The sequence below is a fragment of the Denticeps clupeoides genome, chromosome 12 (assembly GCF_900700375.1).
Source record: "Denticeps clupeoides chromosome 12, fDenClu1.1, whole genome shotgun sequence".
NCBI classification, from domain to species: Eukaryota; Metazoa; Chordata; class Actinopteri; order Clupeiformes; family Denticipitidae; genus Denticeps; species Denticeps clupeoides.
In genome coordinates this window covers 21,070,372-21,141,071 of record NC_041718.1, presented here as the reverse complement: position 1 = coordinate 21,141,071, position 70,700 = coordinate 21,070,372, and the positions used below count along the sequence as shown (strand labels likewise).

General features: G+C 48.2%; 4 protein-coding genes across 4 annotated transcripts; 2 read left to right on the top strand and 2 right to left on the bottom strand.

Annotated features, from left to right (window-relative positions):
* Window positions 1–14,769: 14,769 nt before the first annotated feature.
* rad18 (RAD18 E3 ubiquitin protein ligase) lies at window positions 14,770–42,252 on the top strand. The gene is made up of 13 exons (XM_028999000.1): window positions 14,770–14,926; window positions 16,307–16,385; window positions 16,486–16,547; window positions 16,730–16,800; window positions 21,883–22,042; window positions 22,116–22,251; window positions 24,334–24,433; window positions 25,169–25,347; window positions 27,746–27,816; window positions 27,918–27,978; window positions 32,402–32,512; window positions 32,925–33,063; window positions 42,080–42,252. Exons 1-13 carry the CDS (start codon window positions 14,879–14,881, stop codon window positions 42,105–42,107), a joined length of 1,245 nt encoding a protein of 414 aa, XP_028854833.1. The 5' UTR covers window positions 14,770–14,878; the 3' UTR covers window positions 42,108–42,252.
* A 15,013-nt stretch (window positions 42,253–57,265) lies between these two features.
* Window positions 57,266–62,426, top strand: LOC114800439 (isotocin receptor-like). Its single transcript, XM_028997824.1, has 2 exons — window positions 57,266–58,755; window positions 61,709–62,426. The coding sequence occupies exons 1-2, from the start codon at window positions 57,882–57,884 to the stop codon at window positions 61,960–61,962; spliced, it is 1,128 nt and encodes a 375-aa protein (XP_028853657.1). The 5' UTR covers window positions 57,266–57,881; the 3' UTR covers window positions 61,963–62,426.
* Window positions 62,427–62,687: 261 nt separating this feature from the next.
* On the bottom strand, window positions 62,688–64,186 carry cav3 (caveolin 3). The gene is made up of 2 exons (XM_028999067.1): window positions 63,957–64,186; window positions 62,688–63,325 (listed from the first exon to the last, which is right to left on the bottom strand). Exons 1-2 carry the CDS (start codon window positions 64,065–64,067, stop codon window positions 62,984–62,986), a joined length of 453 nt encoding a protein of 150 aa, XP_028854900.1. The 5' UTR covers window positions 64,068–64,186; the 3' UTR covers window positions 62,688–62,983.
* Window positions 64,187–66,598: 2,412 nt separating this feature from the next.
* LOC114801035 (caveolin-2-like) lies at window positions 66,599–68,242 on the bottom strand. The gene is made up of 3 exons (XM_028998981.1): window positions 67,973–68,242; window positions 66,865–67,052; window positions 66,599–66,749 (listed from the first exon to the last, which is right to left on the bottom strand). Exons 1-3 carry the CDS (start codon window positions 68,240–68,242, stop codon window positions 66,599–66,601), a joined length of 609 nt encoding a protein of 202 aa, XP_028854814.1.
* Window positions 68,243–70,700: the final 2,458 nt, after the last annotated feature.

The following is a 70,700-nucleotide window of genomic DNA, read 5'->3' as shown; positions in this document are numbered from 1 at the left end:
TCTACTGACCTCTGGTGGCCAGGAAGTCCCATCACCGCATCAGTGCATGAACAGCTCAAAATGGCCCTGGGAATAAGCGCGTCAGCGGATGCATGGCAGGCTGGGTGAAAACCTCAGGAGCTGATGTGTGGGTCTCCAGATCGATGACCCGAATTGCTCATTGGCCGACATCTCAGATGCGTCTGAAATACGCCGTGTTCAGGTCACACTTCATCCCTTTCCAAGTGCCTTCGGCGCACATCATTCCAGAGGTCTACTTGAATACAGCTTATTCCCTCTCACCGCTTAACCACAATTCTGGTTTACTGTGATGCCGGAGCATATAATCTGGAATTTTTATTTATTGTGGGTAGTTTTTATTCTTTTTGTGTGATTAACAGCTGCGCTGCAAATGGCTTGAAGAAAGGAAGGCGCCGGGTCTGGCTGATGAGATCGATATTAATCACAATATTCGGTGGGATTTTGGGGAACATTATAGGAAGGTGATGTTATTGGTGATGAAGGTGGCTGATCTGCTCGTCTGCTGCTCCCCTGCAGCATGAACGTGGTGCCGACGTGACATGTCTGTCTGGGGCGTGGCTCGTGGACCTTGTCCCTCCTCCTGTCTAGTGGTGCTGTCCGTTAACGCGTGTCTGAATGGTCCGGTTTCCTGTCGTGTAATATAAATATCATGCCACTGTTTGGATGTCCAAATAAATGCAACGTTCTACGTTCTGGCCCGCTACTAAATACCAAGTAAAAACTGTGGTCCAGATGAGACTTCAGATGAAAGCCTGAAGCTGCGTGTGAATGAGTTTTTATTTTTACTCGCATGTCTTCGCGGTGTCGGCGTCAACATGTCCCATTGTGGACAGACTTGGGAATGACACAAGTAACGCTTTTCGCAAATGTTTGCTGCTTCAGGGTTTTGAGATGGTTTTGTCAGTTTTATAAAGGCTTTTATTGACAATTACATTACATTACATTTACAGTATTTATCAGACACCCTTATCCAGAGCGACTTACAATCAGTATTTTACAGGGACAGTCTCCCTGGAGCAACTTAAGGTTAAGTGTCTTGCTCAGGGACACAATGGTAGTAAGTGGGATTTGAACCCGGGTCTTCTGGTTCACAGGCGAGTGTCTTACCCACTAGGCTACTACCACCTCAAGACATCAAGACCTCTGCATTTCGGCCCCTGGCACCCTGTCAATCAACTTAAGGGGCCAAATCCTGACTGACTGGAGACCCGTTCCTTCAAGTTCTCCGTTGGATTAAGGCCCGGGGAGTTTCCTGACCATGGAGTGCTCCTGATGGAGCGCGGCTCTCCGTCATGCTGGAAAAGGCAGCGTTCTTCACCAGACTGTTCTCGGACGGCTGGGATGCCCGCGTTCTGGGGTGAAATTGTGAGTGAGCCCCACTCCCTTGGATGAGAAGGAGCACCACACATGAATGGTCTCACCTTCTCTTCTCTGCGCAGTCATTTTCCAGATGCCCCAAACTATCGATGATCCGATAGATGGTTGATTTAGGCGCAATGTTAGTAGCAGCCATGTTCTTGCCTGTGAAACCGTTTTAATGCAGCGCAATGATAACGGTGCGTGTTTCCTTGCAGGTAACCATGGTTAACAGAGGAAGAGCAACGATTTCAAGCATCATCCTCCTTTATAAAGCATCCTGAATGATCTCCAGCCTCGTGCTCCTCAACACTCTCACTTGTGTTAACGGGAGAAGCACAGAAATGATCTCAGCAGGTCCTTGAAATGCTGAGTTAATTTTTTTAATGGTAAAGAGGGACATTTTTACTATTCATCTGATCACTCTTCGGAACATTATGAAGTTGTGAAGAAGTGATTGTCACATGTGATACACAGCAGCACAGCACACGGTGCACACAGTGAAAATTGTCCTCTGCATTTAACCGTCACCCTTGGTGAGCAGTGGGCACCATGACAGGCGCCCGGGGAGCAGCGTGTGGGGACTCGAACCGGCAACCTTCTGATTACGGGGCCGCTTCCTTAACCACTAGGCCACCACTGCCCCACAAATTATATGCAAATTATATGCGGTATGCAAATTGGCAAAATGAAAACGGAAGCAGCAACCTCTGAAAACCACGACTGAACATGTAAAAATCTGAATGAGCTGTAAATAAAGCACGCAGCAAGTAAGCCGAGCCGGTCCATCTTCATTATGAAGGACGTGTGGCATGAGAACGGGGGACTGGACCAGCTTTCTCCGGAATGATTGGTGTTCGGGGGCAATTTGGGAATTTGAATATAACGAGAGAGACTGACGACTTTGTGGTTTATTAAGAGATCAAGGAATACCGACATTCTTTTAAAAAATTTCGTCCATTATGAGCAAATATTCAAAGATATCAATGTTTAAGGAGAGTTTTTATTTGATATAGGACCTTCAAGACCACAGCGGGTGCTGTACCATCTACTTTTTTGTAGAACTTTATGCAGACAATGCCAGCACTGACAGAAGCAAGAAGGTCCAATCGCTGCTGGGCGCTTGGCTTCCAGTTTACTGAGAAAAGATGATGTCCAGAAATTTGCTTAGTGAGCTCAGATGTGAGTGGAATTTAGATGAATTTCTGAATATTATTTGCTTTGTTGGTTTTTAAAGGCAGTGCAGAATCTGCACAGCAATGTCACAAATGTACTTAAATGACAGATTAGTCCTGATGTCCGCTGGGGCAGTTCTGCTGTCGGCCACATGATGGAGATGCTACATCACGTTCAGGTGGAGTCCAGTTTCCTCATCTCCCCACAATATTCCTGCAATGAATGACTGAAATCGTTTTATTTATCCTGCTGGGACAAGCAGGATGAGGAACTATGAAGGTTGTTCGTCCCCGTGGGAAGGGAAAAGTGTCCCTTGCTCCTCTATTATCGGCTCTGCTCCAGCGCCATATCTCTCCTCTTGGCTAAGTGCTGCAAGGGAGGAGCATGCTGTGGAACAGAAAGGGAAAAGTGTCTGTCCGCGGGCGCATTGTTGATAACAGCATGCAGATTCTGCAGGACGAGCTGCGCTGCATTACAATAGATTCCCACTGCGTGCAACGTGGAATAAGTAGAAATATGCGGCAAGAACTGGTGAGATGTTTCATATAAAAGCCTCAGGTGTCTCATGTTCTCCTACTTTTTCACTACCCGTATTCCCCTTTCATTGTCATTTATTTCCCCCTTTTTATTTATTTTAGGACTTGGTATCTTTATCTTTATCAGCCCAAAACAGCGATTCAGGATGCTTGTAATGCACGTGACGAACACAACACTTCATATTAGATGCACAGCATGAAACCAGCTCCAGTGGGACAGTCACAGCCATTTACGTCTTCCTGAAAAACACAGTTTTCTTTATTTGGTTATTAATTAAGCAGCCGGTAATTAAAGGTTCTAATTTCGCCTCCATCAGCCTCTGAATCGAGCCCCTGTCCTGAGTGGATGAAAAAAGAAACCGGATCTCCACAGGCCTCGTTCGGCTATTTCTTCACAACAATTAGAGTGTAAATGACCTAATCGTGCTTAATTCTGCGTCCGCATGTCACAACATCTCTCCTCGTCCCCACGCCTCCCGTCTTCAGTCTCCCGTGGGGACAACGCACCCCGCCGAGCGACTTCTCGCTTAATCGAGAGCCCTCAGGGAAAACTGGGCCGCGCAGCGGAATCATTTGCCGACATTATAACCCAATCAAAAAAAATATTGTCTGGACGAGGACCAGGAGAGTCACGTGGACACCGCAGATGAGACGGGCTTCATTAAATCTCGAATTCTGCCCCTCTCTCCGTGTTTACGTCTCAGCTGCTGGAGGACATCCGGACCTACGAGTAAAATATGACGTGTGCCATCAACGGCATGTCTTCACTCGGATCTCTGCGGTGTCCTCTGCTTGATGTGTGTTGGGGGGGCAAATCTCTTCCACACACAGGTTCTGAAGGCCCTTTACCTGTCCCACATCCCCGTGGGAAGAGGGACCCGTTTCGCAGCACCCAGGAGACACTGGGTCAGGGACAATCCAAACCAATGCAACAAATCTGAGCTCACTAAGCAAATTTCTGGACATCAGCAGCATCTTTTCTCAGTAAACTGGAAGCCAAGCGCCCAGCAGCGATTGGACCTTCTTGCTTCTGTCAGTGCTGGCATTGTCTGCATAAAGTTCTACAAAAAAGTAGATGGTACAGCACCCGCTGTGGTCTTGAAGGTCCTATATCAAATAAAAACTCTCCTTAAACATTGATATCTTTGAATATTTGCTCTTAATGGACTAGTTTTTATAAAAGAATGTCGGTATTCCTTGATCTCTTAATGAACCACAAAGTCGTCAGTCTCTCTTGAGCTCAAGCTGTGGCATTTTCCTTGTCCCCAGTGTCCCAGAAGAAATGACGCAGGTGACACTTTTTTTCTTCCAGGGGAGGACACGCGGCGAGGAGCTGAAAACGTGAAAATTGATTCTGTGCATTGCAGAATGGGGGACGGGGAAGTCGGGGACGTGGACGCAGGTGCCACGTGCCTGGCTGTTCGGCACAGCCTGTTCCCTCTGCGGCCTGGTAATAGCCCTGTCTGGCAGTCGGTGCGGACAGATGGCGGCACGAAGACTTGATTCGGACAATCGGGACGCTTCGGCCGACCCTTCAGAGGGTAAATATTTAACCGGGCGAATCTCACACGCCCCCCTGGCAGCGTGCATTCTGGGGGACACGCGGGTCCCAGAATGCTGCATCATGACCATTACGCGTCCTCCGTCTCCTGGTGCGGCCTGATAAAGTCTGCCGGCAGATCAATGCCGGCGGCTATGCCGAATTAAAGGCGCGTCAATGCGGCTTCTGTCCAGAATAAACGCGCTGTGGACTCATAATGTCGGTGGAGTGCATGAGTGACGATAAAAACCCGTCACTTCGTCACGGATCTGACCGACAAATCACTTCATAAAGAAACCGGCGCGTTGGGCCTTTAGGCCGTTCTGTAAATAAAAGCTGCGCGGCTGCAACGCTGCATTTCTCATTCTGCCGTGCAGGAGGTTCTACTCAAAGGGACCACGCCCGCTCCTTCACCTTCATCATCCTCACCGGCAAATACATACATCCATTTAATTTGAACACGTGTTAAACACAGTTTAATTTATAGTTGAATGCGTGATTTATACCGAATGTGTTGTTTCATTGCATTCTGCGCCACGGCAGTTGAGGAAGTGCAGTCATCTGGTTCCAGGAGGACGTGGAGTGCACATCTCAAGCATCTGACATGTACCTGTGCACTGATGTGTGTGTGTAAACAGCGCCCATCTGCCACTTCGCCGAGGGACGATTACACAGCGGCAGGCTCAAGATATGCAGTGTGTGTGTGTGTGTGTGTGTGTGTGTGCGTGTGTGCAGAACGTGGCTGGCGAGTGTAAAACAGATCAATTCTCCTGTATACAAATCAACCTGCTTCTCCAGGGCTGATCTTCACGGCAAAATCACTCCCACGTGCGCCGCCATCTTTCATGTGACATTTCAGGATCTCCGCGCGAGGCGGGTGGTTCGGCGCAACCGAATGAGAGCGTAATCACTGGCGGTAACGAAGCTGAGGCTCATTTCAACGTCCGCCTCTGTCTGAACTGAACTCATCATTTACATTTACAGCGTTTACCAGACGGCCTTATCCAGAGCGACTTACAGTCAGTAGTTACAGGGACAGTCCCCCACTGGAGACACTCAGGGTTAAGTGTCCTGCTCAGGTAGTCAATGGTAGTCAGTGGGATTTGAACCTGGGTCTTCTGGTTCATAGGCGAGTGTGTTAACCACTAGGCTACTACCACCCCCATCAGTCAGAGTCACTGGGTCGGCCACACGCCATGCGCCACACGCCATGCGCCACGCGCCACGCCATGCGCTTATTTAATTATCTACAGGGCCAATAATGAGTTTCACCACAGTCCCAGTTACTCTGTTTAACTGGGAGCGTGCAGACGTCCAACTGAAGGTCCAACCATTGCGAGCTGATGAAGTTTTGGGAAGTTGTCTCTCAGTGTCACGTCCTACCTCGACTACACTACTTCTCCTGGTCTTGCCATGATATTCAGAAACGGAGACGGAGACCAGTAAATAAACGTCAGTGTCCCTCTCTGTGTGAGTGGAATTCCCGCTCTGACCTCTACACTGTTCCTACGCGGGGAGCCAAATCCCAGGACGTTAAACTGTCGGCTCCCCACTCGTGGTCTGGGAGTTCGTGTCTCAGTAACGGAAAACCATTTCGCCCTCTGTGGGACATTTTCGGCAGTTTTTTACAAGTATAATATTATAATAAGTAACGATTTTTCCTACACTGCAGGGTCATTATGCTAAATGCTGTCTTGGTAAATGAGTTGGAATTTTTCTCGTCTCTTTTTAAAAGCTGGGTCTCATTGTACTGTAAGTAGATTCTGTGGATTTAGCATCTGATCAATCTTTGTTCATGTCTGTATTACACTCTGGTCTCAAGGTCTTCACTCTTCCCCTCAAGTTCGTTTGGAGCGGTGTAATTTAATTTGTTCTGCGCTTTCGGCAGAGGTTACCATGCCAGTGATGAGAAGGGCTCTGGCGAGCGGAGGGAGGAAAATGAAAAGACGCCACCTGAAGTGGCGCCCGCTGGGGCCGCTGTAATATAAGGCCGTCAGGACGAGAGTAAATATTTTATGCCCGCTCATGCACGGGGCTCCATAAATCCAAACGGCCTGCTACGTCAGGGAGGTAAATCAAGCAGTTTTACCGCATTGCAAAAATGCATCAGGTGCAGAAAGCCTTTCATCTGGGGAGGAGATTTTAATTAGAAACAAATTAAGAAGAGCGAAGAGCTCTCACGGGGGGGACACTTTGTCATGCGGCCGCAGACGTGGACTCGTGACATATTTCCTCGGGTATTTAATCAGATGAACTAATGAGATGAACGGGCCGCTCAGCTCCGATCGGCTCTGACATTCACGAGCCCCCCGAGAGCAGCAGCATTCAGACCTGCTCATTCAGGGTGACAATAGAAACAATGGTGCTTTTTAATTCATCTGCCGCCAAGGCAGACCTGCCCCGTAGTAAATCACTGATCGAATACATCATTAAACTAATACGTAATTGTTTCTTTTTTGGGTCGGGAAAAGAGGAACGATCCCATTGGACAAGCTCTCAGAATCTCAGACTATAATTCCGAATTCACCCGTGTGTCCTGGTCCTTGCCTGAGTCCTTGGAAACGCCCCTGCAACAGTTTGCAAAATAGAATTTAATACATAAATAAAATTCAGAGATTTTTACAGATTTTTTTTTGGTTGTTTTCATGCATCTCAGCAAAAGTCGGAATGCAAAATGGACGTCTGTGCTCAAAAGGCACATTGTTTCATAAAGATAACAGCCTGAATCAGTTTGTGTGTGTGTGTGTGTGTGTGTGTGCATGTGTGTGCTTGTGTGTGTGTGTGTGCGTGTGCATGTGTGTGCTTGTGTGTGTGTGTGTGTGTGCATGTGTGTGGGTGTGTGGGGGTGTGTGTGGGGGTGTGTGTGTGTGAGTGTGTGTGGTTAGGAATTGTTCAGGGTCCATTATGATCTCCCAGCAGGAGATGATTCATTCTGTTCGTTCATGTTCATCTGCACACCTGCAAGTGGAGGAAAAATGAATGGAGCAAAGAGTGAATGTATGCGCTCCTTTTATCATTATCGGTTACATGTATCGTTATGTATGGTAAGTAGTAATGAAGAATAATTTGCATTTTATTTTCATTTCATATGGCCGCTGTATTTCACTCAGTCACTCATATAACGTTTGTCAAGACTATTTACCTGTGGTGTGTCAATAATGTGGTTTATTACTGATTATCACTAATTACTAATAGTGTAGTATATAAAAATTATGCAGAACATTTTGGAGAATGTTATTCAGACGTGTCCCATAACGACGTAACTTGATGCAGTAGAACGTGTGGAAAGAACATTTTCAGAATTGCATGAAAAAGCAAAAATGTACTAACGATGACTTGACCAAACGGGCTTATTATCTCCTGCTTGATGCATTTGCATCAGGCCGCATCCTGTCAGATAGCAGTAATTTTTAAATACTCTCTCATCAATTACCAGTAGTCTGAGTTGTGTCCAGAGGAACCACACAATATCCAGTTTCAGAGCGCTGGCATCCGCCGTCCTGTACTCTCTCGTCTCTTTAATAAGCGCGAAAGCTAAAGTAAGACAGATGGTCATCCACTTCACTGGGCAGCGTTCACATTTTCCATTTTCCAGAGTTATGGTGGATTATGAGGATTTCAATTACTCACCACTTTAATTCAGGTTTACCTCACATGCTGGGGGAAAGGGACGTTTTTCTTATTTCCAGTAACTAGTGTAGATTAAAGAATGTCTATATGTAATAGACTGAAATAAACGGTATCTGGGTACGGTTTATCAACCACCAGAACTGTTCGTTTGGCTGCTCCCCCTGCCCTGTACCACAGGCTTAGGAGTCTGTAGGCCTGGCTAAATCCCCCCCAAAGAGTTTAATTACACTGTTTATAGCTCCGTGGGCAGTTTTACTGCGGCCGAGCTGCTCCCACAAGCTGCATGAGGGAGACGGAGTGGAAAAGGTGTCTCGGCGCTGGGAGAGGGAGATGGAATCGTCTGCATGATAGAATAGAATAGGTACAATAGAATAGAATAGGTACAATATGCAGGTATGAGAACCCCCCCTAATGAGAAAAGCAGCTCCTTCCGTGCAGACATGAATGTAGTAAATAGAGCACGAAAATACAAAAATACAATACAATAAGGGGCAGGAATTACAAAGTGAAGTGACAGCGCTATATACATATGTGAGGAATAAATTAATAAGTATAGTTTTCTATACAGTGTATATTATACAGTCATGGCCAAATTTGCCCCACTGAAATTTTCCCAGAAAATCATCTATTTCTCACAGGAAAGTACTGCATTAACACAAGCGACTGATTTCAGTTTTTTTTTTTCCAAAGGGTGTGCAACCAAATATTAAGTTAAGGCTGACAATAATTTATTCCAGTCCATTTTTGGGGTTTTGTGAGACATTATGTCAAATTCATTTTTTCCTGTTTTTGTTTTGTTCTAATAAACACGAAGGGAATAAAAATGTGTTAATTTTTGGTGTTTCGATTTTGATTAATCAATGGTGTTGTCACGACTACGGACTTACGGGGGATGGAAGCGCAGAGGTCTGACATTCTGGGAAGGGGTTTTTATTTTTAAACAAACAATAAACTCAAAGAAATACAAATAAACAATGGCGCGGTGGCCGAAAAACAATTTAACTTAAATTACGAACATAAACTAACCCGTAGGCGTGTGGCGATTGCCAGAACTCAAAACACATGAAACTAAATCAGGTCAAGTTCGTGCAGAGAGTTCACGAAAATGCCAGAGACCCAGAACGGGCGGAAACTTCCGGCATTTATGGGGCGTCAGGATTGGATTCAGGTGTGGAGCCCAGCTGCAGGCAATCCTGACAGAGCCCCCCCCCCAAGGGCTACGTCCTCGGAGCCCCAGCAGTACCATCAGTGGAGGCGGCGGGGCGGACTGTGGCAACCACAGGGCTCCTGCCCTGCTGTATCCTCCCCTTGGAGGACCCGGTCCCTCAGGCTGGCTCCCCGGCGTGGTCAGGCGTGGCGGCCCCGGTCCCTCGGGCTGGCTCCCCGGCGTGGTCAGGCGTGGCGGCCCCGGTCCCTCGGGCTGGCTCCCCGGCGTGGTCAGGCGTGGCGGCCCCGGTCCCTCGGGCTGGCCCCCCGGTGTGGTCAGGCGTGGCGGCCCCGGTCCCTCGGCCTGGCTCCCCGGCGTGGTCCCGCTTGGCGGCCCCGGACCCTCGGCCTGGCCCCGCTTGGCGGCCCCGGACCCTCGGCCTGGCTCCCCGGCGTGGTCAGGCGTGGCGGCCCCAGACCCTCGGCCTGGCTCCCCGGCGTGGTCCCGCTTGGCGGCCCCGGACCCTCGGCCTGGCTCCCCGGCGTGGTCCCGCGTGGCGGCCCCGGACCCTCGTCCTGGCTCCCCGACGTGGTCAGGCGTGGCGGCCCCGGACCCTCGGCCTGGCTCCCCGGCGTGGTCAGGTGTGGCGGCCCCGGACCCTCGGCCTGGCTCCCCGGCGTGGTCAGGCGTGGCGGCCCCGGACCCTCGGCCTGGCTCCCCGGCGTGGTCAGGCGTGGCGGCCCCAGACCCTCGGCCTGGCTCCCCGGCGTGGTCCCGCATGGCGGCCCCGGACCCTCGGCCTGGCTCCCCGGCGTGGTCCCGCATGGCGGCCCCGGACCCTCGGCCTGGCTCCCCGGTGTGGTCCCGCATGGCGGCCCCGGACTCTCGTACCTGCACACAATAATCAGGGCCGATCCATCTGGGTATGTGTGGGCCCTGTCTCCACACGTCCCCTCTGACACTTCTTGTGTCACCCCCTGCACCGCGCAGGGAGATTGTCCCAGAGCCTCCGGCGACTGTTCCAGGCACCCCAGGCTGGTGCCTTCTGGGACTATGCAGCCCCTCTCGCTGCACGGCCCTGGTGCCAAGGGGGGGGCATTGCCAGACCATCCGGCTAGCCCCTTCTGCGTCCGTTGGGACAAGCAGGCCCTCTTCCTGTCTGTCCCAGCTGGGTCCTCATGCCTACCCGGGGGCTCTATGGCGCTCCACCCCTCTGGAGGCAGACGCAGGCCCATGCCTGGCCTGCCCTCCTCACTGGCTACCGGAGGACCCAGCTCCATCGCTTCCCCACCTCCCCTCCCCTCAGGAGGAGTCCCCAACCCGAACTGCACCCCCCCAAAAAATTCTTTGGGGGAGCACCCCCCCCGGCTGGACTTAGGGGTACCTTGGGGCTTGTCCACCTCGCTTGGACCAGCACATTCGGGTCAGGAACCTCCTCCCTGGGGTTCGGCTCCGCGGCTGGGTCGCCATCTGGTGGACACAAAGAGGGGAAGTGGGGGCGACATATGGACACATATGCCACGCACACACACACAGACAGAGACAGACAGAAGAGAGGGTCGTCTAGTTCCCTCTCTGAGCACTCCGGGACCTCCTCAGGGGGCACAGCCAGGATCTCGGGAGGTGCGACCTTCTCGTCGCCCGCCAGTGCTTGGTCTTCTTGCCCCGGATCCTGACTGGCGCTGGATGTGGTGGAGGGGCAGAGTTCGATCCCTGGCTCAGGCTCTGGCCGATCAAACTCCGCCCTCAGTCTCTGCTGGAAGTCCCGAAAACTGCCGTCTGTCTCTCCCTGCTGCCAGAGGGCTGCGCTCCAGCCCCATGCTGACCCAAGCAGACACGATAGGATGGTGGTGGTCTTATTAGTGTCTGCTGCCCCACTGAAGGGTCCCGGGACAATTGGGCTGTCCCACACGGGGCTGGGCACGTCGCTGGAGATGGTGGTAGGTGTGTGGTGTGGAGGGGGGTGGACGTCTTCTCCAGCAGGTGTGGGCGCTGGTGCTGCGCTGCCATTTTGCTGGGGAACGTCCGGGCAGAGGGAAGGCGGGTCGGCGACTGGAGCAGGAATGGAGGATTCCCTGCGAGGCAGTCCCGGCAGCGCAGTTGCTGGCTGGCGACCTCCCGTCGCCCTCTTCCACCAGCTTTCCTCACACTGCTGGGAGGGACGTGGGTCTCCACGGACCTCGTGACGATCCTGAATGGGCGCGATGGGCGGAGCCATCCCGGCACCGACTGCCCAAACGGCGTCATCCTGGTCGTCGTCCGTGTCAACCTCGTACCCCCGGAAGTCACATGGGTCATCACGGACGCCGCGTTGATCTCGGACGCGCACGCTGGGCGGAGCCATCCCGGCACCGACCGCCCACCGAAAATCCACGTCATCATCGCTTTCGTCATCCGTGTCCTCCCACCGGTGACTCCAAGGGTCGTCCACCCTGCGGACATCCTGGACCCATGGCGCGATAAGCTCCCATGGGCAGTACTCTGGCCATTCGGGCTGGAGGCTGCCCACCTCCTCGCTGGAGGAACGCCGCCGTTGTTGTTGTTGCCGCTTCTCACCCCCCTGGAAGTGACGTGGGTCCCCACGGACCTTGCGACGATCGCAGACTGGCGCGATGGGCGGAGCCCAACTCTCGTCTCCCGTGCTCTCGTCGTCATCCGTGTCGTCCCAGTCCACGGGGAGCCTTGCCAGCAGAGCGCAGAGTTCTTGGCTCGACATGGCGAAGATCGTGGGGGTCGCATCTTCTGCGCTCGCTGCCCACGTCACTTCCTCGCTGCTGCCGACGCCAACGTCCTCGCTCCGCCCACTCACCCGCCGACGTTGTCGCTTCCGGGTTTCGCGGAGTTTCCCGGGGGTGACGTCATCACGCGCCGCCGCGTACCACGGCTTCTCGGGGAGAAAACGCTCCACCAGAACAGCCGGCGCGTCTCTCCCCTGCCGTCCGCGTTCGCCGCGCCGTGCTGCGTCCTTCGCGGCGTTTCTTCTCTGCTTTCCACCTCTGCGCTTTTGGGGGGGTCTCTGGCATTCTGTCACGACTACGGACTTACGGGGGATGGAAGCGCAGAGGTCTGACATTCTGGGAAGGGGTTTTTATTTTTAAACAAACAATAAACTCAAAGAAATACAAATAAACAATGGCGCGGTGGCCGAAAACAATTTAACTTAAATTACGAACATAAACTAACCCGTAGGCGTGTGGCGATTGCCAGAACTCAAAACACATGAAACTAAATCAGGTCAAGTTCGTGCAGAGAGTTCACGAAAATGCCAGAGACCCAGAACGGGCGGAAACTTCCGGCATTTATGGGGCGTCAGGATTGGATTCAGGTGTGGAGCCCAGCTGCAGGCAATCCTGACAGGTGTTTCATCTTAACATAGTAAAGTAGAGTTTGGTGTTCCACAAGGTTCTGTCCTAGGTCCGTTACTTTTTTCTCTATACATGGTACCTTTAGGCGATGTCATCCGCAAACACGGTATTAGCTTTCATTGCTACGCTGATGACACACAGCTGTATCTGTCAGCAATGCCAGATCAGAGGCAGCAGCTGAACAAAATAGAGAATTGCCTGAAGGACATTAGACAGTGGATGCTCACCAACTTTCTCCTGTTAAACCCTGACAAGACAGAAGCGCCTCAAGCAGCCAGGCATAAGCTGGCTGACTACACCATAACCCTGGATAGCCTTTCTATCTCACCAAGTATTGAAGTAAAGGATCTAGGTGTAATCAGTGATGCAGGTCTCTCATTCAATTCGCACGTAGATAATGTCACTAGAATAGCATTCTTTCACCTTAGAAATATTGTGAAAATAAGAAATATCATTTCAATGCATGATGCAGAAAAGTTGGTCCATGCATTTATTACATCAAGGTTAGATTACTGCAACGCATTACTGTCTGGATGCTCTAGTAGGTGCATGAGTAAACTCCAGCTAGTACAGAATGCTGCAGCCAGAGTTCTAACTAGAACCAGGAAATTTGACCACATCACCCCAGTCTTACAATCACTGCACTGGTTACCCATCAAATTTAGGATTGACTACAAAATCCTACTTTTAACCTATAAAGCTCTAAATGGTCTCGCCCCACAGTACCTGAGTGAACTTTTGGTTCTTTACGAACCGCCACGCCCCCTTCGATCAATGGGTGCGGGGTCACTACTGGTACCAAAGGTGCAGAAGGTCACAGCTGGGGGCAGATCCTTCTCCTATAGAGCTCCGCAGTTGTGGAACAGCTTGCCTGTCAGTGTCCGGGACTCAGACACAGACTCAGTGTTTAAATCCAATCTCAAAACCTATCTGTTTTCTCTGGCTTTTTGTTAAAGTCCTAGACACTCATTTCCCTTCATTTTGACGCAGTGTCAATTATAAAGTCCAGTTTATCACAGAGTCCCCCTGTTAGACACAGACAAAGTTAAATTCACCCTAGTTAGGCTGTCCTAGTTAAGGTACCGGGCCACTGTAGCACCAATATACCACTATAACCACATATTTCAGTATCGGTCGTACAGTGCAACCATCTGCCGCTGCTTCTGTTTGTTTTTCTCCGAGACACGGAATCAAGCAACCAGACTACTGGCAGACTCCAGTGAAGAGACCAGCAAATAAATCCTGGTTCTGTGTGGAGTTTTTCCTTGTGTGCAGAAGGTTCAAGTGTGAGGGGTGTCAACTGTAGGGCCTGTCAAAGCCCATTGAGACATACTGTATGTGATTTTGGGCTATATAAGAAATAAATGTTGTTGTTGTTGTTGTTAATGCACAATATTATTCGAACCATGTTATTGCACATTTATTTCACTTTGTTTGCAAGTACTCACAGTAATGATGATCGTGTGGTGAGTGAGAATAGTAAAGCATGCGGATGTTGCACAGTGTTCAATGCTAATAAATATTCTGCCCAGCTCTGGGTTTGAAGGAACAGTGTGGTCAGCGCATGTGTGAATTTAGAGTGTCAAAGTGAAGTGATTGTGATACACAGCACACGGTGATACAACGAAATGTGTCCTCTGCATTTAACCATCACACCTCAGTGGCATATTGGCGGTAGTAGCCTAGTGGGTAACACACTCGCCTATGAACCAGAAGACCCAGGTTCAAACCCCACAAACTACCATTGTGTCCCTGAGCAAGACACTTAACCCTGAGTGTCTCCAGGGGGGGACTGTCCCTGTAACTACTGATTGTACATTGCTCTGGATAAGGACGTCGGGTAAATGCTGTAAATGTAAAATGTATGTAAATATGTAAATCTGGTTATATGTAATTGTTATATGTAAATCTGACTGAATATTTATCCACAGGCCGCGTGAATGAGACTTCCTTCTCGGTCATTCCGACGTCACCCCGACGACGGGACCATAACAGGAAGTGACGTCGGGTGCACCGGAAGCTGTGTTGCGCGCCAGCCTTTGATCGGTGTTTGACGCGTAATGCGTGTCTGCGGGTTTTATCTGCCGGTGTTTCCTGCTGCCAGATAATGTCTTCGTGTGACGCAGAGCCGCCGCTGAGGCAACCATGCCTGAAGGTAGGTTATAGGCCGCCTATAACGCAGGCTAGCGGGTTAGCTCAGCCGCTCCGCTCCCGCTCCCTCCGGTTATCTGGCCTTGTGATGGTTTATATTTACAGCATTTACCTGACAGGGACAGTCCCCCCCTGGAGACACTCAGGGTTAAGTGTCTTGCTCAGGGACACGATGGTAGTAAGTGGGGTTGAACCTGGGTCTTCTCACTTGTCACTTCGTCACTTTAAACTTACCTCTGTTGCACTACATGGTTTTGCACTCTCCACCATGTGCCCTTATTTGTATATGGTGTTTTTAAAATTGTATATTGTGGCTTTTTTAAAATTGTATTTATACCTTTGTATTCAATGTTACTGTTTTTGTATTTAATGTTACTTGTATGGGTCTGAGAGTAACGTAATTTCAATTCTCTGCATGTCCTGTACATGTGGCAGAATTGACAATAAAGCTGACTTGACTTGAGTTCATAGGCGAGTGTGTTACCCCACTAGGCTACTACCACCGCCTTGTGATGGTTAAATACAGAGGACACATTTCACTGTGGCACCGTGTGCTGCGCACGTCTCACTTTCTTTACCTTGTACAGAACCTTGGTCAACCGGTAAAGGTGCTTCATAAATAAACTGAACTTTTCAAATTCGACTTTTATTTGTCACCTACACAGTCATACATGGTGTGAATGCTACTGATCTAAATATTGCAAATATTACAGGAAACTTGAACTTTCTGGTGAATAAGAATGTCTTTGTGTTCATTGCAACAACGGAATTAGGTGCAGTGCCTATTGCAGAGAGATGTCTTTAAAAAAAGTAGCATAAATACTAATATGAAAGTGAAGGGATTGTCATTGTGATACACTGCAGCACAGCACACGGTGACAAGGCGAAACGTGTCCTCTGTATTTAACCATCACCCTTGGTGAGCAGTGGGCTCCATGACAGGCACCCGGGGAGCAGCGTGTGGGGACGATACCTTCATCAAGGGGACCTCAGTGGCACCTTGGCGGCTTGGGGCTGTTTCCTTACCTGCCTGGCCACCACTGCCCCACTGATGCAAACCTGCATTTTATTGCATTTACCAGACGCCCTTATCCAGAGTGACTTACAACCAGTAGTTACAGGGACAGTCCCCCCCCTGGAGACACTCAGGGTTAAGTGTCTTGCTCAGGGACACAATGGTAGTTAGTGGGGTTTGAACCTGGGTCTTCTGGTTCATAGGCGAGTGTGTTACACACTAGGCTACTACCACCCTAATTATCATGCTTTACGTTCATTCTCACCTGGCACCTTTTCCACTTTTTAAAAATTAAATTGAGGGACTGAACGGTGTGTACTAGGCAGCTGTTATTCTGTCTTATTAACGTGTGCTTTGATGGACTTGCAGAATATGGACACCTTGCTGCGATGTCCCATATGCTTTGACTACTTGAATATTTCAATGATGTCTCAGTGTTCTCATAACTGTAAGTAATTTAAATTCTGCTAAAACACATTTCCACATGCCGTAATGTGCAGAGACGCGTAGAGGCGAAATAAACACTTCCTTCTTTACTCCTGAAACAGTCTGTTCCCTGTGCATACGGAAATTTCTCTCCTACAAGTTGCAGTGCCCGGTTTGTAATGAAGTAAGTTGTCTGTCTTTCATATTTACTTCACAAAGTTGCTGGCAAGATGAATGTGGTGGATCTTTGTCAATTGTCCCGTTACGCGGTCTTTTTTTGGTTGTGTCTGTAGTCCTAACTGTATTAAACTGGAAATGAGATGCTGACTCTTGGTGAAATTAGTTTTTGAACTTGCTTCGTTTCAGGCAATGACAGAGCAGGACCTTCGCAATAACCGAATCCTCGATGAGCTGGTGAAGACCTTCCAGCATGCCAGGTAAAGTCTGTAGGGTGGGTCCGGTGGAGTGGAACCGCAATGGGCCAGAAATTATTAGGAGGGGAATTAGTACGGGGCAGTTTTGTCCTGACTGAAACCAAAGCCCATCTGAGCTGAACAGGAAACCGCGTAATGGAAGAAATGTTATTGTTGTTTTGGACGTTTTCATTCATGTTCAGTCTGATATTTGTTCCTCGTCCCGGTTATGGAGGACGTCCCTGAACAATCAAATGGGGATTTTTGTTTCATAAACTAGAACTGTCTACACTAATCTGAAGCTGTGTGCCCGATTGGTTCAAGTCATTTGTGGGCAGTGGTGGCCTAGCGGTTAAGGAAGCGGCCCCGTAATCAGAAGGTTGCCGGTTCGAATCCCGATCCGCCAAGGTGCCACTGAGGTGCCACTGAGCAAAGCACCGTCCCCACACACTGCTCCCCGGGCGCCTGTTAAATGCAGAGGACAAATTTCACTGTGTGCACCGTGTGCTGTGCTGCTGTGTATCACATGTGACAATCACTTCACTTTTGAATATTGTAAATAAATAAAATAAATGAACAGTAAAGCATGCATAGGTGGACACCTATGTGAGGGGAATTGACCTGCAGTGGAAACGTCTGTGTCTTATGAGCGGAAGTGCTGTGTGATCACGCGCGGCAGCGGCCTTTATCTTGGGATGCCTCGCCGGTCGGCCGCCATCAATCACGGCGCCGGTGTCTGACGCGGAAAGCTGTAATTTTCTTCGCTGCAGACGCCCAGATGGCCATCGGGAGGATCGCGCGCTGTTGTTTAATTTCCTGTTGTCTCGCTGCGCCACCGGCCACCCTCTTCAGGACCAGGTAGATGGGTCTGTGAGCCGTCCGTGTCTGTCGGCTCGTAACCAGGATTCTCCTGACGGTTTGCCGTTGTACCGTTTCAGTTTTAGATTGTGCACCGGCGGAAAAAATCAATTTCACTTTGTGGACGGAAGGAAGGACCCGAATGTTGATGACCAGCTCAGGCTGTCTACGGAGAGGATGGCAATAAAACACAACCTGGATATTAAAATATGAATAGGACTGAAACGAATCTCATAATTGGTGCAAATGTGGACGATTCTGCATGGATGCGGTGCAGAACATCATGGATTTTTTGATAATAGTGAAAGTGATGTGATTTTCATTGTGAAACGTTGCAGCACGTTGACATTTACAGGATTTACCAGACGCCCTTATCCAGAGCGACTTACAGTCAGTAGTTACAGGGACAGTCCCCCCTGGAGACACCCTGAGTGGTGAAATGTGTCCTCTGCATTTAACCATCACCCTGAGTGAGCAGGCGCCCGGGGAGAAGTGTGTGGGGACGGTGCTTTGCTCAGTGGCACCTTGGCGGATCGGGATTCGAACCGGCAACTTTCTGATTACGGGGCCGCTTCCTTAACCGCCAGGCCACCAATGGCCCCAACATCGAGTCTTTAACGTCGAGACGTTTCATTCTCAGCCTGACAAATTTCTGTGGATGCAGAATGAAACGTCTCACGATTGAAACGTTGCCACGACTCGACTGTCAGACTAGTTAAAAAGTAGTGCCAGTAGTGACTGTGGCGGCGTGATCTGAGTGGCGCGCCGCTCCATGTTGGGGTTCGGTCTCGTCCGAAACGTCCTCTGAACATCGTGCACGTTTTTGCTGCATTCGCTTCGTGCGGTTTAACTCTCGTCTGGATCTCATCAGAAATTGATGCCAAGGCGTGTAAGTTGCTCACGCCGTTTATTTGATCCATCCGAATGCGCAGTCGACTGAACGTTTAACTGTACGCTTTGAGACGCCACGAACGGCAGAAAAACGTCCATGTAAACGGAGCCTTAACTCATCTTGCTGACGTTTTTGAAAATAACGTAGAAAAGTTGAGGGGCTGCGTTGTCTGTGATCCCTTTGCACCTTAAAGTAAAGTGCAGTGATTGTCACTTGTGATACACAGCAGCACAGCACACGGAGCACACAGTGAAATTTGTCCTCTGTATTTGACCCATCACCCTGAGTGAGCAGTGGGCGGCCATGACAGGCGCCCGGGGAGCAGTGTGTGGGGACGGTGCTTTGCTCAGTGGCACCTCACCGGCAACCTTCTGATTACGGGGCCGCTTCCTTAACCGCTAGGCCACCACTGGCCCCATAAAGCTAGTTTGAACCCACAAAGACATCTTAAGTCCAACGCTTTAACCTCTCGGCCATGCTGGTTATGTATTGGCAACCACGACCTCTTGTGATGATGGTGGCGTGGTAGATTATAAAATGTTCGAGCCTGGTCTCGCGTTGCGCAGGATCTTCAGCCGTTAATAACCCTGCAAACGCCCGGCGCTTTGTCCGTACGTTCACACGCTACACCGCGACGTCTTGTTTCTGTAGCGGTCGGGGGACAAACTGGAAGCAATTAGCCCTCCGCTTTCAGCCCGCGGTATCGACTTCCTCTCTGGCCTGCTGCTCTGATGATCAATGAGCTCCCCGGCCGAGACCCGCCGTCCTGCGCAGCGTCGCACTTCGCATCTAAATGCTTCTGCTGCAAACGCTGCGGCCTGCAGCCATTCCTGTTCCATTCAAAAAAACACAAAAAAAGCTGGAATTTTCCCTGCCCGGACACTTTCTGAGGAGCATCAGACCTTCAGATGTTTAAAGGTGTGTAGCTGAGATGATGGGTGGCTACAGTAGTTCAACATTCAGAAGGTCAACATTGCATCATGGGTAGGAAGAATACCCGGCATCGAGTGAATAGTAACGGTCGCCTGATGTCCGGCCGGGACCTGTGGGCGTGGTCCACATTTTCTGCCAATGTCATCCTTCCTCTGGGATGTCCAGTCGTGACTCTCTCCACCTCCCTGGGGGGGGGGTGAGCTACTAAATCAGCCACGAGATCAGATTGATCTGTCATGTGGGCGTAGATCAGCCGCGGCCAGCCTATCGCGGTGCGGGGCGCCGTAAATCTGGTCCGCTTGCGCCGGATTTATCCCCTCCACCCTGACTGCAGAAGAAGCTCGGAATTCTGGCAGAAGACACATTACACTTACATTTACAGCTTTTACCAGACGTCCTTATCCAGAACGACTTACAATCAGTAGTCACAGGGACAGTCCCTCCCTGGAGACACTCAGGGTTAAGTGTCCTGCTCAGGGACACGATGGTAGTAAGTGGGATTCGAACCTGGGTCTTCTGGTTCATAGGCGAGTGTGTTACCCACTAGGCTCCTACCACCCTGGCGCCCTTTGCAGAATTAGTAGAGGTGTGCACCTTCACTGGTCTCACAATTTTATTATATTACAACTGTCAGCGCACCGATTATCGATCGATCACGATTAATGGCGTCTCTACAATTCAGTATCCATTTCAATATCAATTAGCACTGGCATTGATGCTTAAATTCCAGTTTTGGATCTGCCTGTTCATTGACATCACTGGCAGACTGGCATCGCAGCGGGCAGCCCCTCGTCCCGCTACCTGGAGGACCCGATGTTGACGTGAGAGGCGTAACGTTAATTCTGCAGCGCTAGAACGTGGAAGAAGCGAGAATATTTCAGATATCAACCAGATGATGAGGTCAAAGCCTTTTGGAATTTAGCAAAGCATCTGGAATCTGGTACAAATCTTTTTATCATATATATCATGCAGTGTTCTGACTTTATATTCTTAATTTAGAAAAATTATTACATTATAGTTCCTGTGTTTTTTTTTTTTTTTTTTTTTTTTTTTTTTGTTCCCTCTTTGTAGTATCGAGTACCTCAATCTCAAGCCTCCAAATCAGTCATGCATCCCAGTCATGCATCCAAATCACGTTATCATTGAGGACCAAATGTTGTTCTGCCGTTCACGGTGTCAGGCGAGCGTGGGCCGAACCGTCCACACGTCCATGTAGAACGTCTGCGTTGTGATTCGTCGATTACGAGGTTTATTTCGACACTCCCAATAATTAGCTTTGGTCCTGTTTATGCCCGGAGTGGTCTCCTGAAAAAGACGTTGTCTTCGGTTCACACTCCTGGAAAAAGGGCACCCCTAATGTCACCTCTGAGCCAATCGGCGAAGCCGACCGCGTCTTCACTCTGAGCTGGCCTTGGCGTGGCCTTCGCTCGGAAATGTCAGCGTGCTTTTCCCCGCGCTCCATGGCACTTCTCTTAAACTCCGTCCTTCTCTTCAGGCCAGAACGGTACAGGTCGTGTTTTTGTCCCCTAGCTTGCTAGTTGGGGGTCTCCCCAGACTTGCACCGAAGCCTGTGACACGAGGTCTGTTCAGAAGGTCGTTTATTTCCCTTCTTGGTCTTTTTAGATTAAAAAGAGAAACGCCAAGTTGCCCCGAACATGGAGGGCTGGTTGAGTTTGTACCTTGTTGTGTCCCCTGTTTTGTGTCCATTTACATTTACAGCATTTACCAGACGCCCTTATCCAGAGTGACTTACAATCAGTAGTTACAGGGACAGTCCCCCCCTGGAGACAACTTAGGGTTAAGTGTCTTGCTCAGGGACACAATGGGATTTGAACCTGGGTCTTCTGGTTCATAGGCGGGTGTGTTACCCACTAGGCCACCACCACCCCATTTGGGTGCATAATGCACATTTTTCAGATAAATTCGGTTTTCGCAACTCGCAGTTCAAAGATCCGAATGTTTGATGCGGACCCGTTCATTCGTTCTTCTAGCGGTTCTGTTTGAATGTCGGTGTGGTGTTCTCTAAAGCGGGCTTGTTGGGGCTCGGCAGCCGTTGCTTCCGTTAGTTGCGATAAATTGAATGACCCACAGAAAGGGAGCAATTTACGGTTGTCACTGCACCAGATGCAACAGATTGACGATATTAAAAGTGAAACGTGCGTCTCAGGGCGTCGATTTCACTCTCGACACCTTTTATCACCCCTCCCCAAATGTGCTGAAATGTGACGTCAATTCAATAATTTTATTTCCTTTCGGATGCGATAATGTTATTACTATAATTCAATAGTATTTGATAAGTGACCAGTTGTTTTCATAGGCTGTTACTGGAATGTTTTGGGTTATTGAATTTTGAATAATTGTAACGAGCTGTTGCAATTTAAATGTGGGATATTCATTTTAATATGAAGATGATTGTTCCTCAGGAAACAGCTTTCAGAACTTCCGTTTGATTCACCGCCTATATCGCCCAAGTCGCCCTCCTCATTAGTCCAAGGCAAAGCTGAAGCCCCAAGACGGAGGGAGGCGTCCATCAGCCGGTTTTTCCACAAGCGGCCGTCCCGCAGCCGCACCCGCGGGCAACAGGCGGAGGCGTGGCCCCGGGCCCGACCCGCCAGTCGTGGTGAAGGAGGAGCCCGCGGAGGCGGAGCCCCAGCAGAGCTGCAGCAAACGGGTGAAGGAGGAGCCGGTGGAGGTGCCCGCCTCCCGCCTGAAGTGCTCGGTGGTGCTGGAGAAGATGGAGATGGAGCCCAGCACACCCTCCACCTCGGTCGATGTGAAGCCCGTGGTAAAAGGTGGGTTTTTTTTTTTTTTTTTTTTTTGCAGGGTTTTTTCCACTCTGTGCTGAAATTGCCCCAGGCTTGTGCTCGTCTTTCCAGCCAATTAAGCTGCTTTCCCTTTTTTCCACGCTCCGTAGGCTTTTTGGACTGTGAAGTGCTCTTGGCGGCGATATTTATAACCTGGCGACGTAATTGTAGGTGCCTTTCGGTGCAGGGGTGACAGACTGTGAATTAAACTGAGCAAAGTGATTAGAGGCCACTTTCTGCAGCTTTCTCAGCACGATTGATATGGTTTTACATGCTGTGCAATAATTTAAATGACTGTTCAGAACATCCAGGCCCACACTATGGATCACGTTACATTACAGGGAGTGCAGAATTATTAGGCAAATGAGTATTTTGTCCACATCATCCTCTTCATGCATGTTGTCTTACTCCAAGCTGTATAGGTTCGAAAGCCTACTACCAATTATGCATATTAGGTGATGTGCATCTCTGTAATGAGAAGGGGTGTGGTCTAATGACATCAACACCCTATATCAGGTGTGCATAATTATTAGGCAACTTCCTTTCCTTTGGCAAAATGGGTCAAAAGAAGGACTTGACAGGCTCAGAAAGGTCAAAAATAGTGAGATATCTTGCAGAGGGATGCAGCACTCTTAAAATTACAAAGCTTCTGAAGCGTGATCATCGAACAATCAAGCGTTTCATTCAAAATAGTCAACAGGGTCTCAAGAAGTGTGCGGAAAAACCAAGGCGCAAAATAACTGCCCATGAACTGAGAAAAGTCAAGCGTGCAGCTGCCAAGATGCCACTTGCCACCAGTTGGGCCATATTTCAGAGCTGCAACATCACTGGAGTGCCCAAAAGCACAAGGTGTGCAATACTCAGAGACATGGCCAAGGTAAGAAAGGCTGAAAGACGACCACCACTGAACAAGACACACAAGCTGAAACGTCAAGACTGGGCCAAGAAATATCTCAAGACTGATTTTTCTAAGGTTTTATGGACTGATGAAATGAGACTGAGTCTTGCTGGGCCAGATGGATGGGCGCGTGGCTGGATTGGTAAAGGGCAGAGAGCTCCAGTCCAACTCAGACGCCAGCAAGGTGGAGGTGGAGTACTGGTTTGGGCTGGTATCATCAAAGATGAGCTTGTGGGGCCTTTTCGGGTTGAGGATGGAGTCAAGCTCAACTCCCAGTCCTACTGCCAGTTCCTGGAAGACACCTTCTTCAAGCAGTGGTACAGGAAGAAGTCTGCATCCTTCAAGAAAAACATGATTTTCATGCAGGACAATGCTCCATCACATGCGTCCAAGTACTCCACAGCGTGGCTGGCAAGAAAGGGTATAAAAGAAGAAAAACTAATGACATGGCCTCCTTGTTCACCTGATCTGAACCCCATTGAGAACCTGTGGTCCATCATCAAATGTGAGATTTACAAGGAGGGAAAACAGTACACCTCTCTGAACAGTGTCTGGGAGGCTGTGGTTGCTGCTGCACGCAATGTTGATGGTGAACAGATCAAAACACTGACAGAATCCATGGATGGCAGGCTTTTGAGTGTCCTTGCAAAGAAAGGTGGCTGATTTGTTTTTGTTTTGTTTTTGAATGTCAGAAATGTATATTTGTGAATGTGGAGATGTTATATTGATTTCACTGGTAAAAATAAGTAATTGAAATGGGTATATATTTGTTTTTTGTTAAGTTGCCTAATAATTATGCATAGTAATAGTCACCTGCACACACAGATATCCCCCTAAAATAGCTAAAAATAAAAACAATCTAAAAACTACTTCCAAAAACATTCAGCTTTGATATTAATGAGTTTTTTGGGTTCATTGAGAACATGGTTGTTGTTCAATAATTAAATTATTCCTCAAAAATACAACTTGCCTAATAATTCTGCACTCCCTGTAATAATTCAGCCAAAACACCATCACTCAGAACTGAATTTTGGACCAAGTTTGTATACCAAAAATATCGATGTTTGCTGTCCCTGTATCCCTGTCACCACCCACGATACCGCAATACATTTCTGTATGGATATCTTCTAACACCCTCCCTCTCATCCCTGTGGTCCTGTGAACCCCTGCAGTGGACTGTCCCGTGTGTGGGGTGGGCATCTCTCAGCCGCACATCAACAAGCATCTGGACTCCTGCCTGAGCAGGGGTGATAAGAAGGAGGGGCTTCGGAGGTGCTGAATCCCTGTCTGCACACACACACACACACACACGCACAATATAAAACCATGAACTTGCGTAATTCCTGCTTTTAAACGGTCTTAAAAATATATATTATGAACCCTGCTGTTACAGGGTTCATGGAGCGAGTAGATTAGTACAAAATGACATTATTCTTTGGCGGCCCTGAAATTGAATTGTGACCTAGTCGTGAGCGACAGAGCTCATTTTCACCTTTATCACCTCGATCCCCATTTTATACGATTACCTGCTCGCCCTGCCTTTTTAGAGCTGAATGCACTATTAGCCCCAGGGGTCTGCAGATGTCTCTCAGGCTGCTTTGAACGGTTTATTCGCTTCCTGGCAGGTTTATGATGGACGCAGCCCTTCTGTAACATTCTGCATGTCTTTGCATTAAGCAACATGAGAGAGGACGTATGAACCTGGGCTTTTCCTTTTAAGAGGTTTATTTAACATCTGACCTTTTACTTTAAAGAACTAGGTAGTGGTGAATACCCTCTTGGCTTTATCGACATGTATTTAACGTACTGCCGTACGTCATAAATCTATACAGAAACACGAGTTTATCACAAGCCGTGCGAAGCAAGAGCAGAAATGTCTCTGTTCACCCACCAAACAACAGTAACTGCCATATTCCGTAAACATCAGTCGCTGTTTCTGTCCTTTATGTTCATATTTTGACATGTAGAAAGACGCTGATGTTTTACAAGTCATGTAATTGCTTGCAGCTCCGGGAAGCGGCGAATGGCGAAGCTCGTTTACAACCTCCTGTCACAGGTGGAGCTGAAAAGGCGCCTGAAGGAGTGTCACCTGCCCACGCACGGCTCCAGGGACCAGCTCATCAAACGGCACCAGGACTTCCTTCATATGTACAACGCCGAGTGCGATTCGCAGAACCCCAGAAGTGGTACGGGTCCCATCACCAGTACTTGTGTACAACGCTGCTGTTTAATATCACTCATGTTAAAGGTCCCATGACACAATTTTTTTGCCTTTTATGTCGGTCTTGTTGGTCCCCGAATTCTGTATCTGAAGTCTCTTGGTGCAGAATTACAGCCACTTTGATCAGTCCCCCAATGAGACTTCCCAGGACGCACCGTCTCACCGTCTGTAGCTTTAAATGCTACTGAGGAAGAGGGAGGCGGGACTAGGAGGAGAGCGGCCTATAGAAGTTGAGGGGACATTCGCGGAAATTACGTCATCAACACAGTCCACCAACGAACAATGTTTGGCGCAGACAGGAAGTCGTGTGGCGCTTTTCCAGAAAAAAATAAAATGAACCCGCTGGTTCTTCAGAGTCTCGCGTGACGGAACTAAAAAATATGTTTGTGCTCAATTTTACATCCAATTACAGAGCGACTGCGATGCTTCACACGTGTGGAAGCCATGACGGTCGGTGGAGATGATGTTTTAGGGGCGGGGCGAAAAAAGCATGAGAAACGGGAGGTAACCTTTCCCCTTATGACATCATGAGCTGCCGCTCTCTGAACGGTGAAGCAGAATGGCTAAAACACACTTTGCAGGACCGTAGACAGGCTCTATTAAATAAAAATGTTAAATAAAACTTTTCATGATAGGGGAACTTTAATATTTTAAAGGTTTTCTGTAAATCAATGCAAAATGCTGCTTATTAGTAACTAAAAGGAAAGTGAAGTGATTGTCATTGTGAGACACAGCAGCACAGCACGCGGTTGACACGGTGAAACGTGTCCTCTGCATTTAACCATCACCCTTGGTGAGCAGTGGGCAGCCATGACAGGCGCCCGGGGAGCAGTGTGTGGGGACGGTGCTTTGCTCAGTGGCAACCTTCTGATTGTGGGGCTGCTTCCTCACCCGCTCGGCCACCACTGGTAGTAAAACCGCCACCAGTTTCACCTGATGTGGACCGGGGGGAAGGTGCGCTTCTGTTTAAAATACCTCCAGTATTCCGGTTTCTGTTCCCATTATATCCCCTCTTGTCTGAAGCAACTAGTCTGTTGCTTCCATCGTGTCTTCCATCGTGTTGCTTCCACTGCCCCTTCCATCGGGTTAAGGAAGCGGCCCCGTAATCAGAAGGTTGCCGGTTCGAATCCCGATCTGCCAAGGTGCCACTTAGGTGCCACTGAGCAAAGCACCGTCCCCACACACTGCTCCCCATTGCTCACTCAGGGTGATGGGTTAAATGCAGAGGACAAATTTCACTGTGTGCACTGTGTTGCTGTGTATCACGTGTGACAATCACTTCACTTTCATTTTGAATGTTTTGTGGCCTGAACTGGTTAATGATCTTCCTTCTGTTGTTATATCACCTTCTCTGATGCCTGCACATGCAAGCATGTAACGTTCTTAGCCAGAGACCACATTTTTTTACGCTTTTTTGTGTTCTAACTACAAATCCACAGTCCACTGTAGACTGAGGTGATTTAAAGATGCCACACACACACACACACACACACACTCCCCCCCCACTGCCACACTGTGCGGCTGCATGCGTGAACAGGCCTGTCGTCTGTGTCATGGCCCTGCCAGCTTGGCTTCGAGTTGCCGGCTCCCCCGAAGACGACCCGTCCCGCTCCGCACGCGTCTCGCTTCTCGCTTCGGAGCGACTGTCCAAGGTTTTCAGAGACGAGCTCTGCTCTCTGTCCCCGGCTCCCGCCGGTGCTGTCTGAGCTGGGATCTGTGGCTGTTGACTTTCTCAGATGGTCCCCGCTTGGGACCACTGCCCTGTCCTTCTTAGATCCGCTTTAATGCGTCCATGGTGTCTGGGGTCATGGGTGTGGTCAGGGATCAGTTCAAGGTTCGGTTTGGAATTTAGCCTTCATTTGATCACGATCATCTGCCTTCAGCTTATTTTTTATGCTTTATCTGTCTTCTGTGTACAGAACGTAGTTGTTTATAATTTTATGGTCATTCCTATATTTCATACACCGGCAATAAATAAAATGCAGGATGAAAATAATACACATAAAAATGACAATGTATAAGAATGATCATGAAGCAAATTAAAATGTAGTAGTGAAAGTGAAGTGATTGTCGTGAAACGTGTCCCCTGTATTTAACCATCACTGTCCACTGTCATTGGTGACAGTGGGCACCATGACAGGCGCCCGGGGAGCAGCATGTGGGGACGGTACCTTCATCAAGGGGACCTCAGTGGCATCGGGACTCGAACCTTTCGATTATGGGGCCGCTTCCTTACCTGCTAGGCCAACACTGCCAATGCCAGAGCATAATGCTTTAAGCAAATTGTGCCAAAAAATAAAACGGTCCGCTTACGTTGGAGGCCAGCAGATTGCTAACTTTCTTTAAATGGTGCTTCATTTCAGCTGAAGACATTGCCAAGGAGGTGGAGCAGAACGAAAAGATGAGGAGCCAGCTGGAAAACAGGAACAAGCCGGTACGTCCGCGCAGCCCCGCAAGCACTCGGCAAAGCTAATTGCTTTTACTTTTGCATTTCTGTCTAATGTCATTTGGATTTCTGTCTGATCCCATTTGTAGGCCATGGCGTTCAGAAAGAATCAGACTGCCGAGGAAATTGAGGAAATACATTCAAATTACCGTAAGCGCATTTACCTCTTACTCGATAAGGGAGCAGCTCTGATAAGCGACTGTGTGGGGGTGCTTCAGAGATTATGGGGCAATGTATTTACAACTTTATTAAAATCTTAATTTGTTTTATTTTTTTCTTGTTTCTTTTTTATTTCTTTTTACACACACATACAAATATATATACTACGTAAATGCTTTAGACAAAGAGTTCCAATAAAGAAAAAAGAGCACTTTTTATTTGTAAAGGGGTGGTAGTAGCCTAGTGGGTAACACACTCGCCTATGAACCAGAAGACCCAGGTTCAAATCCCACTTACTACCATCGTGTCCCTGAGCAAGACACTTAACCCTGAGTGTCTCCAGGGGGGGACTGTCCCTGTCACTACTGACTGTAAGTCGCACTGGATAAGGGCGTCTGGTAAATGCCGTAAATGTAAATGTATAAATGAATTATTGTGGAAAACTCATTGTGTCTCTGTGCCCGGAAAAATAATAGATGATAATCTCTATTTTTAATAATAGAGAGGGGAGAACGTCTCCTCATCTTGACGTGGCTTCTGCAGTTCCATGAAACGGGCTGTGACTCTGACACTCAGGAGTGTGTGTGTGTGTGTGTGTGCGCTGATTCGGTGAGGCAGATCAATGCAGTTCAAGTGCAACGAGTCTGCCCATCGATGGCTGGGCCTTCAGGAGCGGCCGATGCAGCCGGCGTATATAACAGGAGCTGCGTTGTTTACCGCACATCCGCAAGACCGTCCAGGTGACGCGCGTGTCCCAGTCCGACCGCGGTTCCCCGCTGCCTGATCCTGCTTAACCTCGAGCTTCCTGCCAGACTGTGGGCTGGATGTTGGTTCTCACATCCACCTTCTTCCAGAGTCCCCCGTAAAGCCCGACAAATTTGACGGGGATTTGTCCACGCCGCGTGTGGGGCCGGGTGGGGTCTGCCCGCTTGTTTTTATTGCGTTTTCCTCCTCAGGACAATGAAATGTGACACGGAGGAGATGAAGGCTGCATGAAATATCGATGCGCCTGGCGTAGGCCTCTATAAATAGGCGTCTGGCTGCGATGACCTCCTGATTAATCACGGCGCCGCTGATGACTCACTCCGCCGCCGCCGTGAAGCTAATAACAGCGCCGCACCGAGACCTCCGACCCGAAGACACGTTTTAATCACGTACAGCTGCTGCACGAAGCGTGGATTCGTTTGTAGCGTCCGTCCATGCGACCGTAATTGGCGCTCTCGTGGTGTTTTTGGGGAACCAACAGAACGAAGGCGTTGCCGCAGCGTCGCTGCAGACATGTCTGTGGAATAGTAATGTTCTTCAGGTTCCAGCCTCCTGGGTGATCTAGTTTGTGCAGACAGTTCACGTTTTTTTTTTTTTTTATTTTTTCTCGTATGCTGATCAAGTCGGTTATTATACAGGCACGATCCGCCACGAATAGGAAAAAAAATCTTTATTTAAATGCGTGAGGAGAATCAAAGATCTAACCGAGCTTAGCCACCGCCGCTGGTAATTAGGAAGTCCACTATTGTGTGGAATGGGAATGTGGTCATGCTGAAAAACAGGTTTACGTTCACAGAAGACACACGTGCAAGGCTCGTATTTACCTGAAGAATAAGAGCTTGTTTTGTCTGGACCATGAAAACCATAAAATGGGTGCACTGTTGCATCATTAGCAAGCAATGTTCTCCACAAGCTGTCATTTTAGACCATTTGGACCATCGAGGCCTATTTTCTGTCCTTTAGTGTGGAGAAGTGGTCACGCTGGTGAGTGAGGCGTTGAGAACCTCTGTGCCTCCGCCGCCTTTGGCAGGATATGGTTTGAATCACCAGCGCAGGCATTTTTAATGGACTTTTTTTTGGCCTGGAAAGCACAAGAAATGCATCCTGTGCTATGCCTACTTTGAGCCTGTGCCCAGCTGGGTTGGGGACACTGCATGCTCACAGGAGGCATGGATAGATGAAGAAATGCCACGGCTTTGCCTCCACTGCATGTTTTCTGGCCCCTGTTACATAAGCAGTTCGGTAATTTAATGCAGATGCCATCAGCTGAGCTCCTTGCTCCTTGCTGCGATCAGACTACACAATATTTTTGCCATTGAGGCAGGTGTGTTCAGTTCAAACCAGTCAACTCAGGAGAAGGTGAATCTCCCCTTGATTATCTGTACTAATCTTTGATATTTTTTTTTTTTCTGTATCATAATTTAAACACATGTCTAAAGTTAACATGAACACTTTTATCAAAAATGGTGCCTCGAATCTGTGTACTTTTCCTTGGTCAGCTGGAACACATACTGAAGAGTTCTGTGTAATCAGTAGTTCCTGAACATCAGTGCAGTGCAGATTTCTGCTCTGCTGGGCTTTTTTTTTTTTTTTTTTGTGGCTCTACCTGTCTTTTCTGTTCTGGCAGAGATTTTTCTTGCTCTGCCAGGCTGTTGCCCTAACAGGGTGTTTTTTTGTTGTTAATCTGGCAGGGTTTTTTTTTTTGTTGCTGTGGCAGGGCTTGTTGCTCTGCTTGGGGATTCTGTTGCCCTGGCAGGGTTTCTTGTTGCCCTGTTGAGCGTTCTGTTGCTCTTTTTGCGCTCTGTCTGGCTCTCTCCCCCCCCCACTAATTTATGTCCCTTGCCACTACACTCACTAAATGACCTTTGAGCATGACACCAGAAGCCGTCAGCAGTCGCTCAGTCATTGGATGTGACATTTTCAGGTTTTCTTTATTTATTTAAAGTTTGCCCAGGGGTCTTTTGGTACTCGGTTTGGCACTTTGCTGATCTTTGCTTTGAGTTTTTAATTGAATATTATTTGCCTGAAGATAAGGGTTGAGTATAGTGTCTGGAGAGAGGCACACATTCGGCTATACTGGCCTGAACATAATGTATTTCTTAAATAAAAAGCAGCGTGTTCTCTAGTACTCACTCAGCAAGTTAAACAGTCGGGTATTAATAATAGTCCACCATATCTCCCTTCCCCGGGGTGCAACAACCTCAGCATGTGACGTCTGTTAGAAGGACCTCGAAGTGTCTGGGTCGAGTGCCACATGTTTCATAACGCTTTTGACTTCACAGGCACGTGAGGGTCCTGGATGCCATTCTGGCGAGGGCTGCATTGGGTTTAGATTAGGATATCTGGGTGGGACGTTGTACCTGGAGGCTCAGGCCTTTTACCATCAATGGCGCTGTGGCTTTCTGTCGGGATATTTAAAGATGGGAAGGCTTTTTGCTTTGAGTTTCAGTTTCCAGATGTTCTGTTAGAGCATGACTGTTTAAACTAAATGCACGCATCGCCAAATTACATTAATTTAATTTCGTTTGAATGTGCAGCATTACGTATGCAGATGAAGTAAGGATCTTGTCCCCTCGCCAAGACTTTGCTGCTGCATTGGTTGACTGAGGAAACGAGCGCGATTGACCGCAGAGTTGGACATGCGCGAGGAACCCTCTGTCCACGCGTCCACATATCGCCGCTCCAGCTCGGGAAGATTTAATTGCGCCGGAGCCACTTGTGGATTTCAACGTTCAAACGATCACTGCGATTACCTGTCTGCTTCACGTCCGCAGTGCTGGTGGGAGATCTAGGAAGATCTAGATCTTCTTCTCCCAGCTCGGTCACAGCTCAGGCTGGTTTTTGCAGTGAATTGCATGTTAATTATAAGTTGTATCCAAGTCCAGAATTCCCTCTCTGATGAAGGCGGTGTTCGTTTGTGATGTGGGGGATGTGTAAATGCCAACTTCAGTTCGGTCTAAGAAGTAGAGAAACCGAAAAAGCAGTCTGTTCTTGTTGACATTCTGATATTTATGACTGAAGGGAAAGTTGGACGAGGAAGTGAGTTTGACTGGAACTACAGTTTACACTGAAATCATCAGAATGTCTGTTATTTCGCTCGTGCAACTTCATCTCTCAAAAAAAAAAAGTGAAGTGATTGTCACGTGTGATGCACAGCACACGTTGCACAGAGTGAAATTTGTCCTCTGCATTTAACCATCACCCTTGGTGAGCAGTGGGCACCATAACAGGCGCCCGGGGAGCAGTGTGTGGGGACGGTGCTTTGCTCAAGTGGCACCTCAGTGGTACCTTGGCGGATCGGGATTCGAACCGGCAACCTTCTGATTAGCGGGGCCGCCGCTGCCCCTAGAGTTCAGTTCAGCATAACTTCTCTGGCTATTTGAATGTCCTTATTTTAGCACAAATGAGTATTTTATCATTATCCCAAGCGTATGATTAGAAAATGACCACTTGTCATACTGTGCCCTACAAATGAGGTTCCGAGTCTAGATGAACAATCTTTAATGTCCTAAAGCCTGATTCCCTGGAATAACTGCTGGATTTATTCCTCTGTTTGTGTGTGTGTGTGTGTGTGTGTGTGTGTGTGTGTGTGTGTGCATGCTAATCACAGTTTTTTGTGTGTATGCGCTCTCTTCCAATTGATTTCCAGGGAAGCAGCACAGCAGTGAGTTTTCCCGCCTCATTACTCAGGTCAGACAGCGGCGGGAGACGTCCAGGAAAATGACATTCGGGCAGGAGGATGAGAGAGGCAGTCGCCAAGGTAACGCCAGCTTCCACACGTCCACACGTCCACACATCCACCAATTTAAAACCAGTCCAGGATTTTGCAGGATTTTCACATGGCTGAAGTAGAACAGCAAACTGTGAAAATGTCCAACTCGGAAGTTTAGGAGCTCTGATCTTCATGCTCACACACCATGGAGCTAACGTATCTGACTGGAATATTAATACTGGGGAATCTTCAGATCCACACTTTTACTGGAACTTTTTTAAGCCATAACTGTTTTGAGGAAGCGTTTTTCGTGTCCCTGCTCTGATGTCTCCATGTTACAAATGTCACACCTTGTCCAGGGTTTATTCAATTCATGAAAACAAGAATTGATATTTTATTGACATGTGCTGTGCAGTTTTGTTTTCATGACATTTTTCTCTCCTTTCTTTGAAAATGGCAGACCCCATGGACTCCAGCAGTACCCAGAACAGCCCCCTGCCAGAGCCGCCACCCGATGTTCACCCGCCGCCAACGCCCCCTGTAGTTGTGATCGATTCCAGGTCGCCAAGCCCCTCGCCGAGTGACGTGTCGATCAGCAGGTGAGACCGGGGGGGGGGGGGGCGTTATGTTACAGCTACAAGTGCGGGTGCCCGTATAAACGCTCTACGTTCTTCATTTGAGCGCTTCATCGAAAACAACCCTCGGTGAGTGCGATTGTAGGTGGAGGCGTGTGATTACTAATGGGCTCTTCTCCCCCGACAGAGGCCTGGCAAGTTTAAATGCAGAGCTGCAGAGCCATGACTCTTTAGTTTAAAAAGTCTTGCAAATAAGTAATGAATCCAACGTTTCCAAAGTTCACCCTCGGGTGGGGTGCGCTGTTTGTTCTTCCTGCTGCAGGATCAGAAGTGGGATTCAGATGTTGACTTCTTTCACAGTGGAGTGAAATTAATGAGGACGGGTGGAGTCGGGTTCGAGAAGAGGGGCAATTTCACGCCAGGTGGACGTGTCCGGTCAAACGTCTCCTTCGTTCTCGACACTCCTTAGTACCCCTTGTACACAAACGTGACCACTAGAGGTGAGAACCTTCACTGGTCTCGCGAATCGCTTCGATTATCAGTGCCTCAATTATCGATGCATCGCGGTGCGTCCCATACATTTCCTACGTTACTTCACATGTTGTTTTTAAGGTTCTGCTCATCGGAACAAATCTAAAGCAGCTTTCAGAAAGAACGCAGCATGCGCTGTGCTCGCCGCGAGATTTGCACTTCTTAAAAACAGAGTTGAGCTCAACACGCCGCATGGCTCTGAGCAAAAAATAAAAATACATTTTCGCACAGCGGACAAAATACAACCACTTTCAGCGCTTACCCGGAGCGGCCACAAAATCGATGCATCGATTACTAGATTAATTTCAACACCCCTAGTGACCACGCCCACTACCGACATCAACACGCTGATCGCCGGCGCTTTCGTTATTCTGCTGGGTGAACTGGGGCCTGTAAGGAACTTCTCAGGTGTGGATGTTGGCAGACGCCCTGATCCAGAGCCATGGATGTTACCATGGATGAAGTGATCAGTTCTGGTTCACTAGGACCCCCAACTATGAATACAATCTTTTTATTCACTCTGTTCTAGTTTCTATACAGAAGTCAGACAAGAAGAAGGTTACAAGTTCATCTAAATCTTCTCTAAAGAGGAAGGTGTTGAGCTGCCGTGTGAAGGTGCTCAGTGACTGAGCTGGAAGTTCATTCCACCACCGAGGGGCCAAGATGGAGAAGAGTCTAGATGAGCGTCTTCCTTTTACCTTCAGAGATGGAGGGACCAGGCGAGCAGTACTGGAGGCTCGGAGTATACGAGGTGCAGTGCGAGGTGTAATAAGGGGTCTGCAGGGGTCTGAACCTGCCAACCTGCCGTTTCTTCTTTTAAGTATTAACCGGGACACCGAAGCATTAATGGAAATCCTGTCCCTGATTCGTCCTTTTATCATTTGCCATTCAAACGGAAACGCGGGAGGTCATGCTGACGTTCAGGGCCGTCGTGCCATTAATCACCTGTCAGGGTGGTAAACAGTGCCGCTGCTCCATGCTAATGACACAGCAGCTTTTATCCCTTCTTTCCATGTGAAGTACCACCTTCACCACTGACAATATTCCATAGTCCATCTGGAGGTACTTTCTCTACCTCTGTGCGTTATGTAGAACATCCTAATCCTGTAGTGCGGGTGCACTCGATGGCTCGGTCCTCGTTCCATCTGTGAATGGAGTGCAGTGTGATGATATGTGTCATTTTAAGAGCTTTCAGGCAGGATGAAGGACCGTGGAGGTTCAACTTAACACCAATTTAATAGCCTTGTCGTATGTAAACAAGTCACTCGGGTTTTTTAGAGAAATTTCATCTCCTCCCCAGCTCAAGTTCAATCTTTGGCACTGAATTCAAACAGAATAATAAGTATGTACACAGTCACACTAGGAGAGGCTTCATTGGCCGCTAATGACTTGAGTGCAACGGTGGATTTGGATTCAGCCGCCGACCAATTTATCACCACTTTGTCTGCAGCGGAGGGTGCATGTGAATGGATTTCCGTACGGCGACCCCCAGGCTCCCTCTCATATCTTTCATTGGTCATATTTATTCTCCTGAAGAAGCCAAACCCACACGTACGTGGGCTACAGGTGCAATTAAGGGGACGCGGCCTTTTCCCCGCTTCGCTCCGTGGTGCTTTTAATCACCAGATTCCCAGTGACATCGAAGGCGGCTTCAAAGGGGTCTGGCCTAATCCCTGGCGCTTGTCTCCCCGGCTTGGCCTTACCTTGTCCGGGGAGCTGTAAAGACTGATCTCATTGGATTTAAGAAGATCACGGGTCGCCTTTAATTACGCTTCGAGCTGACTGTTCTCCGCTCTTCTGTTCAGAGGGCCAAATTGGTCCCTTCGCTCTCATCTCTTTTGACATTTTCCACCAGAGCCACCACTCTGACCTCAACATAAACCGATCATAATCGCTATATTTAGTTAAGATGAAGTAAGAGGTGTGTTAGAGGTGTGACTTTTTTTCTCAGCGACATGTAGAATGTTTGACATGTCCGATTTGGAAAACGCACAAAATCCCTTTTCGTTTCGTGTGTGGAGTGAAAGGCTGCGGTGTTTAGGTTAGGGCGTAGAGGAATGATGGATAAAACCGCACCGACCCTGCCCGAGCCACGGCGGCCAATCAATCAGTCAGCGGCGGTGGCAGCATCACCGTCCAGCTCCCAGCAGCGCTTTTTAATAAGACCGAGGTGCGAGGTCATTTATGAGACACATTCCTGACCATAATCTGACACGCCAAACTGTTATTAATATGAAGTCTCCTGCAAAATCTGTTTTTCCTCTCAGTCAGTCTTAACCAGACGGATCCAGATTGATCATAGATCGTGTCTTCAGAAGGGATCTTTTTACTACTCGAACCACAGATTGTTCCTATCTTGTGTGTGATTGGCTTAGAACCATTTCTGGCCACTCCTACCTCCTATCAGATCATCGTTTCAAAAATAAATGAGAAATAAAACGAATCAGGAAAGAACTAAAGCAATAATTCCTATTTTAGGGGAAATGTGAATGTTTTCGAGTCTTTTAAATAAGTTACTATGGAGCCTTTTTTTTTTTTTTTCTTAAACGATGAGCTGTGTGAGATGGAAGCTCCTGAGATTGTAGATCACTGCTCACCCTCTGGAGTTATAAAGCTTCCTGACATGTTTTCCTTCGTTCCACTCGGGTTCGTTTCTCCGCCCGCTTTTTTTTTACGGACCCTCTGTGGCACGTGGCTTCTGTTGCAGCTTCACTATTATAACTGTGGATAAATGTTTGTGTTCCCTACATGATAAATGTCACCCGCTGGAGACATTTTAATGTCCTCCTTCATTATCGTCTGCGGGGGTGTAATGGGAACGTGCCAAATTCCGGGCGGCTTTGTAACTTGTGGCACCTCTCGCCCCGATCCCGCTGTCTGTTGGTCACTAGGAGGCGGAACGTCTCTTTCTCCGTTCCAGAGTTAAACGGCAGCCAGTGGATGGGAGGAAGGGTTGCACCATGGGAAATGGTGGGGAAAACAACCGACGGGAACATGCGAGCAGCTCTTCTTTCCATTATGTTCATCAAGGAGCATTTCTGAAAGTTCTGATAAGAGAAGATCCTGTATTAGTCCCACAAGTAGGACATTTACATTGTCATGGCAGAAAGTGGACGGCACAAGATGCTAAAAGCATCAAAAATAATTACATGCACTGTTGGTAGTGGGCGTGGCCACATTTGTGTACATCAGGTATGTGGAGAGCTGAGGAGATGGACCCTCCGTCACACCTGGGCGTGTCACGTATTGACAGCAGGCAGTTTAAATCATCCAGAATGAGGAAGTAGGGGAGTGTGGCAGCTGTCAATCACACCTACAGGCTCCTCCCCCTTTTAAACGTTCATCTTCAGTGTCAGAAGTAAATTCCTCCTCCTCCAAAATACTGACGCTAGATATGATGTGATGTTAATTGACACGACCGATCAGGAAAAATAGCCCCTTCGATGCAGTTTGACGTTCAATGGATTCCGATCATTTATATTCTAAGGTGGTTTCAGGCGTTCTGATGTCCTCCAAGCGTCCGTCGTCTTCCCTGTCTTCGTCTGCCGACCTCCAAGGCGGGAGACGTCAGTCCTGCAGCGCCGCCGCCTCCACGCTGACCCTGCTCCACTCCTGGGTCACCTCTCCTGGTTACTGTGACGCCGGCGGCTCGACAATTTCCTCGCTTCCTTTGCGGCGACATGGCAGCTTATTGCTCCCGTTTGCTTTTCATTAGAAGGACGCCGTTCAGTAATCATCTCACAGCCGTCCGCTGCCCCGACCCTGATCCTCCTCACCACCAACCGTCCTAAACCCACACTGAGCACTCACCCGTCTCCCACAATCCTTTGCTTTGCTCCAGGCATACAACAACAACAATAATAATCTGGGACTGTCTCTGATTTTAACCTTAAATACGAAATATATATTTTTAATTTTCCAGATGCTGCAGTTTTAACAATCTGAGCAGCTTTTGGTTATTAATCCTCAGATGTGCTTTCCCCCCCCCCCCCACCCCAAATCCCTCAAATCACACACACACACAGACACACACACACACACACACACACACAGACACACACACACACACACACACAGACACACACAGACACACACACACACACAGACACACACACACACACAGACACACACACACACAGACACACACACACACAGACACACACACACACACACACACACACACACAGGCACACACAAAAGGTATACGATTTTTTATCATCGAATAAAGTCCAATCGAACCTAATGTTGTTATAAGACTGGCCCAGCTCCTGTGTGAGAGGTAGCATGTTAGTGACTGATTTGCGATGTCCTCATAATGCATCCAGATGCGTCGCTTTTATGGAGGAGGTGCGGGCTTCTGCTTTAACCCCAGAAGCGAGATGGATAATTCATTTCTGCCGACTAAAGATGCCATAAAGCACTGAAGCTGCTGGTGATTGTCAAGGAAACTAATATTAACACAATCTTTCTTTCTGTTTTTAGCTCAATTTCAGACGTTTTCAGCTGATGACCCTACAGGACTTTCTTTTCTTTTTTTTTTTAAGTAAGTGTTTTGTTTTTTTTTATTGTTTTTTTCAGTTAATTATGCATGATGGCCATCAAACACGTTCCTGTAACACGTGAGTGTCCCGGTATGTGTCCACCTATCAGTCCCTGGCCTGGTTTCCCCAGCGCTTGCCTGTGTTCTGAAACCGCTCGGACAGATGGGGACGGACGGTCCTGTTCTGTTGGGGACGCACCTCCCACCCAGTGCCTGTTGGTGGGGGACTGAGCGTCATCCAAAAGCTGCTGTCCTCCACTAACAGCCGCTGGTCCTGCCCCCTTGAGGAATTTACCAGGCCTCTAGACTGGTTGCACTGGAGCGCTTGACTCTTTTTCTTAAGTGCACCGTAACAAAAGCGAATTCGAATTCTTGCTGTCCATATAGGGAATATGGACTTGTAAGTGGATATTTATTAAATCATGTACAAGAAAGGAAACTTACTGGACATATGTTTGTGCTTAAAGTGCTTCACTGAGCTGAAATTAGAACCAGATAAATTAAATAAACAGAAAACCACGTTGATCATCATCTCAGCCTGAAAGGTGGCGGGGCAGGGGACACTGGGCCAGTACTTATTGCTGCATGTAATGTGTTTTACAGATGCACTGTGCTTTTTCAGGGTTTCATTTATATTATTTTACTGCAAACCGCATGTGATTCGTTTCAATTAGCGCAAAAACGGAAGCCGAGGCCGTGAAACGGAGGCTAACTTGTGCCGATTACGAAAGCCAAGTCTGAAGTGACAGATAATTACTCTAATTCCTCTTCATAGCGCTCATTTTGCAGTCCATGTGGTCGTCTGGTCTTGAATTGGCCACGTCTACCTAGACAACGCGGTGAGCAGTCAGCTGTGTGGAAAAACCAGGAGTCCATCAGAGCTGATTTTCCACGGATTAAGCGTAAATCGTCTTCATTCATCCGCAATTGGTGCTTCTAGTAGTGGAAATAAAATGTAGACGTGGTTTAGGGCACAAGTCAAGGTCCGTACAAAGAACAATATGAAATTGGATTTGGAATAATTTTCTGCTCCAAATATTTCCATGTTGCATTTGGAAAATTGCTAACAGTCGTAAAGTAAACTGAAATGTATTTGAACCAACCTGCTGCACTTTACAGCCACAGGGATATTTATTTCTGTCTATGGCTCTCTATATATACATATAAATATACACACACACACACTATCAATACAGTGTTCGGGAGACCTTGCATTTTATTGCAATTTTATTAAACTGATTGGGCTTATCAGATCATTTATTTGTCACATTAAACACATTTAACAGACACTTTTATTCAAAACCACCTTCATGGGGCAATGCAGGAGCTTGACTTTGGGGGCTGAGAACCACATAGACTGGCATGAGTTTATTTTAGGTAGGTAGGTGTGGATGTCCCTTGTGTGTCTTGCATTCGATTCTGGTGGCCATGGGTCACCCGTTTTAGGTCTAGGCGCAGCAGATTGATAAAATTCAATGCTGGTGCAACTTTAATGTGTGAAGACCTCAAGAGTCTCAAACGACCCACTCAACCCTCATTATGTGTCCGGGACACAAAGGTGGTGAGTGGGGTTTGAACCTGGGACTTTGTGGTCTTACCTGCTATGCCACTACCACACCTTGGACCAGGTTGAATGCTGTAGTGATGTTCTGTAGATGCATCCGTCTTGGAGGGTTCAGCTGTTGAAGACCCTTGTGTTCTTCCAGCAGCCACGGTTGCTGACTGGGAGCTGAAATCCGCTCCTGTTCTCATTCACACATTCTGCAGTAAAATATTTCTCACTGCAGACCAGTGACCTTCAGTGTTTGACATGGACATTAATAAATGTCTCCTTGCTATGAGTAGGAGTGTGTGTGTGTGTGTGTGCCAGAGATACACTACTCATGGGAAGACCTCAGATTATGATTTACGAATTCTCATATATGAATAAGTGTGTCCTAAATTCCTCCAGTGGGGTGGAGATAAGAGGCGGCCGGTTATTAGACTGCAGGGCTGCGTGTGTAAGAAGTGTAAACACGCGCAGAGAATCCTTCAAATAAAGACTTGAGCATTTCCACATGTGCTGAGCACGACCCGAGCAAGAAATCTGCTCTTTCACGTTTCTTACGTCTTCTTCAAGCCGCTCTGTCGGCCCAGTACCAGTGAAGTATGAATGCATGAAAAGTAAACCTAGTGCACAGGGGTCCCACATAATGGCACTTGATGACTGAAACGTCAGTAGTTATAAAGACGACAAAATCTGAACCGTTTACGGGCAATTCATTTGTCTCTGTAATAGTTTTTAATATTATAGCAAGCTTTAAGGCTCAAGAATTCATCACAATGAGTCGTGATTTATTGCAGAATGTGTGATTTCATGGATTTTGTTCAGTATGCAGACTGACGGGAAAAACGCAGAGTAGAATAATCGTATTGCGCTTGAGTGTGCCGTGCCGGGGTTTTACCCAACTCATCAGCACCATAAAATGATTAAAATATGGTTGCTGGTCTAATAAACCTGCAACTGCCTTCGGTAATTGGTGACTGGGCCCAGAGGGTTTAATGTCCCGTGGTGGAACTGCGTGTGTATTCAGGGTTTTACAGGATTTAAAATGTACAAAGAAGCCTAACAGGATTATGGTGGAATATGACGGTGTTTGCGGTTTTAAACGCCGCCATGGAAATCCTACACGTTGTGTATTTTAAAGAGCTTTCACCGTCTCTGTCCATATAATGACTTGGTTAGATGAAGCAGATGTGGAGATTGTCGGAAGTTCTTGATATCTCTCGGACTGCAGATAACAGGTCAAAGCTGGAGCTTATCTCAATACACTGAAGACTTCCCCTTCTGTCGGGCCCTGGTCTCCTCAGAGCTCCATGAACCTGTACGAGAAGCCTACTGAGGCGAGTTGAGAGGAATTACACCTGCTTGCTGCTGAATGTGTGAGGAAGGGGCTCATGAGAACAATGTGCTCCAGTCCATCGTCTTGGTCGGTTATTTTTTCTAAGTTGCATTGCTGGTGAAGACTTGCACATGTCTTCATCTCTGTAAATGCTTTAATCAGCAGATCTGCAAACATTCGCAGCGTCCTGTTTCCACAAAAACGGATTAAGGAAATCCCTAAATCCAGTGGTTCCAGATGCTGGGCCTGAGTCCTGGCGACGTTCTGCTGGGAACCCGCCGATCATTGCGGCTTCCGTGCTGATCACCGCTCAGGAGGCGGGCTTCACTCACCGCCCGGCGCCGCTCTCTTTAAATAAGAGCAAGATGTGGCGCCGCCACTCAATCGGATGCGAAGGTTGCTCGTTGCGTCTTTGGGAGGGTAAGAATGGATCTTGTTCCGAGGCAGAAGATGGCGCTGCTCTGTGGAGACGCCGCGATCATCGCTTGAAACCCCAAACCCAGAATTGGGGCTGGTCACGGTGTTAAGTAGCATATTATAAACTGACGGGGCCCGCCATACGCTGACGCTGATTGACAGTCCAGAGTGGGTTGGTGCTGTGCTGCCTGCTTCGTGGAGAAGCTGCGAGATCAGCTGTGACGTCCATCTCGCTTGACCTCTGATGTGGTCGGCGTGTGTTGGTTTTGCTTTGCCGGCTCTAATGTAGTCGATCTGGTTGGTTTTGTAACGGAACCGTTGCCAGGTGTGTGTGTGTGTGTGTGTGTGTGTGTGTGTGTGTGTGTGTGTGTGTGGTGTGTGTGTGTGTGCGTGTGTGCGTGTGTGCGTGTGTGCGTGTGTGCTGTTGTGTGTGTTGTGTGTGTGTGTGTGTGTGGTGAGGGGAAGAACCGTGAAAGGTCTTCCGTGGAAAATCGGAGATGATTTGATGCACGCGATGGTAGAAAGGCAGGGGAAGAGCGGAGGGCGATGACTTGTTTCCCAGCAGAGGAAGATTTTTTATTAGTTAATTTCTTTTTGCATCTCATTTACATATTTCAATCCAACAACATGGATCTTATTCTAATAACTCCTTTTGATGTTTGCTTTTCAGGAACCAGGAGACCCTCAGCTCCTTCTGACCCCGAGGAAACGTCACTGCTGAGCATCACTGGGGACCATGGAACCCCCATTTTTACTATGTTCCTGGACTGGACCATAATTCTTTATACCTCACATAGTCCTAGTGAATGTTCTTTTTTCAAAATAAATATTTTTAGGATTTGATATCAGTGTTGTGCTGTGTTCTTCTGTTCTAGGTGCAGGGAGTAGAAGTCTGAGAACATCTGCACTTTCTGCAGGTGGACATAAAACCCGCGTCCGGTTAATGATGTATGGAGTGAAATGTTACTCCACTTTCTGCTCGCCTTGTTCTCCTCATCGTGCATCTGATGAACCTTCAGAAACAAGCTCTCATGTTTCTGTCCTTCAAGTGCAGAAGTTTCTGAAATGCAAAAAAAAAAAAAAAAAAAAAACCATGGAAGTGAATCCAGAAGTGAAATAAAGTGTAGGGCACTGACGTAGCATTTCTGGTTTAACGGGAGGCTGAAATGCGTTCAAAGGTTCTCCGCGTTCTCTGCTTTTATCTTGAAATTACAGACTTCAAAGGTACATTTTGAGCTCCTTGGCCCAGGCAATGAAGTGCAGAGTCAGATTTTAGGACCTGGAAGCCAGGGAATGTGGGGGGAGAAAATAAAAAAATAAAAGGTCCCGTTCTATGAGGGTTATTTGGCCCCCTCCAGAACATCTGGGCTCCTCATCCCTCATTTGTAGGATAGGAGACGCTTTGAACCCCCCTGTCGTCTGTGATCTTGTCCCAGACGTCCGTGTTTAAACAGCCCTCGGATTGATTTTGCGTTTGTTTGAAAGCCGACGGAGGAGGAGGTCTTAACTCGATAAGGTCCGGGCCCCGTGGAGCCGGAGACCGCAAGGTGACTGCCAGCCCGGCGGCGCTCGGCGCTCTAACTCAGAACAGCACCGGGCCGCAGTTCTGGCTTACCGCTCCGCGACTCTCCGTGGGGGCCGCAGGGCCGAGGCCCCGCCCGTTCTGGTGTTTGGGTGTTATCGCCAGGGCCAGATACTGCTTCTCTTTTTCTGAGAAACACACACACACACACTTCCTGGATGGACTATTTACCCCCAGAAAAGGGGATTATGGGTCATTTTGAAGCAACTTCCTTTCTTGTGTGTCTGAATGCACGTTCTAATTGTTCTTCAGTGCCACACAGCTGCTTTTTTTTTTGTCCTTTTGGAGTAAAAGAGAAGCCCTAAAGCCGATTAGAACGTATCCCAGTGTACTCTCGAGACTGGAACGCAGCAGCCAATTAACTCAAACAAAGGATCAGAAAAGAAAAGAAATTCCAGAAGGACGGGCTGGATGCTCCATGTGATCAGGGCGAGATGCTGGCAGGCTTCTGCAGGTTCATCCCGCCATGCTCTGGTGGAGCCACTTTCAGGGTCTTCGGGCAGATATCGACCCAGATTCTTATTGCAGATAAATCGGAGGCAGTTTATTTTGAGACATTTTGAGAGGAGTTTAAAATGCTGTTTAATGACTGTTCTAGTTAACTTTTTTTTTTTTTTTTTTTTGCTCGGAATATTTTGATTAATGTTCTTGATTAATATGCGAATCCGGAACTGCTGCTGGTTGGATAAGATTGTTTTTATCTCATTCAAATTGGACCAAACCAGCAGGAGAGAAGACAGACCAACTGTGATAAATTTCTGGCCCAACCAGGACGTGACCGTGCCTACTGGCCACGTCAGCCTGGAGAACCCGGAGGAACGCTGAGCAGAACCTGCTGCTGGTGCCTCCTCCAGGACCCCGGTGCTCTCTTCTCCTTCTTCTCTCTCACCCTCGTCTCTCCCCGCCGGAGCCAACGAGTCGCAGCTTCCCCTCTTCTCCCGCCCCCTCTCACATCGGGCTTTATTACTGGCTGTGGAGTAATGAATAGCGACTCGCTCGTGACCAGTGTTTGGGGTCAGAGGTGGATTTTGAAGGCCTGTATCAACAGTGGAAATTCCCCCTGTGTGTTTGTGGGGGACGGGCGGGGCGGGGCGGCGCGTTTAATCAAGTCACCTTCACACGCAACCCGTCCCCTTCACTCGACATCAGCCGCACAAAAAAATATCGCGTTCGCTGGGGTCCTGGCGGGTGATGGACGTTCTAATGGTGTTCCGCGGTCGGTCTGCAAGGACAGGAAAGGTCGTGGTTTGGTTGGTGACGAGCACGGTGAATGCAGGATCTCATCGGGCTTCTGATGGATAAAAGGAGCCCTGATCCACAGGTGGTGGTGACAACCGTTCTAGAATTTATTCCAGAGAACCAGGCGATGATCTCTCCCCCCTCAGCCACTTTTTGAACTTGTGGTGGACGTGGTCCAGGGAGCTGCTCCAAGAATTCTGGAGGTTTCACGGTGGAAAATGTGTTAAAATGGCTTATTTTGTCCTGGCATCAACATGAGCAACTTGAATTGCAGACGTAATTATTTTCGACGGTCCGCTCCTCAGAGGTCAGTTCCTGAATCCAGGACTGATGCGCTGTGGTGAGATGTAGACGTGGTCCCGCATCTGCTCAGCAGGAGTGTAAGGCGCACACATGCATGGGTACGCGAGGCAGTTTCAGGCAATTCGTGAAAAGGGGCGGGGCTCTGCAGGGCCACGTGGTCCCGGAGCTGGGATTTGAACTCAAAACCTTGGAGGAGCGAGGCTGCGTCTAAAGAATCAAATCTGAGTTCTAATGAGTCTGACCTGCAAGCAGAATCAATAAAGTTCATAAAATCCCAGCAATTCCCATCCCTGCACACATTATGTGTGCATATTAATGATCATTTGCGGTTATTGTTTGAGAACCAGTTGTGAGGAACCTCATTAGAAGGTTTGTAAATCTAAATGGACCTTCATGTGTGTTTGTGTGACGTCCCTGAACTGATTAACTTCTCTCAGTGCAGTAAGGACGTGTTCTGCCTGATAATTACACTGTGAGGTATATCAGGGTGTAGGCGTGTGTGCTCGACTCTCCTCTTCCGTAGACCGTGAATGCAGGTAAGCGACGGAGCCCCGCCCCTTTTCATTCGCTGGATATGAGAAGCAAACTGAAGGCCTTCGTTCTCCAGGATCACCCATGGGAGAAAGAGGAAACCTTCTGATGTAAACTATCACCACCAGGTCCGAACCTGGTTCCCAGAGGGGTCACCTGCATCACCTTCATCACCCTCTGCTGGACGATGGAGTTGAATCTGGTGGCGACACTGAACCTCATTACATATACAGACGCCATCATCCTCAGGGTTAAGTGTCCTGCTCAGGGACACGATGGTAGGAAGTGGGGTTTGAACCCGGGTCTTCTGGTGTGTTACCCGCTAGGCTACTTCCACCCTCCTCCTCTATCATTGCTGTCGTGACCTGGAAATGAGCAGGCCGCCGGGTTAATTAGCTGATAAAGAATAACTTCATCAGCGCCGTCCCTGCCAACTCGCTGCACTTCAGTGGGAAATGAGTTTAATTAATTGTGGCGCTGGGTTATTCAAACCATGGTCTGCTGCGTGGGCTCTCTCTCTCTTTCTCTCCCTCCCTCTCTCTCTCCCCCCCTCTCTCTGTCTCTCTCTTTCTCTCCCCCTCCCTCTGTCTCTCTCTTTCTCTCCCTCCCACCCTCTCTCTCTCTCTCCCCCTCTCTCTCTGTCTCGCTCTTTCTCTCCCTCCCTCTCTCTTTCTCTCCCTCTCTCTCTCTCCCCCTCTCCTCTCTCTCTCCTCCCTCCTCTCTCTCTCCCCCCTCTCTCTGTCTCTCTCTTTCTCTCCCTCCCTCCCTCTGTCTCTCTCTTCTCTCTCCCTCCCTCCCTCTCTCTCTCTCCCCCTCTCTCTCTCTCTCTCTTTCTCTCCTCCCTTCTCTCTCTCTCTTTCTCTCCCTCTCTCTCTCTGCCCTCTCTCTCTTTCTCTCCCTCCCTCTCTCTCTCTCTTTCTCTCCCTCTCTCTCTCTCTCTCCCTCCTCTCTCTTTTTCTCTCCCTCCCTCTCTCTCTCTCCCCCTCTCTCTCTTTCTCTCCCTCCCCCCCCCTCTCTCTCTCCCCCTCTCTCTGTCTCGCTCTTTCTCTCTCTCTCCTCCTCTCTGTCTCTCTCTCCTCTCCCCCCCTCTCTCTTTCTCTCCCTCCCTCTCTCTCTCTCCCCCTCTCTGTCTCTCTCTCCCTACCTCTCTCTCTCTCTGCTCTCTGCCTGCTGTTGGTTCTATTTCTGCTTTCTTTTTGCACCGATTCGGAGAGATTAGAAATGTGTCCGTCTGGAGAGGCGTGGCCACGCTCTTGATTCCTAATTGGGGGTTTTCCAGTTATTCATTTGGGGTTCGTCCTGTTTTCCCCTATTAAATGCACCTTTTGGAACAAGATCATTAGCAGCATGATAGCGTACTGGTGCCAGGCCTGAAGAGTGGAGATAACTGACGAACTGGCTGAAGGGATTCGATGCATTTTCTGGTTGTTGGAGGCTGCGTGCAGCTGCAGCCGCTCCGGTTATCAGCTTCGTGTTCCTGCCTCGGCTGCTGAGATAAGTTCGGCGTGGACCAGCGCAGATGGCGGTGTTTGTCACGTGGCCGTACAGGAGTGTGAGCCTCAATAAAAATCTATCAGGGGCGATAAGGCATCGCCGGAGATAGTCGGGCTGGAGATAATGGTCCAGACTGTACGCGGTCACATGGTGCACCTTCACCCAAACGCAGCCTCAGATGCTTTCAGTGAAAACTGGCACGTGGCAGCATTTCTCCTGAAAGTGGAACGTCTGTCGGTGCTGATATCTGTCCTGAGACATGAAGGTGTTCTCGGGTATCTGGTACCAGCACATTAGCAGCAGATGCGGCGAGATGTGAGCTGGTGCCGCCGTGGACTTGTTTTTCCATGAAGGGAGGCGCGTGTTCAGCACATCCTCATAGGCCACTGAAGATTGTCCAGAACACCAGACTGCCTCCTCCGGCTTGTCTTCTTCCCTTCATGCACCCCCGTGCCACGTCTTCCTCTGGCGAATGAGTGTGTGTGGGATCATCACAACAATTTTTTTCTATAGGAAGAAACGAGTGAACATCCCAGACTTCTCTATTTTTGGATCTATATTAGAAGGTTGTGGTCTGATCGTGAACATGATGATGAGTTGACCTTCTGTTGACTTGTATTCCGATATTATTCCAGACTACATTAAACACAGGGCCAACTGAAAAGGAGGCAAAACCATCTCAAACCCCGAGATTCGAGCTGGTTCGGGTCCCTCACACAGACAAAAACATAAGTTCACGTGAAACAGGGTGAAAGACGAGGACGGGACATGACAAGGTCACATTTATACAGGTGACAACAGACGCCCACAATCAGGAACCCAGGAACACAAGACCAGGCGAAACATGAAATCCCAGATCCGGAGTACTGGGAATTGGGGATGCACAAATATACATTTAAATCATTTCAATTTGTCACACTCAATGTCCCAATATGGGCCATGACCCTGACTTTGAGGTTATATATCTATAATCATATTATAGATATTTTTACGAGATGGAATTATATTACATTACGTTTAATATCCATCCGATTTTTCCTGTGCATTGTATGCCAGGGTTGTGAGGTCTGTCCTGTCTGATGTGTCGTATTAGTAATTGTGGGACACGCTTCCGCTGTCACAACGTCCCAAAATCTGCGGTGCCAGAGACGGCCTCCTAGAATTCAATCTGGCGGTGAAAATAGGCGAGGAGAATACAGAGCAGCGTTCCAAAGCGCTCCGGGTTGGTGTGTGTTATTTCCTCCACTTGATTCCTGTGTGTGTGTGTGTGTGTGTGTGTGTGTGAGTGTGAAAAGCAGAAGTTTAACATTCAGATCATATCTTTAAGGTCACTTGGCCCGTTAAAGGTGTAATCTGTAGTGACAGGAGGAATGCGTAATATTTATTGGGTTTTGCTACAGAAAGCTTTAATTTGAAACGTGTTTCTGACATTTCAAGTCTTTTATCTGAAGACTGTAATTTTTATCATTATGAAGCCGATCAAAGGCCCGAGGACTTTAGGTGTTGTTTCCCTGATAAAGAATGTTTTTTCTGCCGTGTATCTCAAACATGCAGGACATTTTTGAAAACCTTTTGATTAGAATGTGTGTGTGTGTGTGTGTGTGTGTGTGTGTCGTACATTTGCCCGTATAAATTTGATGGAGAAACAGATTTTGTTAAATAATGACCCCCGTGCGAATGGGCCAGTGGTGGCCTAGCGGTTAAGGAAGCGGCCCCGTAATCAGAAGGTTGCCGGTTCGAATCTCGATCCGCCAAGGTACCACTGAGGTGCCACTGAGCAAAGCACCGTCCCCACACACTGCTCCCCCGGGCGCCTGTCATGGTGCCCACTGCTCACTCAGGGTGATGGTTAAATGCAGAGGACAAATTTCACTGTGTGCACCGTGTGCTGTGCTGCTGTGTATCACGTGTGACAATCACTTCACTTTATTTCTTTTTATTTGAATGTGAAACAGTCTTATGAACGATAACGTGGTTGCGCCGCAGCTATAGGGTATTAATGTATGGCTCTGGTGGTAAATAATGAAAGCCGGGGCAGCACTTCTGCACTTCGGCGGGGGGGTTGGGGGATTGAATTTGGCCGAATTGCGAATGCAGTTTGCTTGAAAGCCGTTTTCTGCGTGATGAAGGCCGTCGGGCCGGAACGGCGTTTTTTTTTTTTTCTGTTGTGCCCTCACCGCGCCGCCGTTTGCAGCTCGTGTGCCACGTTTTGTTCGCCATTATCTGTCCATTCGGGGGGAGGGGCGAAAGGTGCGTTGCATCGACTTGCTTTCCATCTTATTTTGCTGTTCCCGTCAACGAGAGCTCCATAAAAGACGCTGCTCGCCACAGACGGTGGGAATTGATGTGGGATTAAATGGGACCTGTCAATATTCCCAGCACTTCATCTTCAGCCCGAACACACCAGAAATCTGGACTTCCGGCCCTGGGGACTGTCTGGACGGTCCACGAAGGGGATTTTGGTCTGAATGGCTGCAGTGAATCGTCATCATCTCCTTCATCCTGGAACCGTTCATCCTAAAGCCGCGGGGTCGAGGGGTTGTGGTGCATGATGCTGGAGCTGCAGGCGCGGCAGTCGGAGGGAAACCCTGTTGTTTCTGGGATCCTAATCTTATCTCGCAGCGAACGAGGCTGCCGTCAGACACGGGGGAGTAAATTAAAGGCCCCGGCACCAAACATATGATTTAATATGGAGCTTCATTTGCATGAAAGAACTTGGCCGGCGCTGTGGAATAAATCCTAAGTGCATTTTAATGCCAAGTTTTCTGTTTGAGCTTTGGCCTCCGCGATGATGCTGCACTTCTGCGTGAATTTCTGAACGAATAAACAATTGATTCGAAGCTGAGCCAACGCACGCTGGCGCACCATGGGAGCCGATGAAGTGTTTATGATGGTTTATGTAATCATTTTTAAACTATGGTACATTCTGGTCTTGGACAGAGTTTTTAAGCGTAAAATTAATACAAATAAGCATTCGTTACATCGTAATATTGAATGTGGTGATTCTAAAAATAACAGTCATCAACTATGTCAGTGACAGTGATGCCGTTATGCAATACTGTGTGTTGGAAATCACAGTAAACCCAAGAAAAATACACAAAAATGTGAATAAATATGAACTCGTGTCATTTGTATTTGAACATTATTAAATGTTCAGATTCAATTCAATTGAACAGTTTTCATCATCGCGGATGAATCCTGTGGTGGGGGCAGCGGTGGCCTAGCGGTTACGGAAGCGGCCCCGTAATCAGAAGGTTGCCGGTTCGAATCCCGACCCGCCAAGGTGCCACTGAGGTGCCACTGAGCAAAGCTCCGTCCCCACACTTCACATGTGACAATCACTTCACTTTGAAGCTTTGAGGAATATTTAAGGCATTAATGTCATATTTCTCCGTCGTATTCATCCTTTATTCACAGCTTGGAAAGGTCTGACTGGTATTTGCCGTGTGCCGTTTCCTGGCCTCTGCCGTGTGAAGTGGCCTTGCGCGGCGCTGCTGGGAACGTTTGGGACGAGGAATCCATGTGTCCACGGAGTTCTGAAATAACTTTTTTTTTTTTTTTTAATGAAGACCGAGCTGCTGAAAACACTGTCGGCCCGTCGCCAGGGCAACAGGAGTAATCGATGTGCGGGCCGACCGGGCCGGGTTTGCTTTGGCCGCGCGCTCGGCTTGTTTTCCGGGCTTTTCTGCGGATCGCGTGTCATTAGGCCCCAGCTGGCGCAGTAAATAATGTAAAGACGCAGAATCAAATCGGACGTGACGCTGCCACGCGGAAGCAGACAGTTCCGACTTGACATGGCGCTCGGGTTCGGCACACCGCTGGATTTATGACTTTTGGGGGGGTATTTTTAGCCCTGTAATGGTCCTAATGCTTTTATAGCTTCCGTTTTGCACCCTATTAGTGTAGGAACCCAGCAGGGCTGCTCTGGTTTAGATTAATGGAGCGACGCTATTAATATTCATGCAAAAATTCACACAGTTCCAGCTTCCAGAAGTGCAAGGAGCCCGAACAACATGAGTGAAACGCGACAACTTAACTGCAATTCTGCAAAAAGCTCCACCCACAGCCCCCCGAAACACGTCCATCATTCGTTGTAGAGAAGAGGGGTCTAGTTCGTCCGCCAGCGCGGCCCATCTGATGGGTTTTATTTCAGCGCCGGTGCTGAACTGGATAATGTGGCGTGGGAAAGGAGGACCATCAGCACTTCTGCGCTCTGATCCGCCGCCCGGAATGAAATGAGTCCCGCGGCGGGGGGGGGACGCGCTCGGTACGTGATGGCAGCACTGCGACTCTCCGCCGGAGGCCGAGGCCCGTTCGGAAGGCCAAAGCCAATTCCAGACGAGTACCGGACGAAGTGAACGAATTGAACGTAATGAAAAGCATCAGGGTGGTTGTGTCGGAAACTTCCCGGAAACTTCCGATTGCGAATCCGCTTCCTTACCCGCTCGGCCACCAGCATTTTCCACAGCGAGGAGATGACCACAGAATGGAACAGGCTGGACTGGTGCCCACATGGTGCCCGAGGTGGACTGGCATTCACCGGCATCTCCTCCACTCGTCCGTACGTCTCCATCGCTGCCCGCGGAGACGTACGCCTCGCGCGTTCTGAAGGCCGCCGCCACGTGGATGTAGCGGCGGCGGTGAATTATGGCGGTAAAATGTTAAAGATGCAAAGTGCCGGTCTTTCAGCACTTCACAATATCGCTTCCTGTCTTCTTGGTCTCCAGTGTGGACCTGGGATCTCCTGTAATTAAACAGGACCGGGGGACGAGGAGGACGGGACGCTCTGGCTTTCTGAACTCGGCGAGCGTCGCTCCTGCCGGGGATTTGGCTTCAGCTCGGGAATTCAAGCCTTTTATCTCGTTTGTTTTAATCGGCAGCCTGAGAAAATATGTTTTCGGCTGAACGCCGAAGGCGGTTATTTAATCCGAGCGCCGAAATTCGAATTCCGTTTCATTATCCAACAGATTATTATACCTCCACCGGGACAGGAAATCTAAAACTATTCTAAATATTCCCCCAGGTGAGCATGATGTAATTATGAAGCCGAATGAATTTAACGGAACCGTAATCAGAAGGTTGAGGGTTCGAGTCGCGATCCGCCGAGGTGCCACTGGGGTCCCCGTGATGAAGGTACCGTCCCCACACACTGGGTGATGGTTAAATACAGAGGACGCGTTTCACCGTGTCACCATGTGCTGTGCTGCCGTGTTCAATAAAGAGAAAAACAAGCACTTTCAAAGGAATTGAAAAAATTCTTTTTTATTCCAGTTTTTTCGAGATTTCACGTAACTTAATGTCTGACACTGGACTACTATCTGTTGATCTCCAGTGACCGCACCAGAGGTCAAAGGGCACGCAGAAGGGCTTCCAGGGGATCTGGTGTCCGCTGTAGGCTGTTTATAAAGGTGCGGGTTTGGCGGGGACTTTTCCGTCTGCCTTGTCTGCACTCTGTCAACGTGTTGGCCAGCGCCGGGGCGCTCTGGAACGGCGCCGGGGCCTCAGGAATCTCACCCATGTTCAGAGTTGTCCGTCTGTGGCCTCGGGCCTCCATCCGTGGAGCTCTAATGGCATCAACAGTAATGGTGGAGATTACGCAAGTCATCCTGAAGAAGCTGAGGTGCCACCTCTGGTGGACTTCCTTCAGGCCCCGGCACGGTTTAAAAGGCGGACGTCTTGCCATTTTAAAGCCCGTTTCAGCATCTCCATTCAGCGTCTTCGTCTGACTTTAATATCTATTGAAGGTTTTTTTTCCCGTCATGGATCGCAAACAACTGGCCAAGTTAGATGGGAACAGCGGCCATTTCACGCCTCCGGCTGAATAAAACCTATTTTCTAAACTCATTACTGTTTCGATCGGGACACGTCGCAATTATGTCCCACTTTATTTACCAAAATAGAGAAGGACTCGAAGAAGACACCATGCACCTGAGATGGCTGCATTTTTTTTCTGCGTCTCGGGCGTCTGTTGCTCTTTATACGGATTTGTCGTTTAGCCAGATGTGGTTAAACTGCCCACGAACCGTTTTATAATCACCGCATTATTCACATCTTTTCAAACTTCCTCTCTGAAGTATTGCATTAGTAGCGCGTTCACGCTCTGCTCGGCCTGATGCCAGTGGCGGTGCCGCACCAGCATCTGAGCACGTTAAACCAAAGTCCGTTTCATGCGCCGGATCAAGGCGCTTCTTAAAAGATGCGGACAGTCAGCAGAGCTGAGTGTTCTTCAGAGGCTCGGACATCCATCAGCGTCACGCCAAGCTCGTACTTGACGGAGTCACAGAGTGACCCCCCTCATAATGATGAATAATGAGGGTTCCATGATGCTGACCAGCAATCAAACCGAGCATGGTCGACTGTGAAGCTCTTTTACAGGCAGCAATGTCGGCCTTATTGGCTAATATATTACAGGGAACGTTCATTAATCAACATTAAACCACAATTAAGCTCTTACTGTAGATGATCTACGTTGGGACAGCGGTGATCTAGCGGTTAAGGAAGAGGCCCCGTAATCAGAAGGTTGCCGGTTCGAATCCCGATCCGCTGAGGTGCCACTGAGCAAAGCACCGTCCCCACACACTGCTCCCCGGGCGCCTGTCATGGCTGCCCACTGCTCACTCAGGGTGATGGTTAAAAGCAGAGGACACACTTCGCTGTGTGCACTGTGTGCTGTGCTGCTGTGTATCACATGTGACAATCACTTCACTTTCACTGCTCCACGATGTAAGATGTACCCATTACGAGTCAGGAAATCTATTCTCAGAAGCGAACTGAACCTCAGAGTGCTCAGTGAATAGATCTCTTCATGCATTTTCCACCCCACTTCACTCTCTCCCCTGTCACGGCGAAGCGGATTTCGGCGCGGCAGAATTTAGGAGGATGTTAGAAATGCGGGTGAACCCGCTCACAGGAGAGTGCGACGGAGTTGCTGAGTGTTGCTGGTTTACTCTACGAACATGAATCTGCTGGCGTTGGTGCTCGAGTAAATATATAAACACAAAAAAACGGACAGGACAGGATCGGCCGTACTTGGACATTGACGCGTCAAGTTGAGTCGTAGGGATGTTGAACTTAATGACTGAGCACTAACCTCGAGGCAGCGTTGATTTAATGCGGCAGCAATCGTCTGTCACCGCCTTCCCGTGACACGCCCTTTTTCTACTTATTAGCATTATGAGGCCTATTGTGGGGATTAAAATGCATTTACATTTATGCATTACATTTATTGACAGCAAATATAACTTCTCTGAACCAATATTTTCAACCAACATTAATGAGGTCCCCGTGATGAAGGTCCCCACAAATTGCTCCCCGGGCGCCTGTCATGGTGCCCACTGCTCACCAAGGGTGATGGTTAAATACAGAGGACACGTTTCACTGTGTGCACCGTGTGCCGTGATGCTGTGTTTCACAATGACAATCACGTCACTTTCATGTAGTCTGCAATTCTACAGCTTGTCTACAGCTTTTGGAGACCCATAGGGGGCAATCCAATAATTCCATAAATAATTCTTCCATTAGGAGGAAAAATTCTCATCTAACTTCTTATCTAGACAAGTTTTATGTATAAATATGATCATTATTTTAAGGTATGTTTTTTTCTGCGTGTCTGTTTCTGTGTTGTTCTGGGGTGAGTTTATATTAATTTTATACTAGTTTATATATATATATATAGGTTCAGATCAGAGGGTTTGATTCACCTTACTAATAAATATCTTAAATGATCACGTACAGGACACGTGCAAGCAAAGTGACACATCGGGCACTGCATTCAGCAGGGGTGACCAATAAGCAAAAAAAAAAAAGAACTTGTAAAGTTTACATCATCTTTCTAGAGATATTATGTTGTGCTGACAGCCTTCGCTATAGAATTGTCAACTCCTCCAGTTGTTTGCAATCATGTCCAATCCCACAAATTTGAAATCTATCACATATTTTCAAACCTACTGCATACTTTTTGAGAAAACCACCCCACAAAAATGCTGAACTCCTGGAGGAACTGCCTAGTATGCACACTGATAGCTAATAACCTGACTTCTTGATTTCAGGCAGCTCCATCTAGTGGTTCTTCCATATACCACTGAAAACCGATTAAGGTTTTGTCCATTTATTTACACTTATTCATTGCCATTTCAAAAATACTGATATAAATATCTAACATATCATAAGGGTGTTAGTAGCCTAGCGGGTAACACACTCCCCTATGAACCAGAAGACCCAGGTTCAAACCCCTCTTACTTTTAACATGCCCCTGAGCAAGACACTTAACCCTGAGTGTCTCCAGGGGGGGACTGTCCCTGTAACTACTGACTGTAAGTCGCTCTGGATAAGGGCGTCTGGTAAATTCCGTAAAGGTAAACAGAACACACCCATCCCAAAGCCTGCGTATAAAATACGTTCCTGTTTAACTTGCAGCGCCATGTATTCTCGGTCAGACTACTGTCACAGAAGAAGGTCGTCCCGCTCTCGTTTTCTCAGGAAAAGGAGTCATGACCGCCGAAGCTCTAACCTTATTGAAGGCGCGAAGAGCGAAGATCGGTGGAGGCTATTTTCACGGAGACTAGATGAAGAAGGAACCAAGTGTGATAATAAACACGAGTGCTGACAGGGAGCTGGTGTGGGAAGACAGCGGACGAACAAACAAATGAGGTGGACGAGTAATAAGGAGGGAAGACGAGACGCGGTTAAGTGGGACAGGAATGTTGGCTGCAGATGAAGACAGTTAAGATTGGATCCAGATGACCTGCTGGCGACCGTGGCGAACGCTGACTGTGGCACCAGCGGCGGCCTGCTTCTGGTGTGAGGATCTTCACATCCTGAACCTGCAGAGATGACCCATCCCGGCCCATCTGATCGTATGTGAGACCTAGTGGAATAATAAGCTACATTTCGCAGCCTAACAGGATTGTGTTGCCCCGGATGAGTAAAGATGAGGCGCGTGGTCTGGACCCGACGCCCAAAGACAACATAATTAAAGTGAAACACCCCCTGACATGAAAGGTATGTGAGAGAGTTTCATAAGGGGGCGTTTTCATCTGAGATTCCCTCATATCATCTTTAAGTAAAAAAGAAGAAGAACGCTCTGTGTGATCCTTGAATGAGCTGTTCTGGATGCCCTTTTATTATTCTCCCTAACCCGTCCTCGTTAAACATGGGGGAGAAGAAAAGTGGTCCTCATATCTGACTTTTATGAAGAGTCCCGGGGCACTTTTTCACTTATCTCCTGACTGCCAAAGCAAATTCGGGATTGAACTTCTCCGGAGCGGGAGACCTCCGGTGACCCTGCGGTGACCTGCAGAAGATCTGCGCTTGTGTCAGATCTTCTGTCTTGGGCCCTTTCTCATGTGAAATAATTACAGGATCTACAGCGAACAACAATGTACCCGGCGTGCCAGAATTCATATAAACTCACCCCACAACTACACAGAAACAGATATGCAGGAAAAAACATACCTTAAAATAATCATCATATTTATACATAAAACTTGTCTAGATAAGAAGTTAGATGAGAATTTTTTCTCCTAATGGAAGAATTATTTATGGAATTATTGGATGTATTGTTTTCGTCATTTTCTGAAGGATCATCCGGGTCCACAACTATTTATACACCCTTGGGTACGAGAAATAATCACAATACAGATAAGTGAAAGTGATGTGACAGTCATTGTGAGACACTGCAGCGCAGCACACGGTGACACAGTGAAACGTGTCCTCTGTATTTAACCATCACCCTTGGTGAGCAGTGGGCACCATGACAGGCGCCCGGGGAGCAGCGTGTGGGGACGAGACCTTCATCAAGGGGACCTCAGTGGCACCTCGGCGACTCGGGATTCGAACCAGCAACCTTCCAATTACAGGGACGCTTCCTTAACCGCTTCCTTCTCGTAATCAAAAGGTTGTCTGTTCGAATCCCGATCCGCCAAGGTGCCACTGAGCAAAGCGCCGTCCCCACACACTGCTCCCCGGGCGCCTGTCATGGTGATGGGTTAAATGCAGAGGACAAATTTCAGTGTGTGTGCCGTGTGCTGTGCTGCTGTGTATCACAAGTGACAACCACTTCTATGACGTCCTCCTTGTTCGCACTGAACAGAAGATCTTCACACAAGTCCGTTGCTTCACTATTTTTGTATTTTCTTTACATTTGCACAACTTATGAAAATGTTAATCTATGGAGGACTACAAGACTTTATTATTCACTTCATTCGTGTGAACTGATATGGTGCCCCAGGGCTTCCAAAATGCCCCGTTTCCAGCATCGTGACTACGGCGCCTGATACGGGACACCAAGCCAGCTGGTGCTGTGACTGAAGTTCGTTTTTATTTAGTGTATTTTAACTCAATATAACTCAACTTTAGCTCAACTCCATCAATCTTAGTAAGCTGTAAACGGGCCTGAAGTCCCGACCAGCTAAAGGACGTTAATTTACTTTAACCATAAAGTACACATGACTCACATAAAATGAGTGTTATTAACGGATTTATGAATGTGAAGAGTATTACATTACTAATTGGAGGGGAGGGGCCAAATTTAACCCTTTTCTTTCATGACATGAACAAAAAAGATCTCCTACTCATAGAGTCTTTTGTAAGTTCTGTTTTCTTTGTACATTTCTAGTCTCTGCTAGTTTCTGGTGGGTGAGGAAGCTGCCTCGGAACCGGCAAGGTGCCACTGAGGTCCCCTTGATGAAGGTCCCGTCCCCACACACTGCTCCCCGGGCGCCTGTCATGGTGCCCACTGATCACCAAGGGTGATGGTTAAATACAGAGGACACGTTTCACTGCGTCACCATGTCCTGCAGTGTTTCACAATGACAATCACGTCACTTTTCAAATGTACCCAATGTAACCCAATGTATGGTCCACGCCAGGACAGGATTCCTGACCTGGACTGTCCCTCCTAGGCTGCTGCTGGGGAGACTCCTGTGTGCTTAAGGGTCCATACGGGTGGTCTTTGCAGCCATTCATCTTCCTCCCATCACGGTGATACGCAAATGTCACGCAGGTCTTTAAACCGGTCCCCCTCCGCCTCGCCGGCATCTTTAACGTCTCCTTAATGCTCCTGACGGGCCTCCTCTCAATGATGCATTAAACATCTGGTCCAGCCTGCAGGACGTCGATTCGGCGGAGCACCAGGACACCTAGTGGCAGCGATGCGTCGCGGCGCGTCTTTTAAGCCCGGGACCGGGACGCGGAACCGGCAGAAAGTCCGGTGCTCGGCGCTCTCCACGATGCGCGCCGCACTTTGTCCACGCAGCTCCGCGGACCGGGTCTCCACTCAGCCAGATGCTGCGCCCCTGCGCACGGAATAACGCGTCCGGACATCATGGAGGACCAGGATCTGTGGGCGAACTCCAGCCTCGGGAACCAGACCGCGAACCCCCTGAAGCGCAACGAGGAGGTGGCGAAGGTGGAGGTGACGGTGCTGGCGGTCGTGCTGCTCCTGGCGCTGGCCGGGAACCTGTGCGTCCTGGTGGCTCTCCACACCACCAAGCACAGCCAGTCGCGGATGTACTACTTCATGAAGCACCTGAGCGTCGCCGACCTGGTGGTGGCGGTCTTCCAGGTGCTGCCCCAGCTCATCTGGGACATCACGTTCCGCTTCTACGGGCCAGACGTGCTGTGCAGGCTGGTCAAGTACCTGCAGGTGGTGGGCATGTTCGCCTCCACCTACATGCTGGTGCTGATGTCCGTGGACAGATGCCTCGCCATCTGCCAGCCGCTGCGCTCGCTGCACAAGAGGAAGGACCGGCTGTACGTGGTCACCTCCTGGCTCCTCAGCCTGCTCTTCAGCGTCCCGCAGGTCTACATCTTCTCGCTGCGGGAGGTGGGACCCGGGGTGTACGACTGCTGGGGAGACTTTGTGCAACCCTGGGGCGCCAAGGCGTACATCACCTGGATCAGCCTCACCATCTACATCATCCCCGTGGCCATCCTGAGCATCTGCTACGGGCTCATCAGCTTCAAGATCTGGCAGAACTTCAAGCTGAAGACCAGGCGCGAGCAGTCGGTCACTTTAACCCCCAAAGCGTCCAAAGGCAACGCGCTGGCGCGCGTCAGCAGCGTCAAGCTGATCTCCAAAGCCAAGATCACCACGGTGAAGATGACCTTCGTCATAGTCCTGGCCTACATCGTCTGCTGGACACCCTTCTTCTTCGTGCAGATGTGGTCAGCGTGGGATCCGGCGGCACCGAGGGAGGGTAGGTGACGGCACCCGGCAAAAACTGCCCGTTTTCACGATCGGTGTGTAAATACGATCAGAGCTGCTGGTGCGGCGTAGTCCATTCGTCCAGTCAATTGTCCTTCATTTCATGTTAATTTGCTCTATTTAAAATAAAATTGTCCCCTGCATGTGGACAACATCTCAATCATTTTGGGGGGATTATTTCAGTGTGATGGTGATTACGACGTTTCCTGTAACTGCGTGAGACATTCCAGGGTGCAGACATGGTGGGACCATCTGAGACGTGCAGAAATGTCAGTCACTGTCGCCCCGGGCCGTACGGGGCTTTATCGCCGATGTGGCATTTTAATGATTAACCGAGCCACACAGCAGAGACAGAGAGAGAGGGGGGGGACTTTTACTGTCTCCGGGGACAAAGCTGCATTATACATGTAATTCAGAAAAGACACTGAATTAAAAACAAAAATGTTGTCCATTCAAATATGGTGCTCGTCCTCATCGCTTTTCAGACCGGCGTGTGTGTTCTTCACGATGCGGGATTAGAACGTGACGGATCTCTCCCTGCGGTTCTCTGCTCTGGGTGGCGTTCTGTGTTCTTAGTGCCGTGTTCCGTGGTTCAGGTCCCATAACTTCACGTGCTGGAGTAAAGATTTCCCAGCCAAACTAGATCAAACTGCAGGAACGGTTCTCGGTTCTGCGAGTGAAAGACTCAGCAGAACCTCCAGCAAACCGCAGCTCCCAGCAATAAGCCTGATCCCGGCTGAGCGGGCATTTCTTCTTCTGTTACACACCAGGCCAGATGGAGGGAGTAAAGCTGTAATTGACAGACGCTCGATCCCAGAACGTGTTGCAGGTTCTTCAGGGTTCTTCGGGCAGGAAATTGGTGCAGGTTGTTTTTCCGTCTGGCAGATTCTCTCTCACAGATGAACCAGGATAGCTTCCTCACATCTTCAGTGCTCACCATCCACCACCCTGTCTGTCTGTCTGTCTGTCCACCGGACCAGGTTCTACACGTCCACACGCAGCTTTCCAATGAAATGAGAGATTCAGGAGCAAAAGCGTCTTTCTTGCATTTACATTTACAGCATTTACCAGACGCCCTTATCCAGAGTGCCTTACAATCAGTAGTTACAGGGACAGTCCCCCCCTGGAGACACTCAGGGTTAAGTGTCTTACACGATGGTAGTAAGTGAGGTTTGAACCTGGGTCTTCTGGTTCATAGGCGAGTGTGTTACCGCTAGGCTACTACCACCCCGCACCACTTGCATGAACTTTACGGTTATTTTGGTGTTTTTCCCCCGTATATTAAGCATTGCACAGTAACACACACACACACACACACACACACACGCACACACAGAGAGCACAGAGCTCTGGAATAAGTTCAAGTTGAGATGTATTGTCATTTCAGCTCCGTGTTAGACAGAACGTAGTGAATCCAAACAACGTTTCTCTGGAACCAGATGCTAACATTTAAACAACGTTACATACTGACAAACCGGCTACAAAAAGTAGAAAAACAGGGGACACAGACAGTCCAAGAATACACAGACGGCGCTAAAAACCAGCGTAACAAGTACCAGGGCCAGTGGTGGCCTAGCGGTTAAGGAAGCGGCCCCATAGTCAGAAGGTTGCAGGTTCATATCCCGAGTCGCCAAGGTGCCACTGTGGTCCCTCCGTTCTCTTCTGAAGTCCCTTTAGTTTAGTCCACGTTCAGGAACAGAGTGTCCGCCAGTCGCTGTAAGCTGACTCATCCTTCCTACTGACGAATGAATGAAGCAGCATTGATTTTTTTTCACTTGATTGACAGCCTTGTGTCAATTTTGCTCAAGCGGACCTTCCGATAACGGGTCCGTGGTGAAACGGGAGGGCTGAGTTTACCGCGGTGGCTTCTTGTCTGGGGAGAATTTAGCTGGTTCATGTCATGTTTCTTCCTATAGAACATTTTGCAGCTCTGGCAGAGGAAGGAAGTCTGACTTGTTCATATAATCATCCATCTGACTGTCATCTTCAGCCACAGGTTGAGGTTTAATGTGATGGAACGTTCCAGAGAATTCTGGACTAATGGAACATGGTTTCCGTTCGTGCTCATTGGTTCTCATCTGTAGCCGTTGTCCTCAGTCCTCAGATGCTCCTGTGAGATGAGGATGAATGGCCTGTATCCTGAATGGAAAAGGGAGCGGAGCCCCGGGCTCCTTAATGAACGGCTGAAGAGCCTCCAGTGGCCGCAGGCCAGCGTTCCATCGATCAGCGTTGCGTTTAACAGGAACAGGACTTTTATTCCTGCGCCGCTCACTGTTCATCTATCTTGTTCGTTTGGAGCCACGCCCACCAGTGTAATGAAGTCTGGTCTCATGCAGGACCAAAGTTGAGTGGACGCCGTCAAAACCTTCTGACAACCGAGCAAATGATCTGTGCAGTATAGTGCAGTATATCAAAAATGGAGGTGTGTGTGTGTGTGTGTGTCCCAGTGCTGACACCTTTTAGGAAAAACTCTCCTGCCCTGATCTGTCAGACTCCAGATCTCCTCGATCAATATCAGCAGGAGCTGGAGATGAATCAGAGCTCCTCCCTCCCGCCAACACCGTATATTACGGCCGTCACACCAACCTTGGGTGTGAATCGTTTCAGAACTTCGACTCGACTTTTAACACGGTGATCTGTAAACGAATCGTCTCGCCGAGATGCATCTGATTCAGGCGGAACAGACGAAATCCACGAGAACAATGCAGAATTCCGTCTATTAAAAATATGCAGATTCACAAATCAAACGTATCAAAATGTACCAGAAATGTATCAGAAGAACCACAGAATATTAGGATATTGATGAATTGATCCTACTTGGGATCTTTCGTTCACTCGTTTATTTCCGGTTTATTCTGATGTCCCAGGGCTCTCTGGTGGAGTGGTCCTGGTGGCCACAGGTCCCCTCTGCAGCTGTCTGTCTGTCTGTCTGTCTGTCCCTGCAGCGATGCCCTTCATCATCTCCATGCTCCTGGCCAGTCTGAACAGCTGCTGTAACCCCTGGATCTACATGCTCTTCGCCGGTCACCTGTTCCACGACCTCAAGCAGTCCTTCCTCTGCTGCCCCGCCCACTACCTGAAGTCGTCGCGGTGCCGCTGCGAGCGCGACCGGGACTCCAGCCGCAAGAGCAACTCCTCCACGTACGTCATCAAAAGCACCAGCAGTCAGAGGAGCCTGACCCAGACCTCCACCACATAGAGCTCTGCACCCAGCAGGCCCGTCCCATCACCTGTCCATCTGTCTGTCTGTCTGTCCGCACCTTCAGACAGGAGTGCTTTTCACCCCGTCGTCCTCATTCCACCTTTATTTCTGCCATATGTGGAACGCATGAACTTGACCGAGGAGCTTTACTCACTAACCCTTCTTCTCTCTTTTCCAGAAAGCAAAGGAAAGAGTCGGTCACTTTCTTTTTCCGTGACTTAAATTTAGCCAATGAAAGAATGTCTATTGAAGAAAATTCAAACTGTGTCATATATTTTAGCGAAACTATTTCTACTTAACTTCAGAGCATTTAAAGAGGAAAAAGAGGAAACTGGCGTTTCATGACATGTTTACATGAAGAAAGGACTTCCTGCCTGGATGACCCGGGACTGTCTGTCACGCCAACAGCGAATGAATTGCCTTAGATCATATACGCGAACATCTGGTACGTGCACGTCGGTGTTCGCCTCGCAGGCTGATGAACTGATGCTGGTCACACGTTTGCTTATGATGCTACTGACTTTTTTTTTTTTTTTTTTTTTGGAAATTTTACTGCAATTTTTTATTCAGTGTACAGTGTAGTTAGAATCGATGTACATTACAGTCATTCAAAATATGTAGCTCTATCTCTTATTTATTACAAACAAATAAAAATGTGCAACATTTACTGTGTGTGTGTGTGTGTGTGTGTGAGTTTACAGTCACCACCCACTAAAACAAACTTGAAGAAATGTTTTAATTCGTGTTTGCACGTGTGATCGTGGTAAAAAGATACCCAAAGTCATAACACATTACAGTGTAAATGTATAAAACTTTTCAAGCTCCTACATTCTGAATGTTGGGAACATTCGGAAGAGAAAATACAAAAACTAAAATCCCTACTTCTGGTTGCTATTAAATGGTTCTGCGCTGTTTATGTTCTGTACGTCCCAGTTGAGAGCAGAAGAACATGTTCTCGCTGAGGACCGCCGTGAAGTGTGAGCAGGGCTCCTCGGTGGGCTCCTCGGCGTGGGAGGAGCTAGGCCTCTTTACGGAGGGCCACGCGGACGCTGCTGAAGATCTTGCCGAGCGCCTCGAACAGCGGGTCGCAGAAGGTGTGGACGCAGAGGGAGTAGATGCGGCTGAGGCACTGTGTCTCGATCAGGTAGCTCTTGATGCAGGGCATGACGGCCCAGATGTGACAGAAGGAGATGCAGGCGAACAGGAAGCCCCAGAGCAGGGCCACGGGAATGCCGAAGATGGCCGACAGAACGCGGTAGCACCAGTACTTGGACACGGTGAAGGTGGTGTAGCTGGCCTTCCAGACACCGTCCAGACTGTGGGTGCCGTCTGGCTCCGCGATCACGTCTTCAAAGTCCACCTTTGATGGCAGAAGACAACGGTCACTTTCACACACTCACAAGTTCCAGATCCATCTAACGTGACTAGACGCGGTGGCAGCGTTCTGGAAAATCCACAGATCTAGAGCCAATATTTTTAGAAAATGTGTTGAGATCTTTAAAAAGAACCGAATGAGAGCCACCGTGCATTTCAGTAGGGGGCAGTGCGGCACCACCACACCCACCCCTACGATGGTGATGGTGTTGGTGTGGCTACTGTACACCTCGGCAGATCATCTTTCTGAAATATCAAGGCATGTACAGTAGGCACGATGAACATGATCCGCTGTGGATCCCATAGCTGCACCTCAGAAGCACACACCCATGAGACCTCTGACTGTGGAAAACCACTGAAAGGTTGGAGTAGAAGAAGGTTGGAGTAGAAGATTTGAAATAAAATCATATTTCAGGATTCAACAGCCAGACGGCCAAATTAGAAACGCTGTCGGAATTCATGGATCCCTCAACAGCAGAATAAAGCTCCGGAAAGCAGGAATCTTTTGACTCCTCTCCAGAAATAAACCCCTCCGGCAGCAGAAGCCGGCCCAGGGGCTATTTCGGGGCCATGGCGTGCCGGTAAACCGAACGGCAGGAGGCGTGGAACCCGCGTACCTTCACCACGTCCTCGTTGATCTGCTTGGGGTCCCGGTTGATCAGATCGATCTCCTTGGTGAGGCTGTCCTTCATGATCTTCTCCTCGCTGATGTTGTACTGGTCCGCCATGGTGGGGCCGCGGGCCCTGGGCTGGGAGGAGAGGTGTGCCGGGCGAGGAGAAGCAGGGTGCGGCGTGTGGAGAGTGAAGCGGCCAAGCTGCAGTGACGACACGGCCGGAATGCCGGCGAACAGCTGCTGTGGGACGTCTCCAGTCCAAAGTGGGCTTGATCCCCCTCCCCGGAGGGCCTCGGCACACACCATGACTGGAAGCGTCTCTTAAAGGGGGACCTGGGGCCGTGTCACATTTCACACCCCGCTGTCGAGTCGGGCAGGCAGGGTTGCACCGTGGCATGAATTTCCACTCGGAGATGATTGTGTTTGGGCGCCATCACCATTGGCCCAGGAACCCAGCAACCGCCAATCACTTCAACAAGAAGAACCGTATGGTTAAATGAAAAGCCGGCTTAATGAGCGGACTCCTGTAGGCACTGAAGGAAATGTCCGCAGCTCTCGCTGTTACCTGCTTACAGGCGTCCTGGAGGCGAGGAGCGAATCGGAAGGAGCGGTTTCATTCTACGCCGTAAAACCTGATATATGCGACCGTAAACTGTCCTGCAGATCTGATCTGCTCCGCCAGGGTTCTGCGGCGAAGGATGGAACGGAAAGGGAATGGATTTGTGCATTTGTAATTTCTGTTGGACGGTGGAGGGACGGCGGGCAGAATTGGAGTTATATTTAGGCGCCATTGCATCCGGAATGTTCTGCGCCTTTAAATAAGTGTTTGTGTAAACATAGCGATAAACTAACCAGCCGACGAGTATGAATGGAACTCACCACCCCGCCCTGCCCCAAATTACACGTTCCCTTCATTCGCTCGCCGTGAAATGACATCAGGTGGAAATAACCGAGGGTCCACGAGGGTCCCTCAGATCGTAGGTGAGATTCCAGGGGGCAAACGCTCAACTAATGAGACACATACTTGCGGCCCAGCGTAAGTTGGGGCGTGGCCAAGTCCGGGAGGAATGGTCTGAATGGTCTGCTGCCGTTTATATCAATGGCATCGAGTTTACAGCATTTACCAGACGCCCTTATCCAGAGCGCCTTACAGTCAGTAGTGACGGGGACAGTCCCCCCCTGAGACACTCAGGGTTCAGTGTCCTGCTCAGGGACACGATGGTAGTAAGTGGGGTTCGAACCTGGGACTCTGTGCTCCCAGGCTACTACCACCCGCTGATAAAATAGAATCAAACTCTACACAGTCGTCAGGGCTCCCTTTATTTTATGAAAGTCATTATGCAAAAATGTATTTTCAAAATGATGAGCAAAATTCTTTTTTGTTGTTCCACCAACATTCAGGAAAAATGATCTTGCACAATTTTTTTCACTTTTTCACTTTATACCTCCCTGTTACACATATTTTATGTTAAAGACATAAAAGTGTCATATTTGGTTATGTTTGCAATATTTGCATATTGGTCTTCATTGTAATATTTGCAATACTGTGGTCTATAGCCGTCGCCAAAGCATTTCACTGCAGATCATACCGTGTATTTTGTATGTGAAAAATAAAATTTGAATTTGATTCTCATGAGACAGTACAATGAAACGTTTATTTAGATTAGTTTTATTAGTTTATTAGTTTTGTCATTGAAACCCGTGGGAATGTGCAGGGAATCCGCAGCCAGCCAGCGGAGGGCGCTAGACCCCAGCAGTGGACACTGAATATTACTGAAAGTAAAGTGAAGTGATTGTCACATGTGATACACAGCAGCACAGCACACGGTGCACACAGTGAAATCACAGTCCTCTGTATTTAACCATCACCCTTGGTGAGCAGTGGGCGGCCATGACAGGCGTCCGGGGAGCAGTGTGTGGGGACGGTGCTTTGCTCGGTGGCACCTCAGTGGCACCTTGGAGGATCAGGATTCGAACCGGCAACCTTCTGATTACGGGGCCGCTTCCTTAACCGCTAGGCCACCACTGCCCTGCTAGGCCACCACTGCCCCAGGTACAAGGTTCTTCTAGGTCGCTAGACCCCAGCAGTGGTATTTGGACACTGAATATTACTGAAAGTAAAGTGATACACAGCAGCACAGCACATGGTGCACAGGTGTCAGGCAATTTATATTTTATTACATATAAAACAGACCTGAGAGAGGAGCGCTGCCGCAACGATGCGCGCCACCATTTCAGAGGCAATTTTAGGATAAAGGGAGCGATAGCAAGTAATGCAACAATCCTAAAAGCGAAGTCTCGAGCGAGAAATCAATAGAGATAAAAGCCACACGTGATGGCTGGAGACCCCAGATTGTCCGAGGACAGAGGTCTCAGGTCGGATTGGTCACTCAGAAAACCGACCTCTCTGGCCGAGGCCGCATTTGGAAAGACTCCTCCACCATTTTCAGCAGAGCTTCTTGTGGTGGGGAATGTGGTGCTTCCACCATGAACATATCAGACTCATCACCTGGACACTTAGCCGATGTCCTTAGCAATAAAAAAAAAAGTTGCGTTTGGCATTAACAAGGAAACACCTTCTAGTCCCAGACCCGCCTTCTTCTCTCCTCCTCTCTTCATCGGGGGTTGTCTGTGTGCGTTGAGAACTAACAGTGAGCTAGACGGATGCTGGTGGCCCCGCAGCACGTCCCCGCGCTCCTGCAGATGGGCGAGACGGTGATGTCCAGCACGCTGCCCCATGCCACCTTCACCCAGTGCATGTTGGTGAAGGCCAGCTGCACGCTGGGCGTGATGAGCCTGGAGAGGAGACAGACGCTGCTGGTGACGTTTTATTATGTCCCATGCGGATTTTCCACTTTATAATCGACATGTCCCCTGCTATCCATCTGACGTCTCTACAAATGGGCCTTACCAGACATGAAGGCAGCTCAGCAGCGCCAACAAGATCCCGGCGAGCAGTGAGACGGGCACTGCCAGCAGCAGACACACGAGGCGGTAGAACCAGAGCCTGGACACCTCGAACAGGGCGTGGCTCCACAGCCACACCCTGTCAAAGCTGCGCACTGGCGGCGGCTCGGCGATCACGTCATCGAAGGTGACCTTGCAAAAGGGGCAAGGACACGCCACCGTACGTGATCGCAAAGTAATATAGTCACACAGATAATTATGAAAAAAAAAGCATATATACACTACGCACAAAAACACGTAGAGATAGTCCACGTTTGGGTGAAATTTATGGAACGTTCACACTACAGAGATATACAATGATAAATGCCCTACAGTCGGGCATTTCTCTTAAACAATGTACTGGAACAAAAAGCACCAGAGGTGATGAGTACTAGCCCAGCACCTCTCAATAACGGGGTCACGTGCACCAATACCAGCTGGACAACGACGTCTCGTGCTGATCCCGTAGGTTTTCTGTGGCATTCGGGTCTGCAGGCCCCTCCGTTCCGGTACCCGGTCTACAGCAGATGTGACCTTTATAACCCGGAGCATTATTATCCACTCAGGAGGTGTGGCCTTATTTCTGCACCACTCGCAGAGTGCAGACGCACCACCGAAGGTGACCGTCTGGTGACCACAGTGGCCGATGCGTACCACTCTCCTTCACGTCTCCGACATCACATATATATAAATATACACCCTTCACAGGTTCACTATACGGGTGGCACTCTCCGTCCAGGGGGACTGTCCCCGTCACTACTGGCTGTAAGGCGCTGAAGGACGTCTGGTAAAATGCTGTAAATGTAAATTATATTATAAATATGATGTCATGTACAGTCAATGTTGCACAAATACAGAATAAAATATCTTTATCATCATTTCAGAAAACTGTACGGTGAAATACACGCTAATCTGTAAAAGAAATGAACGAATAACAGTGCCATGATGAAAGTATAAAAGTATGAATTAAAATAAAAAATAAACTGTGTAGCATGTCCACTAGAGGGCAGAACATTTCTGTCTCACCCTCTGCTTTCTGCTTTAGCAGTTCATGAAGAATCAAATTAATTTACCTTCAAGCACTTGTTCATTCCCTTGGGGTCACGGTTAGAAATGGTGCCTTGATGCGGAGGGTCCTCTGTCCCCTCCACTGTCCCCTCTGCCACTTGCTCTGGCTGCACCCACAGGACTGTTTTGGTGTGATCTCCCATGCTTTCCAGCTTGATGCTGGTGTCCAGGTGTGTCCTCTCACCGAGGAAGATAAGACATGGAAGCAGAGGATTCTGTCCTGGGTTCACTTGTCTCCATGCAGGGGCCTGGTTGTTCACACCCGGGTGGGACATTGTGCAGAAGTGACCACGCCCCTTCTGGAATGTTCCAGTGGACTCTCATATCGGCCTTCATTAACCGCAACACATCTGAGTGTGTGGACCGGGATTCAGGATGTGGCCAGCAAATAGAAACTAAATTATCCCAACATCTGACATACTGACAGTAAAATACAAACATAGTTCATATAAATGGGGTATAATGATACATCTAAAAGATATTATTGATGCTGCTTTACTGTTTTGGGCGAAATAATATACAATAAATCACATACAAGCAAATTTACATCTGGTAAATCTGGAACGTTACATGTCACTTTTGAACACAGCGCAGCCAATCAGGTTTCAGAAGCGGAACACGTGACCAAACAAGCGGTGGAAACGATGACTGTCCTGTTCCGAGGAAAGTTTTAAAAAAGTTACAAATAAAATATAGCAATATTTAAAAAGTAAAAAAAAACTCCTCCTAGAGCAATATTAAAGAAGTTAAAATATTTCTCCTAGAGAAATAATAAAGAAGTTAAAATACTCCTCCTAGAGCAATAATAAAGAAGTTAAAATACTCCTCCAATAGCAATAATAAAGAAATTAAAATACTCCTCCAATAGCAATATTAAAGAAGTTAAAATACTCCTCCTAGAGCAATAATAAAGAAGTTAAAATACTCCTCCTAGAGAAATAATAAAGAAGTTAAAATACTCCTCCAATAGCAATATTAAAGAAGTTAAAATACTCCTCCTAGAGAAATAATAAAGAAGTTAAAATACTCCTCCAATAGCAATAATAAAGAAATTAAAATACTCCTCCAATAGCAATATTAAAGAAGTTAAAATACTCCTCCTAGAGCAATAATAAAGAAGTTAAAATACTCCTCCTAGAGAAATAATAAAGAAGTTAAAATACTCCTCCAATAGCAATAATAAAGAAGTTAAAATACTCCTCCTAGAGCAATATTAAAGAAGTTAAAATACTCCTCCTAGAGCAATAATAAAGAAGTTAAAATACACTGTAAAAAGAATAACTGTGCTAAAACTAAAATAATTGATGTCCCATTTTCACATCTAAAATATTTGACTTTAGAGAAACTAAATTGAATCACTTAAGATGACTTGATTATTTTATATTGATGTAAATCATATTACTGCACTTGACCGAACCTTAATTTTTTTACTTGATCCAAATAAATTTCTTCACATACAACTATATTGTAGTTATTGGACCAAACTAATATTTTGAAATTGACCCAACCTAATGTTTTTACATTCAACATGAATTAATGTTTATTTGTCACCAGTTAATTTATTTAGATATATTAAAACTATATTTTTCACTTTTTAATTTTACTGTACCTCAAAAATAATTAGCATTTTCTTTAAAAAAAAACAAGACTGGTCAACAGATTATTTCAAAATTGTTTATTGTTTCTAAACATTTTAATACACAGTGCCCATACAATGTAAAAAAACTACATTTGTATCACCTAATGGCAACTGAAGTCTCCCTTTAAAATAAACATTTGTTATCAAAAATGGTCTTTGTTGTTTTCAACACAGATATAAACTTAAGACAAATATATAAATGCATATTTATATGCAAGACAAATAAAAAATTGATTGCCTTCCAAGCAAATTAACCAGTACAAACGCACATGGTACTAAGTCTAAATACATGCTTAAATGGCTATAGTACCACTTGGAAAAGTGCACTAAGTGCCAATGAGGTTCTCTCTCTCTTAAAATGCTGGCTAGGAGCCTGTCAGAACTACAGGCTACTTAAATACACACGAGCACATTGATCTGTACAGGAGCAGACAGTGCACAATACATTTTTTTCATTAAATAACTTCATACACCAAAAATTTAAAAATAAAAAACTCATACTCTGTGGAAAGCTGAGCAATAAAGGTGACCAATACAGGTGAGCAATAACGATGATTGGTGGTTTCATTATGTAGTTCTTTTAGCTAAGTAGATAATGGGTGACTTTTGGCTAACTATCCCTTTCAGTAGTTACACTATAGTCTGGTTGGTTACTTTTACTAACCCACACAACTGATGTAACTAATACAATACTCCTGAAAGTCAATTTTTCAAAAATAGTCTTATGTTATTCATGTCATTTATATGCTGGCGTTTCCGTCTCTAAATCATGCGCATTAACAATTCTCTTTCGTGCTCTGTATAGCGCAAGACACACACACACACACACACACACACACACACACACACACTCTCTCTCTATATATATATATATATATATATATATGAGTTCGTTTTTTTTCAAATGTTATATATATATATATCGCACGCAAGCTTAAGCGCAATTTCAAACGATGCTCAGAGTGTGTAGCAGAGCTCGTTTAACTACGAATGTAACATAACCGATGCTAGCTAGCTAGCTGTGTGCACTGCGGATACATGTGGCAACGCTAGGTAGCCAGTAGCTTGATCCTTTAACAATATTTGTTTCGCCC

Excerpts from the sequence above, each read along its gene's own strand:
- rad18 (XM_028999000.1), top strand. The coding sequence starts at position 14,879 with ATGTCTTCGTGTGACGCAGAGCCGCCGCTGAGGCAACCATGCCTGAAG. Across the intron at positions 16,386-16,485 it reads GTCTCAGTGTTCTCATAACT|TCTGTTCCCTGTGCATACGG; the intron begins GTAAGTAATTTA and ends CTCCTGAAACAG. Across the intron at positions 27,979-32,401 it reads GGAAATACATTCAAATTACC|GGAAGCAGCACAGCAGTGAG; the intron begins GTAAGCGCATTT and ends ATTGATTTCCAG.
- LOC114800439 (XM_028997824.1), top strand. The coding sequence starts at position 57,882 with ATGGAGGACCAGGATCTGTGGGCGAACTCCAGCCTCGGGAACCAGACC. Across the intron at positions 58,756-61,708 it reads TCCGGCGGCACCGAGGGAGG|CGATGCCCTTCATCATCTCC; the intron begins GTAGGTGACGGC and ends CTGTCCCTGCAG.
- cav3 (XM_028999067.1), bottom strand. The coding sequence starts at position 64,067 with ATGGCGGACCAGTACAACATCAGCGAGGAGAAGATCATGAAGGACAGC. Across the intron at positions 63,326-63,956 it reads TCAACGAGGACGTGGTGAAG|GTGGACTTTGAAGACGTGAT; the intron begins GTACGCGGGTTC and ends CTGCCATCAAAG.
- LOC114801035 (XM_028998981.1), bottom strand. The coding sequence starts at position 68,242 with ATGTCCCACCCGGGTGTGAACAACCAGGCCCCTGCATGGAGACAAGTG. Across the intron at positions 67,053-67,972 it reads GAATGAACAAGTGCTTGAAG|GTCACCTTCGATGACGTGAT; the intron begins GTAAATTAATTT and ends CCCTTTTGCAAG. Across the intron at positions 66,750-66,864 it reads CTGAGCTGCCTTCATGTCTG|GCTCATCACGCCCAGCGTGC; the intron begins GTAAGGCCCATT and ends TCTCCTCTCCAG.